The sequence below is a fragment of the Ovis aries genome, chromosome 1, assembly GCF_016772045.2.
Source record: "Ovis aries strain OAR_USU_Benz2616 breed Rambouillet chromosome 1, ARS-UI_Ramb_v3.0, whole genome shotgun sequence".
Lineage (NCBI taxonomy): Eukaryota > Metazoa > Chordata > Mammalia > Artiodactyla > Bovidae > Ovis > Ovis aries.
Window position 1 is genome coordinate 126,210,769 of NC_056054.1, and position 72,089 is coordinate 126,282,857.

The 72,089-nt window shown below is 38.5% G+C and overlaps 2 protein-coding genes across 2 annotated transcripts; both read left to right on the plus strand.

Annotated features, from left to right (window-relative positions):
* The first annotated feature begins 9,226 nt into the window (after positions 1-9,226).
* Positions 9,227-10,113, plus strand: LOC101106558 (keratin-associated protein 26-1). Its single transcript, XM_027965704.2, has one exon. It carries the CDS (start codon positions 9,278-9,280, stop codon positions 9,830-9,832), a length of 555 nt encoding a protein of 184 aa, XP_027821505.1. The 5' UTR covers positions 9,227-9,277; the 3' UTR covers positions 9,833-10,113.
* On the plus strand, positions 9,850-47,385 carry LOC101116882 (keratin-associated protein 24-1). Its single transcript, XM_027957911.2, has 2 exons — positions 9,850-9,910; positions 46,517-47,385. Exons 1-2 carry the CDS (start codon positions 9,850-9,852, stop codon positions 47,383-47,385), a joined length of 930 nt encoding a protein of 309 aa, XP_027813712.2.
* Positions 47,386-72,089: the final 24,704 nt, after the last annotated feature.

Consider the following 72,089-nt stretch of genomic DNA (forward strand, 5'->3'; position numbering starts at 1 on the left):
ATTGGAAAAAAAAAGCACATTGGGCATTTTTAGCAATGCAAACACAAATAGACTATACTATTTTTAATATAGAGAAGCAAATATAAGATATAAAATAAATAAAATGTAAAGTATGAAATGATCAATATGATAGGAGATTAATTCTTCAGTGCTCAGCTTCTTTGTAGTCCAACTCTCACATCCATACATGACTACTGGAAAAACCATAGCTTTGACTAGATGGACCTTTGTTGGCAAAGTAATATCTCTGCTTTTTAATATGCTGTCTAGTTTGGTCATAGCTTTCTTCTAAGAAGCAAGCATCTTTTAATTTCATGGCTGAAGTCACCGTCTGCAGTGATTTTGGAGCCCCCAAAATAAAGTGTCACTGTGTCCATTGTTTTGCCATCTATTTGGCATGAAGTGATGGGACCAGATGCCATGATCTTAGTTATTTGAAAAGGGAAGTAGATACAAAGAAAAAACAAGTACTCTATGGGATAGAAAGAGAACCATGAGATTAGAGCATTGCTGAAATAGAAGCAAAACAATGTTTCAAAACAGAGAGCATGGTCAGCAATGTCAAGTGTGCCATGAGTTCAGAACAAGGGCCCAGACTGGATAGTGCAGTTGGATAGAGAAGTAATCATTTATGGTCTTTAAGATAACAGCTTAAAATATTGGTGAACATAGAAATTAAATTTCAAAGAAACAGATGGAAAAAACAAGGGAAAAAATCTTTTAAGACTTGATTTTAAGCAAAGATTTCTTAAATATAGAATCAAAAACACTATCCATTAATTAAAAATTAATAAATTGAACTTCATCAAAATTAAAAATATAAGTTCTTCAAAAAGTCACTATTACAGGAATAAAAAGACAAGCTACAGACTGGTAGGGAATATTTGTAAATTCTACATCTAATAAGGAAATTGTTTTTAAATGATTTGAAGAACACTCCAAACTCAGTAATAAGAAAGCAAATCAGCCAAGAGAAAAATGGACAAACCATGGAGCAATTTCTTCACTAAAGAAAATATATAGATAGAAAATAAGCAACACTTATTCTCAGAATCATCAGTCACTAGCAGATTAAAACCACAATGAAATATTACTATATACACTTTATAGAATAAAGAAAATTTTTACAAGTATGCCTATAGCAAATGTTAGGAAAAAAAAGCATCTTGAATTTTTGCACACTACTAGTGGGAATATAAAATGATGCAGCCACTTGGAAAATAGTTGGACAGTTCAATAAAAATTAAACATTGACTATCATATGATTACCTCATTCCATTTCTAAATATCTACCCAAGTGCATATGTCCATTTAAGAACTCATACCCACATGTTTGTAGCATATTTATGTTTGTAGTTTCCAAAAATTGCATACAACACAATTGCCCATCAATACATGAGTGAATAATCACGTTGTATTATATCCACGTCATGGAAAACTACACAGAAATACAAGGAACAAACTACCTCATGGATGAATCCCAAAATAAGTATACTTAGTAAAATAAAGAAAAAACAGAATATATGTATACCGTTTTATTTCATGTAATAAAATATTAGAAAGTACAAAGTAATCCAAAGGTAGAAGGAAAATAAATGGCTGCCTGGGGATGGGGTAGGAGTGGAGTGAGATGGAGAGAAATGGGAGGGAAGAATACATGGGGCACAAGGAGATTTGGGGGGGATGATCTTGATTTTGATGTAAACAAAGGTCAGACTTATCAAACAGCACTTTTAAAATATGACCGGTTTACTGCGCATGAATTATATCTCATAAAGTTGATAAAATACATTGACAAAGAGAATAACTAAAACATTTGAATAGAGACATTGTGAGGATTGAATCAGTTAATACATGTAAAACGCATAGAACCACGTAAGGAATGTAATAGTGAAAGTGAAAGTTGCTCAGGTCTCCGACTCTTTGCAACCCCATGTACTACACAGTCCATGGAATTCTCCAGTAGCAGGATACTGGGGTGGGTAGCCTATCCCTTCTCCATTGGATCTTCCTGAATCGGGAATCAAACTGGGGTCTTCTGCATTGAGGGCAGATTCTTTACCAGCTGAGCTACCAGAGAAGCCCCAAGAAGGGCTCAGTGAATAGTAGCTATTAAGGTGAAAGGGACACAGAATAACTTAAGCATGAATTGTGAAAGGGGAACCTCCACCTACACTCTCTCTTAATACAAGTATGAAAGGGTGTTAACAATTTTCTAACACCACTGAGGGAAAGTTGTTGTGTATGAATAAAGTAGGAATGAGTATAGCAGATTTTGTGCAAATCATGTATAAACCATAGCTTCCACTTCAAGAATATTATAGCAAAAATTCAGCTGAAAGTAGATTACAGTCTTACGACTTTATCAGTTACCCCAAACTCTATATCTGTTCGTTCATGCATGCTCAGCCATATCCAATTCTTTGTGACCCCATGGACTGTTGCCCGCCAGGCTCCTCTGTCCATGGAATTTTCCAGACAAGAATACAGCAGTGATTTGCCATTTCCTACTCCAGGGAAACTACATCACTTCTTACAATTGATTATAATTTAGTGATTTTTACACAAGGAGCCCAACAGGGGGTGCTAAAGTTAGGACACCTTATTATGTGGTGGATTGCAATGTACTAACTCCAAACAATTAACAGGTTATCTTCCCTATACCATGTTAAGATGAATACTATTCAAGAATATTAGGATGGGAAGGAGAAAAAAAAAACTTGGCAAAAGGGTTTTCTGTCCATCTGAATCTGTCTTCATGTTCTTTTATGTTCCTTGAAAGTTGACTTTCTCTAGTAAAAAAAAAAGGGGAGACAGTGAGAAAAGGGTAGAAAGGAGATTCTTATTAAGTAAAGGTCACTATTTAATTGATAAAGAAAACCTGGTAATATCTTGTAAATGCTATAATGTCAGCAAATATTTGTTAAGGATCAGCCAAGTTTTTTCACGCCTATTGAGACTAACAATTGCACCTACTTGAATGAGATGTAGTGAGGATTAAATCAGTTAAAACATGTAAATTTTTAATGTAACTGATTAAATCAGTTAATACATGTAAAATCAGGCCTGGTATTTAATAAAAACTCAGTAAATAGTAGCTTGTAAGGGTTCTGCAATACATATGCAGAAAATAAGACATGTAAAAACAATGTTTTAGAACGCAAAGGAGTCTGTATGTGTATGTGTGTGTATGAATTAGGTGATGAAAATTATACAAATTTAAGACTGAGAGTTTTTGGCTGGTAGGAAAGTGTTTACAAAGACAGGATCTTTTAATTTAATTTGTCTTTTAAATTTAATCTTTTAATTTATCTGAGTTCTAAATGATGGAAAAAATTAAAGAATTATTCCAAAGGAAGAATGAGATGATGTGAAATATGGAGTAATTAGAGACATGAAGAGAAGCAGCAGAACTGATATTGAGAAGTAGTAGAGAGTGAGTCAAGTGTTTGGACAATTCTCTGCAGGCAAAAGAGAGTCACTGACATTTTTGAGTAAGTGAATCATATGAAGAAATTAATTTTAAGGCTGTTAATTTAAAGGTAGAACTCAAACTACAGAGAAGACAGTAGAGAAAGGAGTCAAGATGTCAGTATGAAATACACGTATTCACCAACAGGGAACAAAACCCACCTTGAGTGATGGCAGCAGTAACAGAAAAAATAAATGGGTAAAACAACAATTTCGGTGGATCAAGAGAGAAAAGCATTACAATAGGTTTTCCCTCTTACAATTTCATCACAGCAGTCTCTTTTTTTCAATAGCATGGTTGAAGACATTTATTGTAGAAATTGGATCATACATAAAAGCAGAGGTATAGTGAAGTCCCATATATTGATCACCCAGCTTCAATAATCATTGATGTTCTGAATGCCAATATAGCTTCATCTATCTCCACCTCTCATCACCCTTTCCCTATGGACTAATTTGAGGCACATTCCAGACATCACATTATTTTAATCTCAAATAACAGCAGTCTCATCTTAAAATCAGTTACTAAATGACTCTCCCTATAGAACAAAATCTTAGCTACTTACTTGATGATTGAATTAGATGAAGCATGTGAATCTAAGTTTTCTTACTACAACTTGCCCCTAAGAATCTCCTGCTGAAAATACTGTCATCGTTTTTTCTGTCTTTATACCTTTTGCCTCACCCTGAAGTATCTCCGTCTTCCCCCAGGTCCCTGACATTTCCTCCCATCCCTCAAAATTGATATAAAAAAACAACTTTAGGTAAGGCCTACAAACAACATTTCCCCTTCTCTGTAAACATTTTAGCTGCTTCTGGTGCTGCTAAGTTGCGTCAGTCATGTCCAACTCTGTGCGACCCCATAGACGGCAGCCTACCAGGCTCCCCCATCCCTGGGATTCTCCAGGCTTAGAGCACTTAGCAAACATCGACATGGCCTGTGTATCCATCTCATCATATCTACAAGATCGGATGTCTAGGAGCAGAAATCAATGGTATCTTGACATCATTTTCAGTATCTGTCATGTTTCGCACATACAAGATATTCAATAAATATTTGCTGAATGAATGAATGTGATGTTGTCATTCATTGATATAGCTTTATTGCTGCAGTGCTCCGAAGATTCTTTGTGTCTAAGGAAGAGAGAAATTTGGTGTTGCCTTTTCTAGACTAAGAGAGGTAGGGATCTCTAGTTCATTGCAGAGAAAGAAACAAAGTGGGTAAAACTGGAGGAACACACAGAAAATCCAGTCCCTCCCTGGGCTCTTGCAAAAGAAGATTCTGAATCATATTTATGGGAGACTGATAATGAGATACGTGTTGTTATGCTCACATGAGCTCTTATTTTGTGGTGAGATTGTTACTTTCAAATATCACCACTTTAAGATTTGTTATTCGGGGACAACTTACATTTAGGGCACTCTAATTTTTTAATTCCATGAATATTTCTGCAGTATCATCTACCCACAACAGAAAAAATGAGAGTCTTGTGAAGGTGTGCTAAAGGAATTAAACCGAAGGTGGCACTCTTTGGAATGGGTTAAGAGATCACCTGCCAATGCAAGAGACTCTAGAGAGTGGGTTCAATCCCTGGGTCAGGAAGACTTCCTGGAGTAGGAAGTAGCAAGTGCTCAGTTTCTTGCCTGGACAATCCCATGGACAGAGAAGTCTGGCAGGCTAAAGTCCATGGAGTTGCAGAGTCAGACACGACTGAGTGACTGAATACAAACACGCAAGAATTCCAAAGTGAGAAAATTAATTATTCTAGTAGAGTGCTTTGCAGTTTATACTTAACTTTTTCTTACATATCAGCATATCCTAAAGTGAAACTGAAAATAGATATTATTAATATTTCCATTGTTTCAAGAAAGTATACTGATAGCAACTGGGAATCAGAGTGTGCAAATTGCCCAGGGTCACACAGTTAGTGAATGATGGTATCAGTGAATCTCTACACACAGTCATATTGGATAATGGGAAATTAAAAAAAAAAAATTTAGGGGTCAAGGACCACAAAACAAATATTAAAATGTTTAACTCTCCTTTGTTCAGATGTTTCTCTTCATGTTATTTACTGTAACTTTCTACGTCTCAAGTTTCCTCACATGAATACATGAGATTTTTAAATGTACTGTAAAGAACTGTGAGGATAAATTGACACCACACCTGTGGGTATGCACACTGCAAGGTGTTGCCCAGAATAGACACTAGATGAGTGCTAGTTTCCTGTTATTCCACAAGCCTTCTCTTCATGGAAAAACATTCATGGATGCATACACCATAAACAATGCATACACACACATACACACACACAGACATGTTGATGCAAATGTTGGACTAGTACTTATAAAAAAGAGGAGCTGCTATATAGAGCATTGACCTATAAAACTGATAAGCATTCAGTTAAGCATGGCTGTACCTATTACTAATGCCACTCAGCTGATGCATCCAGGATTTCACGAGCGGACTTTTGTGATGTGTACAAACAACATCAAGTGATTGAAGCTGGCAGGGTGTGTGTTGGATTGGGTGGCGGGGGGCAGGGGTGGACGCAAACACATCCAGTACAAATCATCAAAGGGTAATGTTCTCTATCCTAAAAATTTGTGATTATTTCAAGTTTGCAAAGGACCTCAGAGACTGTACAATTTCTTTTCATATTCCTTTGTGTATTAATCACTCAGTCCTGTCTGACTCTGCGATCCCATGGACTGTAGCCTGCCAGGCTCCTCTGTCCATGGATTTCTGTAGGCAAGAATACTGGCATGGGTAGCCATTCCCTCCTCTAGGGGATCTTTCCAACCTGGGGATTGAACCCAGGTCTCCTGCATTGCAAACAGATTCTTTACCATCTGAGCCATGAGATAAGACCTCATATTTCTATCCCTGGTAGTAAAATAACCCTATATGGGCTCACAGAGAAATCAAACTTATATTTCACAGATTCTACTCCAGGACCGAGGGAGAATTAATAAGCCTATCCATTGAACACAAAAATAGGAGAAAATGTTGTGATTTATTCTGACTTTTTAGCTAAAGGGAATTGAAACTTAGATCCAGTAGATAATTAAAATTTCTGTTAAAATAGCCCTTGGAGCCACTAGGTATGCTGGTAAATGAAAAGTTCAGTGGGATGGTTGAGATTCAGCAGAATCCTGCATCTCTTGAAACAATTTTTTACCAGAAAATATATCCCCAAATAACCTTTGAAGTATTTGTACTTAGAAAAATTCTGTATTAATTCTGATGATATTGCCCTTGTACAGCAATTTTAAAACTCCTTTTTGGATACTGATATCAGAATCAGTGTCAAAAGCAAAACAAAATCCATCTATATCTAAATCATTGTGTCTAATTTTTTTAACCAAGTATATTAGTTTTTAGTTGGAATATGACTAACCATGGAATGATAAACTTATAATAACTATGAAAATTGTCATGTTGTCTGACTTTTTATTTTTTTATTTTTTTTTTTTTAGTTTTTTATTTTTTAAATTTTAAAATCTTTAATTCTTACATGCATTCCCATTTTAAAAGAGATTTTTGCTTATTTCCTTTTGCTCTCAGTAAGAACCATAATTAAAACTGAGCCCAATTTCCTTCTTTGCATTAAAGAATACACATAAATCAAACTTTCAACTTGTCTCAGTTTACTTATTTATCAAAACGAATCAAATGAGCATGACTTTTTAAAATAAAGATTTTTCAGTGGGGAGTCACTTTTCACCAGGGTGCTAAAATAAAGCAAAGCACAATTTTTTTCACATTGCTATCTTCTATCTTATACTACTTTTAAACAATCTTTGCACCAAATCATGTAGGATTTTTCATTCATTCATAACCTAGTTTCATTCAAGTGTTTCTTTACTTGGGGCAATTTCCAAAAAGCATAGAATTCCCCCTCAAAGAGATATAATTCACCAACGTTTCAAAGAAGTTTGCTATAACATTTCAAGACAAGAATTCTAAGAGAGGAACTCTAAGAATGTTTATGTAGTTCAGTTCAGTCGTTCAGTCATGTCTGACTCTTGGAGACCCATGAACCGAAGCATGCCAGGCCTCCTTGTTCATCACTAACTCCCGGAGTCCACCCAAACCCATGTCCATTGAGTCAGTGATGCCATCCAACCATCTCATCCTCTGTCATCCTCTTCTCCTCTTGCCCTCAATCTTTCCCAGCATCAGGGTCTTTTCCAATGAGTCAGCTCTTCACATCAGGTGACCAAAGCATTGGGAGTTTCAGCTTTAGCATCATTCCGTCCAAAGAATACAAAGGACTGATCTCCTTTAGGATGGACTTGTTGGATCTCCTTGCAGTCCAAGGGACTCTCAAGAGTCTTCTGCAACACCACAGTTCAAATGCATCAATTCTTCGGTGCTCAGCTTTCTTCACAGTCCAACTCTCACATCCATACATGACCACTGGAAAAACCATAGCCTTGACTAGACAGATCTTTTTGGCAAAGTAATGTCTCTGCTTTTCAATATGCTATCTAGGTTGGTCATAACTTTCCTTCCAAGGAGAAAGTGTCTTAATTTCATGGCTGTAATCACGATCTGCAGTGATTTTGAAGCCCAGAAAAATAAAGTCTGCCAATGTTTCCACTGTTTCCCCATCTTTTTGCTATGAAGTGATGGGACCAGATGCCATGATCTTCGTTTTCTGAATGTTGAGCTTTAAGCCAACTGTTTCACTCTCCTCTTTCACTTTCATCAAGAGGCTCTTTAGTTCCTCTTCACTTTCTGCCATAAGGGTGGTGTCATCTGCGTATCTGAGGTTATTGATATTTCTCCCGGCAATCTTGATTCCAACTTGTGTTTCTTCCAGTCCAGTGTTTCTCATGATGTACTCTGTATATAAGTTAAATAAGCAGGGTGACAATATACAGCCTTGACATACTCATTTTCCTATTTGGAACCAGTCTGTTGTTCCATGTCCAATTCTAACTGTTGTTTCCTGACCTGCATACAGATTTCTCAAGAGGCAGGTCAGGTGGTCTGTATTCCCATCTCTCTCAGAATTTTCCACAGTTTATTGTGATCCACACAGTCAAAGGTTTTGGCATAGTCAATAAAGCAGAAATATATGTTTCTCTGGAACTCTCTTGCTTTTTTGATGATCCAGCAGATGTTAGCAGTTTGTTCTCTGGTTCTTCTGCCTTTTCTAAAGGCAGCTTGAACATCTGGAAGTTCACAGTTCACGCATTGCTAAAGCCTGACTTGGGGAATTTTAAGCATTACTTTGTTAGCGTGTGAGATGAGTGCAATTGTGTGGTAGTTTGAGCATTCTTTGGCATTGCTTTTCTTTGGGATTGGAATGAAAACTGACCTTTTCCAGTCCTGTGGCCACTTCTGGGTTTTCCAAATTTGCTGGCATATTGAGTGCAGCACTTTCACAGCATCATCTTTCAGGATTTGAAATAGCTCCACTGGAATTCCATCAGCTCCTCTAGCTTTGTTCACTTATGGAGTGGCGATTATTATTGGAATTAAGAAAACGACCTTCAAAATATCTGTCTTGGTTGGGTAATTTAAGGAGCACAGATACTATTTAAATCTGGTCATGCTGCTTTATAGATATCCTTAATCAATGGAAAGCCTTGCAAGGAATATCCAGTTTTATGGGAGGTGGAAGCATCACTTCCTGGACTCTAATGAAGAGTTGTTACGCGGCATCACACAACGCGGAAGAGTCTGTGCAGAATCACCGCCTTCTGTCAGGGTATATAAGACAGCACCGCGAAGGCGAAACCTGAGACACTCACTTCTTTGCAACAGACGACAACCTGCTCCTGAAACCTCACCATGTCTTGCCACAACTACTGCTCCGGAAACTACACCTTGGGGTCTCTCAGGAGTCCCTGTCACATTCCCGTCGCCTCCTCCGTCGGCCTCTACACTCCGAGTGTGAGCGTAGGAGATGGTCTCTGCTTGCCCAGCAGCTGTCAGGACCGAACCTGGATCCTGAGCAATGGCCAGGAGACCTGCAGTGAACCTACCAGCTGCCAGCCAGCCAACTGCGAGCCCAGCAGCTGTGAAACTTCCAGCTACCCTTCTTCTGGTTGCTATGTGCCAAGACCCAGCCAAGGAACGAGTTTTCTTCCCGCTTCTTCTTACCTCTCTGGATCCTGCCTCTCAGTGTCTTATAGACCGCTGGCCTATGTGTCCAGCAGCTCGCGACCCTTGAGCCTTCTCCCTTGTGGATATCGCCCCTCGGGTTCTTTGCCCTGTGGTCTTCAACCCATCAGCATTGTGTCCAGCGGCCTCAGACCTCTACGCCCTGTCTTCAGTGGATGCCAAACTCTGCCTTATGTGTTCAGTCCTTACCGTCCATCTTACTCTACCTGCGGAGGCCTGTAGCTTCTTTATTCCGGGCAATGATCACGCTGAAGATCCGAGACGACAATTGCAACTCCGCGCTCTTCTGCTCCTTTGCTAGTAGTGGCTGCCTGATCCAATGAAAGCTGTTCCTGTGCTTTTCCTGTGCCTGATCCAATGAAAGCTGTTCCTTTCCCATTTACATCTGTTTTTCATCTCTCCTTAGCATAAAATTATGATTTGCAGTGCTCTTCAATGTTGATTGGGTGTGGGAAGAATTTATTTGCTTTGGATTAAAATAAATGCGTTTAAGTCAGAACTAAGAACCTGGTGCTTCAGTTTGTCTTTATTTTAACACATGTGTGACTAACCTCAACTGCCTACAAGAGAAGTGGCTAGGACTTGGTATACCCAACTATGTGATTTTTACCTCACAGACTAGCTTGATGGTTTACTCCTCAAACTGCTTTCTAGATCTCTCTGATCCTACAACCTTAAAAGACCCAAAAACCTTTGGTGGAAGTTTGAAAAGACAAAATTAGGAATGATCTCCCTGTATCTCTCTTCCAGTGAACATGCCTTGACCAGAACATGCTTTCTAGTCAAAAACTAAAGGTATTTCACTCTTGCTTAAGCCTTTGATGGCTTCTTATGACTGATTCCTATACAACGAAAATACAAACATCATTACATTTGTTTCTTGCTTCTTCTTCTTCTTTTTTTTTTTTCATTGTCTCTCTCCTTCCCACTTCTTTGGCTTCACTTTCTTTTCTTCTCAATACTGCAAATTTTAAGGTCCGATGATTCTGACATACACATAGCTCCCCAACATGCTGTGTTTTGTTTGTTTGTTTTTTGTTTTAAGCCTAAACCCTTTTTACATATGGTATCTACAAGACCAGGATGAACTTCTAATCTATCCACTTTGAAGACTCATGCACATTTTTAAAAACACAGCCTAACTTTATTAAACTGTTGCTTTATTCAGCTAAATTTTTATTATATACCTACTAAATCCCAAGTCATCTGTGTCAGGCACAAGTGAATCAGAGGTGAATAAGACAACTTTGGACTATCTCAGTACTTACCAGAAGTCATATACTATGGGACATACCTGTATTAAAGGTACAGGTTTTTTCTTCATTCAACATAAAATATGTAGAGATATATATTTCAAAAAATAAAATGAGGGACTTCCTTGGAGGTACAGTGGTTAAGACTGTGCTTCCAGTGCAGAGGGCACTGGTTTGATCCCTGATTAGTGATCAAACCACAACTGGCATTACAAATCACAAACCACAACTGTCAACTACAAATTGACACTTGCCATGTTGTTGTTCAGTCGCTGAGTTGTGTCTGACTCTTCGCAACTCCATGAACTGCAGCATGCCAGGCTTCCCTGTCCTTCAGTATCTCCTGGAGTTTTGCTCAAACTCATGTCCATTGAGTAGGTGATGCCACTTGCCATCTACCACTACAAGGATTAACTCACGTGCTGTTGCAGCTGCTGACCTTCAATACTCCAGTGGAAGGAGTCCAGGGTGGAGACCAGGAGTGAGGCACTCTGTTCTTGGAGGGGTGGGGGAGGGAACTGGCAGGATAGGACTTCAGATAGCTTGATATTTTCAGGAGCTGATTTTATGAGCCTAATTTTTATATTTCCCCATATCTAGAAGAGCACTAAAATCCTTCACGGTGATGACTGTTCCTCATGACTAACAGAAATCTTCGTGAGACCAGGAGAAAACTTCTGAAAAATACATACTCCATTGTATGTATTCCCTCTTCACCAAAATTACATATGTACTGACCTTTGCCCCTGCCTCTTTGGAACAGTTTCTCAGAGCTGTCGGAGGTACTGTCTTCCAGGGTGCAGTCCTCATTTTGCCCCTAATAAAACTTAACTCACAGCTCTCATGTTATGCATTTTTTTAAGTCAACAGAACTAAGATCAACATGCCACAGAACATAATCATAAATAAATAAACAATCAAAGTACTGCTTTATCAGCAATCAGAAATATAAATTTAATAGATCAGTGAAACCATAAATACATAAATTGACTAAAAACTAAAGTGTAAAGGCATGAATATTCACGTTTTTGAAGAACTGTAATAGCTAGAAGCTTCATCAATGACAAGCAAGAAGACAGTGACCTCTAGGTACTAACTAGTGGCTGATCTCTTTAGAGAAGTATATGCCTCTGGTTATCAGAACTCATCTCTCCTATGGACTTTCTGCTGTGGAAGCTGAATGGTACTTCCTCTTATCACTGTGTTCATACTGCTGTTTCCAAACCCATTCTAGTTCTTATGTGGACTTACTTGCCTGACTCTTCTAGATATTTTGAGTCTGTGACATCTGGACCCTTTATGCTTTGAAGATGTTCCCAGGCCCTCTACATTCTAATGAACAAATCACACCTTGACTTGGCCTGTCTTTTATCTCAGACATATTTCTATTGCTGATCTTGTTGGAGTAAATTTTAAAATGATTTTAGTGAGATTTTAGTTGAACATGTAATGGAGCAGGACCCTACGGGTCTTCCCAGAACAGGACTTGCCCCATATCCTCTGCCTTACCTCCTCTCTGAAGTACCTAGATAATAGGATTTGATGCACATTTCCTGAGTGGTTTTGCAGATGTAAAATATCTACCCTCTCCAACAAGTGGAAGATGTTAACTACTTGAGGACCACATACCCCAAGCCTCCTAAGGACTGATCATGTTAACCCCTGTGACATCACCCAGCTATCTCACTATCAGAGAGTTGTGCACAGGCTGATCACAGACACTGGGACCCCTTTCCCTCACCTGACTTTTAAAAAAGCTTTACCAAAACCCTTGGCGGGGGGTGGTGGTGAGCTCAAGGATTTTAGGGCATGAGCCACCACGTCTCCTTTCTTGGCTTGTGGCAAATCTTTCTTTGCTCTAAACTCCAATGTTTTAGTAAGTTTGTTCTCACTGAACATAGGGCACATGAACTTCTGTTAACAAAATGTGACATACAAATGAATTTATACACAGATTATTACTCTACAGATGTAGCCTTTGTTCTTATTTCTAACCCATATATTAGTTTTGCCTGTTTTTGACATTAAAAATGAAATTATATAATATCTACCCATTTGTCTCTAGCTTCTTTTATTAAATATTGTGCTTGTGTGATTCTTCCATGGTGTTAAACATGCCAGTTGTCTGTTTATTTTCCTCTTGTATAATATTCACGGTGCTAAAACATCAAAACGTGTTTATGCATTCTGCCGTTGCTGATCAGAAGACTTGTTTCCGGTTTGGATCTGTTAGAAATAATGTATGAAATACTCTTTTATTCTTGCACATATCTTTTGATGTACAAATGGAGATATTTCTATTGGGTAATATATTTAGGAGTAAAGCTGACAAATTATATGAAATGTACCTGTTCAGCTATATTTTATACCATGACAAAGTTATGCCTTGTGGTTATACTAATATTGATTTCTTCTCTCAAAACCATAAGGATTTCAGTTGCTTTACATCCTCATCAATATTTATAATTGTTAGTTCTTTTAAGTTTAGCCATTCTAGTGAGTATGTAGTTATAACAAATATTGGTTTTAGTTTGAATTTCCCTGATGACTTATCAGGTTGAGAAAATTTTAAAATGTCTCTTGGCCATTTGAATATCCTTTGTGTGCCTGTGTGTGTGTGTGTGTGTGTGTGTGTGCACGCATGCACAAAGTAGACAGTCAAGTCCTTAGCTCATGGTTTTATTTGATATTTCTGCTTTTAATACGAGAATAGTTCATTGCATAGTATAGATATTGAGCCTTGTTGAATATACATATTTTTGTTTGTTTACTTTTAAATATATTCTCCCATATCACTGCTTACCTTTTCACTTAATTGTGTCTTTAGACTGAAATGGTTTCCTTATTTACAGTTAGTTCAATTTATCAACCTTTGTTTGTGGATAGTTTTTGTTGTTGTTGGTGGCGGGGGGATTTCAAAAAGATGTGCACATCAATGCTCAGTCGCTCAGTCCTGTTCAGCCCTTTGTGACCCAAGGACTGCAGCCTGCCAGGCTTCTCTGTCCATGGCTCGGTGGTCAAGTATATGCCTACCGAGGAGGACATGCGGGTTTGATCCCTGGGTTGGGGAGATCCCCTGAAGAAGGAAATGGCAGCCGACTTCAGTATTCTTGCCTGGGAAAACCCATGGACAGAGGAGCCTGGAAGACTACTGTTCATGGGGTTGCAAAGAGTTGAACACAACATAGTGACTAAGCAACAACAGCAACTAAATGGTAGCTTTAGAAAAGGTTTTCCCTTCAACATTTAAATATGCTGTCAGTGTAAAATGACGTGTGTGCATGTGTGTGTTTGTGTGCATGTTCTGAGGGTCAAGTTCCATTTGACCCAGCCCCATATCCTAAAAACTTGCTTCATTTCCTACTACAGTTCAGTGCCCTTGGGACATAAATCAAGTACCTATATATGGCTGTGCCAATATCTAAACTCTTTGTTCTGTTCTATTCACCACTTGTCTATTATTCCATCAATGTCATGCTTAATTTTTCATTGTTTTATCTGTATTTCTGAGCTTTTCTCCAGGAGCTCTTTGAAGGTTTATTTTGGTTAATATATGGCTAGTGGTTTAATTGCTAAGTTGTGTCTCACTCTTACGACCCCATGGACAGTAGCCTGCCAGGCTCCTCTGTCCATGGGATTCTTCAGGCAAGAATACTGGAGTGGGTTGCCATTTCCTTCTCCAGGGGATCTTCCCAAACCAGGAACTGAACCCCGTCTCCTGCATTGTAGGCAGATCCTTTACCAACTGAGCTACGAAGGGGGCTTAATATATGGCTAAGATCTCCATAAATTTTTGTTGACTTGAGTTTAAGTAAATTATGTTTTGGATCAGATGATAGTGAAATCTAGGGAAAGAAGCATTCAATTCAGGATAATACTAATGAGAAATTCTATATGATATATGTTTTTCCATTTGGAGTTTTATTCTGTGTGGCTGAAGACAAATATTCATTTCTCATCTCCTCATAGTTCACAATTCTAAGAACTGGAAATTAAGGGAAATTTAATATCCAATATTCCAAGATGAGACAGGACCTGCTGATAGCTATACATTAGTCCATATGTGATAATTTTCTGTTACCAGCTGTAGTTCTTTTTGTTATTGATTTAATTACCTTAATATCTGGTAAGGTAGTAATAATTGTTCCTAATTTAGACAAGATCATACAGAGTATAAATTACTAATCTGAGATTTATTTCCAAATTGTCTCAAAGTTTGTTTCTCTAGTGAACTGCATTGTGATTATAGTTAAAAAATGTATTTATTTTAGCCAATTAATTCCATATCAATATATTGTTGCTGTTATTGTTTAGTTACTAACTTACGTCTTAGTGACGCTTCCTAAGGCCCATTTGACTTCACATTCCAGGATGTCTGGCTCTAGGTGAGTGATTACATCATTGTGATTACCTGGGTTGTGAAGATCTTTTTTGTACAGTTCTTCTGTGTATTCTAGCCACCTCTTCTTAATATCTTCTGCTTCTGTTAGGTCCATACCATTTCTGTCCTTTATTGAGCCCATATTTGCATAAAATGTTCCCTTAGCATCTCTAATTTTCTTGAAGAGATCTCTAGTCACTACAAACAAAGCTAGTGGAGGTGATGGAATTCCAGTTGTGCTATTTCAAATCCTAAAAGATGATTCTGTGAAAGTGCTGCACTCAATATGCCAACAAATTTGGAAAACTCAGCAGTGGCCACAGGACCGGAAAAGGTCAGTTTTCATTCCAATCCCCAAAAAAGGCAATGCTTAGAATCCTCAAACTACCACATAATTGCACTCATTCCACATTCTAGCAAAGTAATGCTCAAAATTCTCCAAGCCAAGCTTTAGCAATACATGAACCGTGAACTTCCAGATGTTCAAGCTGGTTTTAGAAAAGGCAGAAGAACCAGATATCAAATTGCCAACATCCACTGGATCATGGAAAAAGCAAGAGAGTTCCAGAAAAACATCTATTTCTGCTTTATTGACTATGCCAAAGCCCTTGAATGTGTGGATCGCAATGAACTGTGGAAAATTCTTAAATAGATGGGAATACCAGACCACCTGAACTGCCTCTTGAGAAACCTATATGAAGGTCAGGAAGCAACAGTTAGAACTGGACATGGAACAACAGACTGGTTCCAAATAGGAAAAGGAATATGTCAAGGCTGTATATTGTCACCCTGCTTATTTAACTTCTATGCAGAGTACATCATGAGAAACGCTGGGCTGGAGGAAGCTCAAGCTGGGATCAAGATTGCTGGGAGAAATGTCAGTAACCTCAGTTATGCAGATGACACCACCCTTATCGCAGAAAGTGAAGAAGAACTAAAAAAACCTCTTGATGAAAGTGAAAGAGGAGAGTGAAAAAGTTGTCTTAAAGCTCAACATTCAGAAAACAAAGATCATGGCATCTGGTCCCATCACTTCATAGCAAATAGATGGGGAAATATTGGCAGACTTTATTTTTGGGGGGTCCAAAATCACTGCAGATGGTGACTGCAGCCATGAAAGTAAAAGGCACTTGCTCCTTGGAAGAAAAGCTATGACCAACCTAGACAGCATATTAAAAAGCAGAGACATTACTTTGCCAACAAAAGTCCATCTAGTGAAAGCTATGGTTTTTCCAGTGGTCATGTATGGATGTGAGAGTTGGACTAGAAAGAAAGCTGAATGCCAACGAATTGATGCTTTTGAACTGTGGTGTTGGAGAAGCCTCTTGAGAGTCCCTTGAACTGAAAGGAGATCCAACCAGTCCATCCTAAAGGAGATCAGCCCTGGGTGTTCATTGAAAGGACTGATGTTGAAGCTGAAACTCCAGTCCTTTGGCCATCTAATGCAAAAAGCTGACTCATTGGAAAAGACCATGATGCTGGTAAAGATTGAGGGCAGGAGAAGAAGGGGACAACAGAGGATGAGGTGGTTGGATGGCATCACTGACTCAACGGACATGAGTTTGAGTAAACTCCAGGAGTTGGTGATGGACAGAGTCCTGTTGTGATGTAGTCCCTGGGTCACAAAGAGTCGGACAACACTGAGTGACTGAATTGAACTTAACTGAAGTTGTGTCCAACTCTTTTGTGACCCATGGAGTGTAGTCCTGTCAGGCTCCTCTGTCCATGGGATTTTCTAGGCAAGAATACTGGAGTGGGTTGCCATTTCCTCGTCCAGGGGATCCTCCCAACCCAGGGACTAGACCCAGGGATGGAACCCATATTTCCTGTATTGGCAGGCAGATTCTTTACCATTGAGCCACCTATTAGTTGTTATTTACTGACTTCTAGCTCACTCCAGTACTTCACTTTCACTTTTCACTTTCACGCATTGGAGAAGGAAATGGCAACCCAATCTGATGTTCTTGCCTGGAGAATTCCAGGGACAGGGGAGCCTGGTGGGCTGCTTTCTATGGGGTCTCACAGAGTCGGACACGACTGAGGCCACTTGGTAGCAGCAGCTTCATAGGTATATGTCCTGTGGCTTAAATAAATGGAGGATAAATGATGTCTTTATTTAAAAAAATATTAATATATAAGCACCAATGCGCTGGTTGTGACTAACCCTGTGGATATAGTTTTTTTCAAACTGGCTATCAGAACTCTGCCTACCTTCTGTCAAACCGTGAATTCAGATAATACATATTGCCCTTGTTTAGTGAACTCTAATCAAGAAAGCATGTTGGGTCTCCACTGTAACCAGTCATGAAGCATTATCCCTGGAGTTCAAAATCAGATAGAATCATACTGTTCCTTATCTTGCCTAAGATAGACTGGAGACAATGAAACATTTAAACTTGAATAACAACCAGATTAGACCCTAAAGCAGCAAGCATAAAGGAAAAAAATTCGGGGTTAGTCTAACAGGTTGTTCAGATATTTTGAGCTGAGATTTTGGAATCTGAGTCTTTACTCAAAGCCTAATTCTGAAAAATCACCCCTCGATATAAAGAGTATTTATTTCTTCTCCACAGATACAATTTTTCTTGGTACCATTTTCCAGAAACTAGAGAAGGTGAAGCCAGTGGGAGTGACTCAGAAGGAAAGCATGGATTTTATTTTCAGCTTCAACATGTAAAGAGCTTAGAAATCACCATTTCAATCTAAAACCAGAAAAAGTTGGACAACTTGAAAATCGGTGCATTTTCCTGAAACCATCAGAGAGCTGAATTTGCAGACAAACTCTTCTCTCAAAATTTGGAAGAAGAATAGCTAGTGAATCTAGAGAATCATAAAATCCTGTTTGCTTGAAACCATACCCTTGTAGGAACTCAAGAATTCTGAGGACTTCTTTGGGGTTGAGTGTGAAGTAGCATGAGGATGAGAACCTCCTGCAAAGCTCAGATTTGAGAATGCGTTACACTTCATCACTTTTACCTCCAGGAACCTCACCAGGTTCTCCTGATGAAGAACTAAGAAGTTTTCCTCACAGCCATGCCAGGAGAAGGGGAGGCTTAATCCTAGTGAAACATACATAAAGCTACCTCTTCCATTACAAATCCCCATTCTCCAGGCGGGGTAGGGGAACTTCACTAGAGCCTCACCCAACCTGAAGAAAAAATACTTCTCACTTTCTAGCCCATCCACTAGCTTTCCTATTTAACCTAAGTGATGGAGAAGAGACTCAGAAAGCAGAAACACTTGTGAATGAGAAGCTTAGGGTCACTGGTCCACTAAAAGGTTGGGATTTAATTATAAGGCTATAGAGAGCTTCTTCTCTCCTACACTTCACCACCATACCCACAGGGCTCCAGCTTAGTAACAGTGGATCATAGCTGGAAGAGGTGCATGGTACAGCTTCTCTCTAAGGAGCAGGACATAAGACAGCCCAAAGCCAAAAACGGAGGGAACAAAAAGATACTATAGAAACCTGAAGGCTTTGGTACCTGTAACTACAATTTATGCATGCCTGTCTGACTCTGCAGTCTTATGGTCTGTAGCCTACCAGGCACCTCTGTCAAATGGAATTCTCCAGGCAAGAATACTGGGAGTCAGTTGCCACGCCCATCTCTATGGGATCTTCCCAACACAGGATCAAAGCTGGCCTCCTGGGTCTCCTGCACTGCAGGTGAATTCTTTATCTACAGAGTCACCTGGGAAGCCCAGAACTACAGTACAGCAAATGTCAAACAATAGCCCAGCTCTTAGCCAAATTAGCTGTAAATCTCACCCTGAGGGTCTGTTTACCTCATTTCTTATCATTCTGTACATATCTGACTTTCAACAAAGTTATGAGGTACATTGGAAAATGATATAAAAAATGGTCTTAGAGAACAAATAAGCATCAAAATCAGATTCAGATGTGATATAGATATTAGAATCATCAGATAGGAAATTAAAAATACCTCTGATAATTAGATTCAGAGTTTTAATTGAAAAAGTAGACAACATACAAGAAATGGCTAATGTTAACACAAAGATAGAAATTTGAAGAAAGAATAAAAATACTAGAAATCAAAACTATTATAACAGAAATGAAGAATGCCTCTGATTATCTCATTATCTCATATCTCAAGATATGGCCAAGAAAGAATCAATGAGTATGAATATAGATCAATAGAAACTTCTCATTACAGTGCTTATTAATAAAGGAAAAATCTCTCTTTCTCCCATAAAAAAAAAAAGAAACTTCACAAACTGAAATGCAAAGAGGGAAAAAATGGAAAAAAGTAGAACACAGAACAGAGCATCTAAGAACTGGGGGACAATGTCAAAACACACGGGAAATCAACCTTGAATATTCACTGGAAGGACTGAGGCTGAAGCTGAACCTCCAATACCTTGGCCACCTGATATGAAGAAGCAGCTCCTTGGAAAAGACTCTGATGCCGGGAAAGACTGAAGGCAAAAGGAGAAGAGGGCGGCAGAGGAAAGATGGGTGAATTACATCACTGATTCAAGGTATACGGACTTGGACGAACTCCAGGAGATGGTGAGGGACAGGGAGACCTGGTGTGCTGCAGTCCATGGGGTTGCAAAGAATCAGACAAGACTTAGCGACTGAACAACAACATATTTGTAATTGGAGTACTTAAAGAAGAAGAAAAAAAAGGAGTAGAAGAAATAATTGAAGCAATAATGACTAAGAACTTTCTAATTTAATGACAACATCAAATCACTGATTTAGAAAGTTTGGAGAATACCGAACAGGATTAAAAACTAAACCAAAACAAAACAAGCATTATACCTACTTATGTCATATTCAAACTTCAGGAAAACAAAGACAATGTGAAATCTTGGGGGGAAAAAAACAGATGAAAAAGAATGTTATGTATATAGGAAATAGGAAAAGAAATAGAGAGCTATCAGAAATCATACAGACAAGAAGAGAGTGGACTGGAATATTTAAAATGTTGAAAGAAAACAAAACAAAACAATCCCACAAACCAAAAATCTTCTATGCAGTAAAAGTATCCTTCACTTGTGAGTAAAGAAGAATAAGGATTTTCTCAAACAAAACCTGGGGAATCCATTACCAAGAGACCACCTCCACAAGAAATGTTCAAAGTTTCTTTCAGGGAAAAGGAAATTGTATATGTTAGAAGCTTAGCTGCTCATAAAGAAAGGATGAATATTGGAGAAAAAAGCTTTTTAATTTTCCTTAGTCTTAATTAATCTAAAAGAAATGTTTACGTAGCAGGACTACTTAATATTCCTCCCCTTCATCATTTAAATTATCAAACCAGTCTCTTGTTTTGTTTTTATTTTGTGGATTCCTTGAAATTCTTGAAAAAAACATCAATTTAAATTAAAAAAATACCTGTTTCAGATTTACAACCAAATAAATATTTTAGTGTATCATTTGATTAATATATCTTCATAATTTACAGTTATTTTAGTGTGCATAATCATTCAGTAAATAATTAGGATTCTCTGTTATGTGTCAAGGGGCCTTCCCTGGTTGCTAAGCAGTAAAGAATCTGCCTGCAGTGTAGAAGATACATGTTCGATCCCTGGCTTGGGAAGATCCCCTGGAGGAGGGCATGCAATCCACTCCTGTATTCCTGCCCGGGAAATCACAAGGACAGAAGAGCCTGGTGGGCTACAGTCCCTGAGGTCACAAGAGTTGTACAGGACTTAGCAATGGAGCCAGCACCTCCATTATGTGTCAATTTCTGTGAAGAGTGATGGAGACATGGTTTATCCCTTCCTTTACGGAGGTACACATTATCTGGGGGAATAATAGAAAATAAAGAGTAAACACTGATAAAGATGCGATGCTATTAGAGTGTGTAAGGTAATATAAAGGGGGTGAAAAGCATACAGGAGGAGATGATAGCTACTTTCAACAAGGTCAGAGGCATCTTGTCATTTAAAGAATGACCTGTGAACTGGAACTAGAAAGATTAGAGGGAGAGCATCCTGTGACAAACTGAAGCAGGTGTTTTAGGCAGGGAGAACAAGATTAAAGGCACAAACCTGGAGAGTTTTCAGAACAAGAGGAGACTGGTGTGACTGGAGGGTTGAGTGAGCTGAGAGCAGTGTCAGAATTGACCAATATATTTAATGTATCAGACACTCTTGCCAACCACAGGGTCATCGAATATCTCAGGTACATTTAAAATGTATTTAGCAAGCATTGGTCGTTTTCCAAGAACAGAGTAAATACAGCCAGATGGGTGTCCAACTCGAGATGAATATCTCCCCTGTACTTATCATGAGTCATAGCATCTTGTCGAGACAGTAAGATTCAAAGCGGCTCGTATTACATAAGAAAGAATGATTCTCTCACAAGATTATTTTTTAAATTAATTTTACTGGAGTAGAGCTGATTTAAAATGTGTTGGCTTCTGCTGTACAGAAAAGTGAACTTGTCATACATATACATATATCCAGTCTTTTTTTTCAGAATATTTTCTGATATAGATCACTAAAGAGATTGAGTAGTATTCCCTGTGTTATACAATAGGCCCTTATTCATTATTTCATATACAGTAGTGGGTATATGTCAATCCCAATTTTTACCCCCTCCCCCAGTAACTATAAGTTTCTTTTCTACATCTGTGACCCTATTTCTATTTTGTAATAAGTTTATTTGTACCATTTGTTTTGACTCCACATACAAGTGATATCACATATCTGTCCTCTGTTTGACTTCAGTCAGTGTGGCTATTTCTAGGTCCATCCATGTTGCTGCACATGACATTATTTCATCCTTTTTTATGACCAAGTAATATTCCATTATATATGTATGTACCACATGTTTATCCATTCATCTGTGGATGGACATTTAGATTGCTTTCATATCCCAGAAGATGATCTTTAAAAATAATTGTACCCATAAATTTTAGTATTTGTTAGTCAGTCATTAATCTAATGTTTCATTTGTGTAGCTCTATGTTTGACTTAAGATTTTGTAAGGTACACACTTCTGAGGAAGAGAAGTAGGAAGTCTGGTAAGAAGTTGTTTATGACATGTCAGCAGCTGGGACAAGCAACCATATTCTCCTCTAGATGCTTTAACATTGCCCATTACTTCCATTCATGCATTTATTTCATCAGCTGGGTAAACATAGAACAGAAGATCTTAAATTTTCAGATTACTCCTTTGGAGCTGTTATGTGATAGAAAAATAAATAATGAGGGCATATGGCAACCCACTCCAAGATTCTTGCCATGGACAGAGGAGCCTGGGTGGTTAAGTGCATAGGGTTATAAAGAGTCAGACACAACTGAAGCAACTTCACATACGCATAAACATAACTCTCGAACCAATAAAAACAAGAAGCATAGCAAATCTGAGATCATAGTACAAGACAAGGAAGTGCTATTCGTAGCCAAGTAAGGAAATGTAGTGATTTTTCCCTCACAATGTTCATTATCTTCCAAATGTGACTATTGTGGTTATTGACCGTCAGTAGAAAGCTACTTAACCAATATATTAACAAACATTTTGCTCATCTTTTGAAGGTTAAAAAATTAGAAAAATATCTTTTGAGATGTCAAAGTAACCCTAATTGTAAATTTCAAAACAAATATTGAAAGAAAATGTTCTTAATTTTGTAACTTTTCTGATATATTTACCATGACAATATTTAAATATTTGCTTTATATTTTTCAAGGTTCAAGGACTTTTCTTTTCTAAAATCACTTGGATAGTTCTACTTTTTTTTTTTTACTGTATGCATTACATTTTTATATAGAAAATTGCTCAGCATATTTTGATGCACTCTTTGGTCATTTCTTATGTCATTATTGCTAAGTGTTTACCATGATCTTTTTTCTAGTTTTTGTTGTGTATATAGATTGGGAAGTCAACTCTGAATACTAATGATGAAGCTGCAACTCCCAACACTTTGGCCACCTGATGTGAGGAGCCAACTCATTGGAAAAGACCCTGATGTTGGGAAAGATTAATGACCAAAGGGGAAGAGGGCAGCAGAGGTTGAGGTGGTTGGATGGCATCACCAGTTCAATGGACATGAACTTGATTGAACTCTGGGAGATAGTGAGGGACAGGGAAGCTGGTGTGCTGCAGTCCACAGGGTAGCAAAGAGTCAGACATGAACTGAACAGCAGCAAAATAGATTCTCAAGCTTCCCAGGTAGATCCAGTTGCCAGTGTAGGAGACACAGGAGATGCAGGGTTGATCTCTGGGCCAGGAAGGTCCCTTGGAGAAGAAAATGGCAACCCACTTCAGTATTCTTGCCTGGAGAATTCCATGGACAGAGGAGCCTTGCGAGCTACAGTCCATGGGGCTGCAAAGAGTTGGACACGACCAAGGCACTGAATTTGCACTCATATAGATTCTCAATGTTTGGGTTGTACATTGAAAGGAAAGCAGGTTGCTTTATCTCCTACTTATCTATTAGTAGCTTGTGCTTGGAAATATCTAAAAATGAAAACTAAACATCTACTTACAAAATACATGAGGTTATTTGTCCTCTGAGGTGTCTAGCAATGCTCTTTTAAAATGTGATTCATTAGGAATAATCTTGTGGGTTACAGAAAGCTTCCATGTCCTATGCATACAGTAATATTCATATTGTGGAATCTAGTGACCTTTCCAAATGTGCAAGTGCCCTTTATGTGACATCTGGACCTCCAGGATGTCATGAGAAGACAGTTTACTGCCCACGAGGAATGCATATGATGTGTCACCTGTGGGGGGGAAAAAAAAAAAGCTGCTAGTGAGAGGCTGTAGGATGAACTTACAGGAGCTCTTCCAAGGTCATATTCCAACAAGGGCTGACAAGGAACAGCACTTTCTGTATAGACAGCACCCTGTAAAACACATCACTTAGATAAAGGTTCCTCATTTGATTCCAGTGAAAGAGCAATGCTACAAACTGGGCATGTGGTATGGTATATAGCTCAGTTGGTAAAGAATCTGCCTGCAAGGCAGGAGACCTGGTTCAATTCCTGGGTTGGGAAGATCTGCTGGAGAAGGGCTAGGCTACCCACTCCAGTATTCTTGGGCTTCCCTGATGGCTCAGCTGGTAAAGAATCTGCCTGCAATGCAGGAGAGCTGAATTCGGTCCCTGGGCTGGGAAGATCCCTTGAAGAAGGGGAAGATGACCCACTCCAGTAGTATTCTGGCCTAGAGAACTCCATGGACTGTGTATTCCATAGGGTTGCAAGGAGTCGGACACAGTGACTCACTTTCCCATCATGGTATATAGATTAGTCAATCAGCTGAAATTTTTCAGCATTAGAGAACTAATCCAAACAAACTTTATATAGTAATTTAATCGAACTGGGCTTCCCAGGTGGCTCAAGGGTGAAAAATTTAGCTGCCAAGCAGGAGACCCAGGTTTGATCTGTGAGTCAGGAAGATCCCCTGGAGGAGGAAATGGCAACCCACTCCTATATTCTTGCCTGAGAATTCCCATGGACAGAAGAACCTGACGGGCTACAGTCAATGGGGTTGCAAGAGTCAGACACAACTTATCGACTAAACAACAACAACGACAGCAAATCTAATCATTGGATCATTAAACTCTGTGATCCTCAAAAATGTAATCCTACTCAGAATGTTACCCAAAGGGTATGTGTGGTCTGCTGCTCAAAGCCAGTAGACAGGCCAGATTGGTGGAAAGGAAAGCTTGCTTTGTTTCAAATGCCAGCAGCCTGCCGGGGAAGGTAAGGACATCTGTACAAAGGCCAACTGTCCCCCAATTCCTGACAAGCGAGGGGTGGGAGTTTTTATAGACAGAGTACAGGAGTGGGGCTACATGCAGAAATAGCACAGTCATCTCTGACAGTCCTCTTCCCATTGGTCGTCAGTGGTCTGACCAGCGTCATCTTGGTTGCTTTAGGTACAGTTAATCTTCAGTTTCAGGGTGCACTTGTTCCAATTTTCTTTGTGGCCAGTTCTCACAACTGTGGCAGCTCATGTCCTGGGTTTCCCGGGTGGCTCAGAGGCAAAGAATCTGTCTGCAATGAAGGAGATGCCGGTTCCATCCTTGAGTCAGGAAGATGCTCTGGAGAAGGGCATGGCAACCCAGTCCAGTACTCTTGTCTGGGAAATCCCATGGACAGAGGAGCCTGGCAGGCTACAGTCCACTGGATCACAGAGAGCTGGACACGACTAAAGTGACTTAGCACAGAAAGCAAAGCACAGGTCCTGGGTAAAATCTGGTCATCATGTAGTTAACTTTTCCACCTGGGGTTTTAGTATCTATAAAATAGCTCACAGGATATGGCTCAGAATATTATCTACAGCCCTTGAGTAAGAACTGAAGGTCCTTGACTAGCTTAGTTAGTTAGTTAGTTCAGTTGTTCAGTCATTGCTGACTCTTTGCGACCCCGTGGACTGCAGCATGCCTGGCCTCCCTATCCATCACCAACTATGCCTAGTGACTACATTATTATTTAGTCTCCTTTGACTGTTTTCCTTTGCTTCTGTATTTCTCACTTCTCTGATTAAACTTATTCTTTGACTAAAGTTTTCCACAAACAAAAGTCAGGCAGTGAACATTGTGTGTGTGTGGGGTGGGGGGGGGGGGGCGTGGGGTGTGGCAAGGACTATAGAGTCTTGCTTCATGTCAAGAAAATTTCTTAAAGTCCCATGTAAATTCATGTAAATGAGAACTTAATAGCAAACACCATATTATTATTTAATGCCTTATTACAGAACTTACAAGGCTGTCAAGTTTTTAAAACTTTACCTGTGCAATATCGAACAAATGATGTTTTGTTTTCTTAATTACAGCCATGCTGATCAGCTCTATCACAACATGTAAACCAAATTATTCAGAAAAATGTGACACATTTTTTGAACAGAAACTGTTACATTCAAATGATCCTAGGAAATAGGCCCACATGAAATTTAGAGCAGTAGAAAATTAAATCATGGCATTATGGGACCTCATATTTTCATATGCCCAAGTCTTGGTAATCATGTCTTAAACATTTGTTTGACTCTAATCAGCTGATTTTAGACATGGATTTGTAAAGTTTCCTAACTCATAGTGAGCACTGGATCACAGGTATGTTATTTGTATTTCCTCTACAATTGCCTTATTTTCTTATCTAAAGTCCAGACGCATTACTATTCTCTTGGGGGGGACAGAATAAACTCAGAATAATATATTTTATTCCTGGAATATTGGATCTTTTGGCCATTATTTAGCATGAATGGAAGAATTATAAGGATTGTACTACAGAACATATTTAAATGAGAAGAACTGACCATAGCCTAGGTTTCCTTCTGAATTTAAACCAGAACTTTATTGAAAGTGTTAAAATATTTTTTTCTACGATCCAAAGGAATTGAGTTTACTTAATAAGGCAGCCAGCATAGTACTTTCGGAGGCACAATTTGTTTTTCTCTGAGCACTTAAGGTCAATGGTTTCAAAGGCAAATTGAAAGGATACAAAAAATATTTTGAAGCCTCTACACTTTTCCATTCTTTTTAATCCCATATATGGGTACAAACCATCTCTGGTTACCAAAATAAATAGACCATAGTCAGATATAACTACACAGTAGAAAAGAAAGACCACACAAGGAAATATTACATGGCCCACACATAACACATAGCATATTCTTGTTTGTGCAAAGAGCAACTGAATTGATGAGCCCTCATTCTCCATTAAAATAGAAGTGTATTTTCCATTTTCTTTGTGGAATTCTTACTAGCTGATAAATATCTAGTATTGTGGTTTCAACAAGAGCTGCATCTCTGGAGGTGATCATGGCCTGCAAGATATACCTGTAATACAAATTTATAAATTGATTATAGAACTTTCTCGACAGCAGGGTGAAAAGACTGCTATCTTTTAAAGCATACTTGATATCCTGTTTCTTGTAGAAAAACCCATTCTCTATTACTCTATTTATTATCAGGATAAAGCAGTGCAGCACACAAGCACTTCTGTTTCCTTTCTAGTGGTGTGGGGAGGGTGGAAAAGAAAAAAGACAAAGACAGGGAAAGCTTGAAAGGGGAAAAAATGTTACTCAGGTATAGAATCTGAAACTATGCTGGTGAAATAAAACTTCATGTTGCTGTTGTTCAGTTGCTAAGTTGCTTCCAACCCTCTGTGACCCCATGGACAACAGCACGCCAGGCTACTCTGTCCTTCACTATCTCCTGGAGTTTGCTCAAATTCATGTCCATTGAGTCAGTGATGCCATCCAACCATCACATCCTCTGCTGCTCCCTTCTCCTTTTGCCTTCAATCTTGCCTAGCATCAGAGTCTTTCCAATGAGTAGGCTCTTCACATCAGGTGGCCAAAGTATTGGAGCTTCAGCTTTAGCATCAGTCCTTCCAGTGTATATTCAGGGTTGATTTCCTTTGGGATTGACTGGTTTGATCTCCTGTCAGTCCAAGGGACTCTCAAGAGGCTTCTCCAGCACCACAGTTTGTAAACATCAGTTCTTCAGCACTCAGCCTTCTTTATGGTCCAACTCTCACATCTGTGCATCTGTACCCATTCTTTGGCGTTTGCTACTGGAAAAACCATAGCTTTGATTATACGGACCTTTGTCAGAAAAGTTATGTCTCTGCTTTTTTATTTGCTATCTAGTTTTGTAACAGCTTTCCTTCCAAGGATCAAGCGTCATTTAATTTCATGACGGCAGTCACCATCCTCGGTGATTTTGAAGCCAAAGAAAATAAAATCTGTCACTGCTTCCTCAACTTCATATCTTTGCTTATAATTGCATCTCCAAATGCATTCATTCAATATCATGCATTCAATAACTATTTTTGAGTTATTATGTGAAGGGCACTATTCTAGGTACAGACCACAATTTATTTGCCTGGGCACCCATACTACTGAACTTTCTGCATCTAAATGGAAAGTTTATTTACCAGGTGAATGCTTTGGCATCTGGAAACAGAACTCTAATAAGGCTTTAATCTGACCTCTTACTCTGAACCTACCTACCCAATGTCAAGCAATTTGGTATGTGTTTGGTGGTGAGAGGCATTTTCTATAAAAGAAAAAAATTGCAGAAAGTTGCATGCAAGCTTTTGCTGGCAATGAACTCTTGTCAATGGAGAAAAATATCTATCTTAAGAGCTTTTAGAATGCCATGAGATTGTTTTTATTTTACTAGGCACAGCTAATCAGTGACTTTGAGAATTGGTGGATACCTAGTGGATCCCTAACCAGGCTTTGTAGAGACATCTGCAAAATAAATTAGGTTCTTGAGTCCAATTACAGGTCTCTTAATATCATCCTCTAAATGATAGGTCTGGAAATCTGCATTATTTTTTCCCTTTCAGCATATTTTTCAAAGCAAAGTTTTGTTTGACAATAAAGAAACAATCTAAACTCTCCTTTCTAGAGGCTTATTGTTTTCTGGGTTCTTAGAATACTGCCTCATCTTACGAAACCTGCTTAAAAGATGATAGTAAAATTAACAGTCAAGATCCAAAAACAGGAAAGCTGAACAATTAATTAAAATATATCAAAATAGAAAACCTTACCAGTCATTTAAAATGCATTTTAGATTAATAATCAAGCATTATTTTCATACCAAATTGGCAAAAGTAAATAATGGTAGCAATTCCAATGGTACAGAGGTTTTGGTGAATCAGATATTCATTAATTGTATTATAAGTGTGAATTTGGAAACATGTAGCAAAAGTTTTTAAAATATATTGAGATGTGAGTAGGTTAGAATGTTTTTATGAAATAATACACTAGCAGGAATAAAGTAGGAAGATGAGCATCCTCCAAACAAATCTTTTTGAATTCACTTGCTGTCATGGAGATCTATGAAAATATTAGCAGTATCTTTTAGGTTTTGAAACCACCTTACATCAGGTAGTGAATAATCCAAACAATTTGAATTTTACATGCTAAATTTTTTAATGGGAGAATTTACATGTGGATATAATCTGCATGGACTTCCCTGGTGGCTTAGCAGTAAAGAACACACCTTCCAGTGCAGGAGATACAGGTGAGTTGGGTTTGATCCCTAGGTCCAGAAGATCCCTTGCAGAAGGAAATGGCAACCCACTCCAGTATTCTTGCCTGGGAAATCTCATGGACCGAGGAGCCTGGGGGGGCTACAGTTGTAAAGAGTCATACACGACCTAGTGACTAAATGACAACAACGTAATCTGTATATCATTTTCAAATCAGTGTTACAGTTTATTTTGGAAAGTTTAATTTATAAAATTCCACCACATAGCATATATTTTTCTCATTTTGCTGACAACCAGACTTGTGAAAACTTCAAGGATAAGAAGGCAGTCTTACTTTGGGAGCCACTAGCCCATTCTTACCCACTCCAGAGTTCTTGCCTGGAGAATCCCAGGGACAGAAGAGCCTGGTAGGCTGCCATCTCCGGGGTCGCACAGAGTCGGACGCAACTGAAGCGACTTAGCAACAGCAGCAGCAGCAGCAGCAGCAGCAGCAGCAGCAGCAGCAGTCCATTCTTTGGTGTTTGCACCCACAACCTAAGGATAAGAACACTTATTTCGTTCTCCCTCCCCTCTTGCACCATATCCTGGAGAAGGAATTCCATGTCAGTGATTTATGACTCTCCCACTTTTCTAGAAGTAATCAGAATTAGGGTAATATGTGGGACAGGAGTGTTTGAAAAATATGAGTAAATTTTTATGAGAAGGTTGAAGGGTGTTTCCATTGGCATCTGAACAATTATTAATAAAATGCTGTCTCTGGTCCATGTCATGTGGCAGTCTGGACGGGACAAGGTTTGAGGGAAATGGGAGACATGTACAAGGATGGCTGAGTCCGTTCACTGTTCACCTGAGACCATCACAGCATTGCTAACCAGTGCAAAATAAAAAAGTTCAAAAGAAAAAAAAATACTGCCAGGTGAAAAATCTGAGCAAAACAAGAAATGAGTATTTGTATGGAACTGTTGGAAAGCAGTACAGTTCAGTTCAGTTCAGTGGCTCAGTCGTGTCCAACTCTTTGTGACCCCATGGACTGCAGCACGCTACACTTCCCCATCCATCACCAACTCCCAGGGTTCACTCAAACTCATGTCCATTGAGTCAGTGATGCCATCCAACCATCTCATCCTCTGTCGTCCACTCCTCCTCCCGCCTTCAATGTTTCCCAGCATCAGGGTCTTTCAAATGAGTCAGTTCTTCACATCACGTGGCCAAAGTATTGGAGTTTCAGCTTTAGCATTAGTCCTTCCAGTTAATATTCAGGACTGAATTCCTTTAGGATTGACTGGTTGGATCTGCTTGCTGTCCAAGGGACTCTCAAGAATCTTCTCCAGCACCATAGTTGAAAAGCATCAATTCATTGGTGCTCAACTTTCTTTATAGTCCAACTCTCACATCCATACACGACTACTGGAAAAACCATAGCCTTGCTAGATGGACCTTTGTTGGCAAAGTAACGTCTCTGCTTTTTAGATCCTGCCTAGGTTGGTCATAACTGGAAAGCAGTAGGGGTATATAAAAAATTTACTTAGAAGAGGACAATCACACTTGAGAAAGTTTCTACTACTCTTCTAAAACTCATTAACTTCATGTGTTTCAACAACTACTGCTCTGGAAATGATAGTCCCTACTCTTTTGAGAGTCAGCTCTGCTCCTTTCTCCTTATTGTTCTCTGCTCTAGCAGAGTGATTTGTGAACATGCTCTCTGCATAATCCATAGATGCCAACCTGGCTCCTGGACTACTGCCAAGAGCCCCATGGTCAGCTCACCAGCATACCTGTATTTCATACATTTCAGAAGTTAGAGGAAAGATTGATCTTATTAGATAGACAAATGAAAGATACAAAAAAAAAACCCCAACAAAAACAGAGATGAAAACTGCATTGCTTGATGTAGAAAACACATTACCAGATTAGACATTGCCAAAGAAACCATTAATATATTTCAAAACATTGCAACAGAAACTGTCCAGAATGAAACACACAGAAAAAATACTGAATGAAATGAACAGGGAGATTTATTGGCATCTCTCTTATGTTTACAAATTCATAACATGAGATTGAGATACAGCCATAATAATATACTGAATTTTGTTCTCTCTCACATGAGGCTGTAACTGACCCAAATCCTTGACATTTCCTGGTGGCTCAAACAGTAAAGAATCTGCCTTCAATGTGGGAGACTGAGGTTCGATCCCTGGATCTGGAAGATCCCCTAGAGAAGGAAATGGCAACCCACTCCAGCATTCTTGCTGGAGAATTCCATGGATGGAGAAGTCTGGCACTCCATGAGGTCACAAAGAGTCGGACATGACTGAGAAACTAACACTCGACATTTCCATAGCTTATGAAAATCATACACCATCCTGCTACTGCTCAGCTCCCCGTGTATTATAGTCTTGTTCCTGTCCTGCTGCCATCAGTTCACTAGTCATTCATCTATTGATAGAAACTCTATGCAGCCCTTCACTACTTTCCAACAGAAATAAGTCAACTATATTACTGGGAAGACTGGTCAAATGGTGGGTCATTTAACACTATATGCATCATATCCCTTTCCCATATCAGCTCCTCTGCTCTAGTTTCCCCATTCCACTCTTACCTGAATTGATTCTAACTATAAAATCTTAATCTCCAATGAAAATAAATCCCACCCCTTCCAGATCTTATTCCCAAACTTTCACATCTATGCCAATCAATGTGCTCAAAAGAACCAATTGACATAAATCCATTTTAGAAGGCAGCTGAGCAGATTATGAATCATGCTTTCTGTTTTATTTTATTTGGCTCCAAGGTAGAGGTAATATTTCTGCTTTATTTGTTACTTGTGACTTTTGTCTACACAGGAACTTGCAAATATAGTGTGTCAAAGACTGTTGTGCAATTGCTAAGTCATGTCCAACTCTTTGCAGCCCCATGGACTGCAGCATAACAGGCTTCTCTGTTCTTTACCATCTCTCCCAGAATTTGCTCAAACTCATGCCCATTGAGTTGCTGATGCTATCCAACCATCTCATCCTCTGTTGACTGCTTCTCCTCCTGCCCTCAATCTTTACCAACATCAGGATCTTTTCCAATGAGTAGACTCCTCACATCACATGGCCAAAGTATTGGAGTTTCAGCTTCACCAAGATAAGTCAGCATTTGTGCACTAGCTGAATTACAAACATAAACACTCTGTATGTACACTAATATGTTAAAATTCACTTAAACATCCATGAAGATATATGACCTCTTTTTTTATATATATATAGCAACCATAAAAATTGGTGTGCTAACACCTTCAGTTTTATAATAATGAAAGACCAGTGATATATAAACTCTGAGTGTGGATCTTCACAAAGATAGTCAAAGCTTTCCACATCACCATTCTTCACTGGGAAAGAAACACCTGCATATGATATTCATGCCAAGTTTCCCAGAAAAATCGATCATATTTTGAATGTAGGTTTTATCTAGAAAGTAATGCAAAGTAAGTTTCAATTACCAAATTAATACTTTTCAACATGTATCACTTCTAAAATATATCATTAAGCTGTTAGATATATATGTATATAAAATATATATTTTTTCATTTTATAGAAAAAGTGGCCATAAATTATTTTTTTCTATTATCTATTTGTGGCTCTATTTGTGAGGTTTTAACAACAATTTCAATGAATTGTCAAGACACATGAACAAATAAAGAAGCACAACTGCTTCTATATTCCTGTACTCTGACAAAGACTGCGAAAGAAAACAAGATTAATTTTGGAATGATAGTTCTCTGAAGGGTGTGATAGAGCTAACATACATCTAATAAGTTGGTGGGAGGACTGCTTGGCAGGCATTAAAAATACTCCAATGAGATTCCATAGAAATGGTTCTGAAGAATGAGCAGGACAATGGGCTTTAAAAGAGCAAACATCCAGCAAGCAAGATAGATAAGCAATAGGTCCAGCAAACAATCACTTCAGCAACCTGCTCTTTACAATTTAAGCAAGGCCTGACCTTCTAGCTCTGCTATGTCTCACAGTAATAGCTGCTCCAAAAACTACAGCTCTCACTCCCCCTGGGGATTCCTGCCATGTTCCTGTCACCTCACCCAGTGCTTTCTGCTCCACTAAGGTGACCTGCGGGAATGCCCCATGCTATCCTAATAGTCAGTGTCCAGGAGTCTCTGGTAGAGGCCTGGGTCAGTGGTGGCTGCTACAGGGCCAAGGGCACTGAGTGCAACAGTACATGCATGGGACCTTTTGAAGGTCGTCATTATCTTCATTACCTCCACAATTGTTTGGTCTCAGGTCAAACAACAGGGAGGGAACACAGCCCCACCCATCAATAGAAAATTGGATTAATGATTTGCTGACCATGGCCCCGCCCATCAGAACAAGATCTAGTTTCCTCCTCAGTCAGTCTCTCCCATCAGAAAGCGTCTATAAACCTCTTATCCTTCTCTATCAGAGGGCAGACAGAATGAAAACTACAATCACAGAAAATGGACCAAACTGATCACATGGACCACAGTCTTCTAACTCAATGAAACTATGAGCCATGCCATGTAGGGCCCCAGAAGAAGGATGGGTCATGGTGGAGAGTTCTGATAAAATGTGGTTCACTGGAGAAAGGAATGGCACATCGCTTCAGTATTCTTGCCTTGAGAACCCCATGAATAGCATGAAAAGGCAAAAAGATATGACCATGAAAGATGAACTCCTTAGGTCGGTAGGTGCCCAATATGCTACGGGAGATCAGTGGTGAAATAACTTCAGAAAGAATGAGACAGAGCCAAATCAAAAACAACACCCAGTTGTGATTGTGATGAAAGTAAAGTCTGATGCTGTAAAGAGCAATATTGCATAGGAACCTGGAATGTTAGGCCCATGAATCAACGCAAATTGGAAGCAGTCAAACAGGACATAGAATCAACACTTCAGGAGTCAGTGAACTAAAATGGACTGGAATGGGTGAATTTAACTCAGATGATGATTATATCTACTACTGTGGGGAGGAATCCTTTAGAATAAATGGAGTAGCCATCATAGTCAACAAAAGAGTCCAAAATGCAGTACTTGGATGCAATCTCAAAATGACAGAATGATCTTTGTTCATTCCCGAGGCAAGCCATTCAATATCAGAGTAATCCAAGTCTATGCCCTGACTAGTAATGCTGAGAAGCTGAAGTTGAATGGTTCTGTGAAGATCTACAAAACCTTCCAGAACTAACTCCCAAAAAAGATGTCCTTTCATTATAGGGGGCTGGAATACAAAAGTAGGAAGTCAAGAAATACCTAGAGTAACAGGCAAATTTTGCCTTGGAGTACAAAATGAAGCAGGTCAAAGCTAACAGAGTTTTGCCAAGAAAATGCACTGGTCATAGCAAACACCCTCCTCCAACAACACAAGAGAAGACTCTACACATGGACCTCACCAAACGATCAATAACAAAATCAAAGGTTGATTATATTCTTTGCAGCCAAAGATGGAAAAGCTCTATACAGTTAGCAAAAACAAGGCCAGGAAGTAACTGTGGCTCAAATCATGAACTCCTTATTGCCAAATTCAAACTTAAATTGAAAAAAGTAGGGAAAAACCACCTAGACCATTCAGGTATGACCTAAATCAAATCTCTTATGATTATACAGTGGAAGTGACAAATAGACTCAAGGAATGAAATCTGATAGAGTGCCTGAAGAACTATGGACAGAGGTTCGTGACATTGCACAAGACGCTGTGATCAAGATCATCCCCAAGAAAAAGAAATTTGCAAAAGGCAAAATGATTGTCTGAGGAGGCCTTACAAACAGCTAAGAACAGAAGAAAAGCTACAGGCAAACAAGAAAAGGAAAGATATACCCATTTGAATGCTGAGTTCCAAAGAAGAGCAAGGAAAGATAAGAAAGTCTTCCTCAGTGATCAGAGCAAAGAAATACAGGAAAATAATAGAGTGGGAAAGACTAGAGATCTCTTTAAGAAAATCAGAGATACCAAGGGAATATTTCATGCAAAGATGGGCACATTAAAGACAGAAATGATATGGACCTAAGAGAGGCAGAAGATATTAAGACGTGGCAAGAATAAAGAGAAGAATTATACAAATAGATATTCATGACCCAGATAATCACGATGGTGTGATCACTCACCTGGAACCACATCCAGGAGTCCAAAGTCAGGTGGGTCTTAGGAAGCATCACTATGAAAAAAGTTAGTGGAGGTGATGGAATTCCAGTTGATTTCAAATCCTAAAAGATGATGCTGTGAAAGTGCTGCACTCAATATGCCAGCAAATTTGGATAACTCAGTAGTGGCCGCAGGACTGGAAAAGGTCATTTTTCCTTCCAGTCCCAAAGAAAGGCAGTGCCAAAGAATGTTTAAACGACCACACAATTGTACTCATCCCACACGCTAGCAAAGTAATGCTAAAAATTCTCCAAGCCAGGCTTCAGCAATACATGAACCATGAACTTCCAGATGTTCAAGCTGGTTTTAGAAAAGGCAGAGGAACCAGAGAACAAATTGCCAACATCTCCTGGATCATCAAAAAAGCAAGAGAGTTCCAGAAAAACATCTATTTCTGCTTTATTGACCACACCAAATCCTTTGACTGTGTGGATCACCACAAACTGTAGAAAATTCTTCAAGAGATGGGAGTACCAGACCACTTGATCTGGCTCCTGAGAAGTCTGTATGCAAGTCAAGAAACAACAGTTAGAACTGTATGTGGAACAATAGACTGGTTCCAAATCAGAAAAGGAGTATGTCAAGGCTGTATATTGTCACCCTACTTATCTAATTTATATGCAGAGTACATCATGCTAGTTGCCAGGCTAGATGAAGCACAAGCTGAAATCAAGATTGCAAATAATCTCGGATATGCGGATGACACTACTCTTACAGCAGAAAGTGAAGAAGAACTAAAGAGCTTCTTGATGAAAGTGAAAGAGGAGAGTGAAAAAGTTAGCATGAAGCTCAACATTCAGAAAACTAAAATCATGGCATCTGGTCCCATCACTTCATGGCAAATAGATGGGAAAACAATGGAAACAGTGAGAGACTTTACTTTCTTGGGATCCAGATCAGTGCAGATGGTGACTACAGCCATGAAATTAAAAGATGCTTGCTCCTTGGAAGAAAAGCTATGACCATCCTAGACAGCATATTAAAAAGCAGAGACATTGCTCTGTCGACAAAGTTCCATCTAGTCAAGCTATGGTTTTTCCAGTAGTCATGTATGGATGTGAGAGTTGGACTATAAAGACAGCTGAGCCCTGAAGAATTGATGCTTTTGAACTGTGGTGTTGGAGAAGCCTCTTGAGAGTCCCTTGGACTGCAAGGAAATCCAACCAGTCAGTCTTAAAGGAAATCTGTCCTGAATATTCTTTGGAAGGACTGATACTGAAGCTGAAACTCCAATACTTTGGCTACCTGATGTGAAGAACTGACTCATTGGGAAAGACCCTGATGCTGGGAAAGATTGAAAGCAGGAGGAGAAAGGGACAACAGAGGATGAGGTGGTTGGATGGCATCACTGACTTTATGGACGTGAGTTTGAGTGAACTCCAAGAATTGGTGATGGACAGGGAGGCCTGGCATGCTGCAGTCCATGCGGTGGCAAAGAGTTGGACACAACTGAGTGACTGAACCGAACTGATCCTAATAGGAGCCTGGGCAGCAATACACTCCATGGCCACTGCCATGAGCCCTGTGGTTACACCATGAGCTGCCTTCCAACCAGTTGTGAGAACAGTGCCTGCATCCCTTCTGAATGTTGTCAGAATATTTCTGATGTGTTCAGATCCTATCAAGGAAATATCTTTCTTTCTATCAAGTCCCATGTTTCCAGTTCCTGCCAGCCAGTATGTTGTAGACAACCTTGAGTTGCCATCTTTCAAGTTACCAGTCCTTTGGGTGTCAACCTCTGAGTTAGCTGACAAATGGCTGTCAATCCAGGAGCTACCTTTTCTATGATTTCAAGAGTCTCAAGAGTCTTCTCGAAAGCATCAATTTTTTGTCACTTAGCCTTCTTTATGATCCAACTCTCACATCTGTACATGCTGCTGCTGCTGCTAAGTCATTTCAGTTGTGTCTGACTCTGTGTGACCCCATAGACGGCAGCCCACCAGGCTCCCCTGTCCCTGGGATTCTCTAAGCAAGAACACTGGAGTGGGTTGCCATTTCCTTCTCCAATGCAGGAAAGTGAAAAGTGAAAGGGAAGTCATTCAGTTGTGTCTGACTCCTTGTGACCCCATGGACTGTGGCCTACCAGGCTCCTCCGCCTATGGGATTTTCCAGGCAAGAGTACTGGAGTGGGTTGCCATTGCCTTCTCCACATGACTACTGGAAAAACCATAGCTTTGACTAGATGGACATTTGTCAGCAAAGTGATGCCTCTGCTTTTTAATATGCTGTTTATATTTATCATAGCTTTTTTTTTTACAAGGAGCAAGCATTTTTTGTTTGTTTTGTTTTTTAATTTCATGGCTGCAATCACTGTCCACAGTGATTTTGGAGCCCACAAAAATAAACTCTGTCACTGTTTTCATTTTTTTCCCTATCTATTAGCTATGAAGTGATGGGGCCAGATGCCATGATCTTAGATTTTTGAATACTGAGCTTTAAGCCAGCTTTTTCAGTCTCATCTTTTTACCCTCATCAAGAGGTTCTTTATTTCGTGTTAATTTTATCATATCCACAAGCAACCATTTCTAATAAAAAGATATAACTTTTCAAAAGTTTTTTTGTTTTGTTTTGTTTTGATCTTGGAGGCAGGAAACTACATGGAGATATAATGAACTCAAAGTCTCTGTACTGGGAAGAATTACAGATGGAATTAAAAATAGTGAATTAGGATACATGTTAGGTAGGTGTGTGTATTTGGCCTCTCCTGTGTTTGGCATAAAGATATGATAAATCATTGATGATTCTAGATTTCTCTCAGTTATATATTCTGCCTCTAACTCACAGTTTAACTACTGATTATTAATGGCTAGATTATATTTAGCTCGATAACTCTAGCCTCCATGGTATTCAAGTTATCAGACACATTTATTAGCAGTTCTATGAAAACCAAATCTATTTTCACTGTGGGCGAAATCAAAATATTTTATTTTTCAAAGTCATATGTAACATGTGTACATATAAGAAGAGATTTTATAGACTAGTTGGTTATCATTTATTTTTGAACTTTACAAAGAACCAAAGAAGTGAAGAGAATCTTGACCTAGATTATGAGGAATTTCAGTGTGGCACACACAAAAAAATACTTCAGTTGAGGCTAATCAAGGGAAGGGAAGGAATTTTCTTTGGAAGCATGTAAGAGTTTGGGAGATTTTACTTATCTGGAGGGTTTAATACTCTTGGAGAAAATGAGAGAATTGTCAAGAAAATTTTCAAATTTTCAACCTTTGATGATTCCAATCTCTTCTGTTTTTTTCTACTATTAGCATGCCTGACACCAATGTGATCTGATACTTTCTTTAAGAAGGAATGCAATACGTTGACTTTGAAAATGCCCCATGTGTGATGTCAACTATTTTTTCTTCCACTACCTGAAACAAAAAATTCAGAAGAGAAACCTTACATTCCACCTGCACAAAATGTCATGCTTTTTATGATGTTAAAAAATAAAAATTTTTTAAATCATGTGTATTGCAGTACCCACCCTCCTACATCCCTCCCTCCTCTTGGTGCATGCCTGCATGGGGATATAAGATCTCCCATTCTTACTCGAAAGGTTATATAAGAAACTGGGACTGCTGCAAAATGGGGAAACTTCCACCAAAAGAATCACCAATGGCACTTTCAGACGCCAAGTAATTTCATGGAAACTTTGTTCTCCTCTATTCATTCCCAGCATCATTTTGACCATCTGTGAAAGAGCTTGAAAAGACATATTTCTGATCTATTAAAATACTAACTCCAGGAAATGGATGTCTGTAAAGATTAGCTCTTCTTTGGGGGGAGAATCCAAAATGAAATACAGAGATCACTTATTCTGTGATGTCCCAAGTAAGAACTTTTCAGATATCTTTCTTCCTGTGATGTTAAACATTTTCCTAATCCTTGCTCACTTTAATTGCATGAAGATTGAAGTGCCTTAGTAAATTATCTCAGGTGAAGACATCCATCAATTCTGGAATGTTGATGCACAATCTGATGGCCTTTAATGTTTTTCCTTTTAGTTGAATGCCACCAATAGAAATGAATGCCTTTTACAATGTTACCATGCAGAAATATTACATACATCTCCTCAAGTCTTTGAAAACCAACTTTAAAGTAATGAAAAAACATCACATGGTCAGGGTAGAGCTCTTTAAAATGCACTCTAAGATGCTTGCATAAAATTGACTGTCAGAAAAAAAAAATTGACTGTCAGGACAAATATACAGAGAACACCATAACCCAATTAGAGTCTCAGATAAATAGTAAAAAACAGAATAAGTATGAGTTTTTCCATCTGGCAAATCCAATAAATGTGCTATTTGGGAACTAGTTCAGCACATCAAGCATTGTAACACTAAGTCTCTTCATCAATGATGAAGACTATGCCTTCCTAACCAGGTTGTTCTTTGTGGATAATGACTAGAATAAACATCCATTCAGATGGACTCCATGTAACCATGCATTATTAAAGGGTAGGAACAGAAGCAAAGCAGATGAAATACATAGGTGATTACATCTTACATTCTTAAGCCTGATAAGCAGGAGAGAGATTAGGACAGCAGATATTTAGAAGATGCAAACTGGACTTATTTTATGGATGGGTGGGAAGTCATTTCCATAGTCAGCAAAATGAACTAATGAGATAATATTATGCAAAGTGATCTAAAATCTGGGGAGGAGAAGAATCACAATATATGTCCACCAAAGTATATAAACAATCTGGTTTTATATACTTACATCAACATAGACAAGCCATTCTCTGTTGCTTATCTGAAATTTTTGCTTCACCTTCTACTATGTCATCCAATGACAGCTGTTCTGGAAACAATGACTCCTGTTCACTTGGGAGTTATTGCCATGTTCCTGTCAACTCATCCACTACTCTCTACTTTACTGGTGTAAACTATGGTGATGCTTTTGACTTTTCCAGCCGAAACAAAACCTGGCTTCTGGACAACTCCCCAGAGACACGTGACAAGCTTTCCAGCTACCAACCATCCAGCTGTGAGCCCACAACCTATAAAACTTCACACTACTCTTCCACCCTTAACTGTGGCCACAGGTGCTATGAGCAACTGGTTCTTTCCCCGTTAGTTCGCATTTCTCCAGTTCTTGTCAACCGTCAATGCATAATGTGTGTGTGTGTGTGTGTGTGTGTGTGTGTGTGTGCACGCGCACACACTCAGTCATGTCCAACTCTTTGTAACCCCATGAACTGTAGCCTGCCAGGCTCCTCTGTCCATGAAATTTTCCAGGCAGGAATACTGGAATGGGTTGCCATTACCTTCTCCAGGTAAGGAATCCATTCCTGGCAGGGACAAGTCTCCCGCCCACGTATCCTGCATTGGCAGTTGGATTCTTAACCACTGCGCCACCTGGGAAGTCCAGTTGAATATTAGTCATAGAGAGAATGAAATATCCATCTGCAGCAATAGGGATGGACCTAGAGAGTATCACGCTAAGTGAAGTAAGTCAGAGAAAGACAAATATCACATGACATCACTTATATGTGGAATCTAAAAAATAATAAACATGGACTTACAGAAGCAGACAAACAGACACAGAAAACAAAATAAATGGTTACCAAAGGGGAAAGGTGAGGAGGAGAGATAAATTAGGAGTATGGGATTAACAAATACACATTACTATATATAAAATAAGCAACAAGGTTTTACTGCATAGCCCAGGAACTATATTCAGTATCTTGTAACAACCTATAATGGAAAAGAATCTGAAAAATAATATATATGTGTATCAGTTCAGTTCAGTTCAGTCACTCAGTCGTGTCCGACTCTTTGCGACCCCACGAATCACAGCACGCCAGGCCTCCCTGTCCATCACCAACTCCCAGAGTTCACTCAGACTCATGTCCATCGAGTCAGTGATGCCATCCAGCCATCTCATCGTCGGTCGTCCCCTTCTCCTCCTGCCCCCAATCCCTCCCAGCATCAAAGTCTTTTCCAATGAGTCAACTCTTCGCATGAGGTGGCCAAAGTACTGGAGTTTCAGCTTTAACATCATTCCTTCCAAAGAAATCCCAGGGTTGATCTTCAGAATGGACTGATTGGATCTCCTTGCAGTCCAAGGGACTCTCAAGAGTCTTCCTCAACACCACAGTTTAAAAGCATCAATTCTTTGGCACTCAGCCTTCTTCACAGTTCAGCTCTCACATTCATACATGACTACTGGAAAAACCATAGCCTTGACTGGATATGTATGTATAATTGGATCACTTTGCTGTACACCTGAAACTAACATAATATTGTAAATCCACTGTACCTCAATTAAAAACTGGAAAGAAAATATAACTATCTGGATCACACATTGGACCCTTGGTTGTAGTCTGCCCCCATCCCTTTCTCCATGTCTCATATGCTAAATATATTTCAAGGACCTTAAAAGCTAGAAAAAAAAATATTTTATCTTCCTTTATGCATGTGTGCCTGTGTGTGTGCTCAGTTATTTCAGTCGTGTCTGACTCTTTGTGACCCTCTGGACTGCAGCTCACCAGATTCTTTTGTCCATGGGATTCTCCAGGCAAGAATACTGGAGTAGATTGCCATTTCCTTCTCCAGGGGATCTTCCCAACACAGAGATGGAACCCAGGTCTCCTGTGGCTCCTTCATTTCAGACAGGTTCCTTACCATTGAGCCACTGGGAAAGCCCATCTTCCTTTAAATTTGTCTCTTAAAAGCTTTTGGAAACCACTAATGATTTATGAAGCCAACAACATAAATGTAGCTGGATTACACCATTTTATTTTACCACTGCTAAATTTAAGAATCATTTTGACTCAATATATATAGCTTAATTGCTATGTAAGTATAGATTTGCATACATTTTGCTTTTCAGATCACAGGATCATTGTTGAATCATTTAACAATGCTCTGGAAAGTGAAATTAGGACACACTTATATACATATTTTGCAAAACGGAAGATAAAATTTCATCATGACCTAAAAGGCTTGAAGGTGACCTCCATTATTTTCTTTAAGGGCCATTTACTGGAAAATTTAGCTTTCTCTGATATTCTGTGTTTACCCTAAAGGATTTCTAACCTTTGGAAAAATTGAGAAACAGTTGCATTACTCTTTTATAATGAGTTGTAAAAAATTTGCTGCCTCATTAGATAAAGGGAGTATGTTTATTCTTTTTCAGAAGGCATGGGGATTTCTCTGAATTATCTGGTGGTAGAAAGTTCATTCTTCGCATCTTAACCTTGCCACAGATACAGAGCGTAAACTCCTCACACTACATAAAGACTATGTATTATACCTGTATTTTTCTGACATAATATTCTCTTAAAGTTCTGGAGGCCAGAAGTCCAAAATCAGTTTCACCAAACTAAAGTCAAGGCATGAGCAGAACCAATTTCTCCTAAAGTCTCTGAAGAGGAATCCATTCCCTGACTCTTCTACCTTCTCGAGTTTGCTGTCATCTCCTCACTTACAGCAGCGGTACTCCAGCCTCTACTCCTGTGGTCCCTTTCTTCTCTCTTTCTCATCTACTACCTCTTTCTTAGAAGGACTTCTTTTTTTTTTTTTTTTTTCTTAGAAGGACTTCTATGATAATCTCAGGCTCACCCAGGTAATCCATTTCAGGACACTTAGGGCTAATCACATCTTCAAAACCCCTTTTGCCATACCATTCACAGGTTCTGCTGATTAGGAAGTGGACTTTGGGTGGCAGGATGTGTGTGTGTGTGTGTGTCTGTGTGTGTGCCCAGTTGTGTCTGACTCTTTGTGACTCCATGAACTGTAGCCTGCCAGGCCCCTCTATCCATGGGATTTTCCAGGAAAGAATTCTGGAGTGGGTTGCCATTTCCTACTCCAGGGGTCTTCCTGACCCAGGGAGTATGTCTCCTGCATTAGCCCATGGTGTGGAGGCAGGGGTAGGTTTTATACACACAGAAAATATTACAAATAGGACAGGATTATTATATAGTGGACAGGATTATATTATATAGGACAGGATTATTCTATTTTGTAATATATAAAATATTACAAATAGAATAAGATTATTATTATAATGGAAGGAAAGGTTATTTAGTAATTAAATGAAAATGGAGAAATTGATATGTTCTCCAAAGCCTTCGGAGGAGTGAGTAGCTGTTCCCTTCAGGGGATCTTCTCAACCCAGGGATTGAACCCAGGTCTACCCGCATTGCAGGCAGATTCTTTACCAGTTGAGCCACAAGCGAAGCCTTCAGAGGATAATGTCACCCAAACAACAACAGTCCTTACTACTGAAAACGATCACTGCCTGACTACTTGGGTTTCTTGCTAAAACGGAGTCAAGAGCAGAAGACAGTTCTGTAGAGGTAGTGTTTACAGAATGTGGTGGGTGAAAAGCGAGTGATGGTCGCTTATGAGTGCCATGAGTGAATAAGGTAAAACATAAAAGCCAATGAGACAAGCTGGGCTAACTGCCTTTGCAAACCTCAGTATTTGACTGTTTAGAATATGATTGTAACAAAATAAATTTAAATATGTTATAAATCCTCATGCTGTGAACATTAATTATGCTAAGTGATGTTCTACATTATTTAATTGTTAGACTCACACTAGAGTGTGTGATATTAATTTAACATACTCTGCCATTTATAATGCAAAGTCAGAAAGGGAGTATGTGGGCTTTACAGCAGATGGAGTTATTTTGGGTTTGTTTGTTTATTTTCTCTCAAATTTGCTTCAAGGAAGTCTAAAAAAAGACTAAAGATAATTGTGGTATGATGAAGGGATGCAGAAATAGACTTCCACCAACCTCTGAACTCTCCTGTATATTACTTGTAACAAGTAGTTTAGTGGAAAGTTCACAGACGACTGCCTTGTGTACTTTTTTCAAAGTCTTTATTTTTTCACATTTCCCTTTTCAGATTCTTTTCCATTATATATAGGTTGGTACACGATGTTGTGTATAGTTCCCTGTGCTATACAATATGTCCTTGTCCTTGTTGATTATTGTTGTTAGTCACCCAGTCATGTCTGACTCTTTGGGACCCCATGGACTATATAACTTGCCAGACTCCTCTATCCATGGAATTCTCCAAACAAGAGAACTGAAGTGGGTAGCCATCCCCTTCTCCTGGGGATCTTCCTGACCCAGGGACTGAACTGGGACTGAACTCGGGTCTCCTGTTTTGCAGGCAGATTCTTTACCATCTGAGCCACCAGGGAAATCCGTATATAGTAGTGTGTATATGTTAATCCCAAACTCCTAATTTATCCCTCCCCTGTCTTTTCCCTTTGGTAACCATACATTTGTTTTCTAAGTCTGTTTCTGTTTTGTAAATAAATTCATTTGTATCATTTTTAGATTCACATATAAGCCATGTCATATGAGCTTTGTCTTTCTCTGAAAGCCTCTAGATTCATCCATGTTGCATAAATGACATTGTTTCATTCTTTTTTATGGCTGAGCAATATTTCATTGTATATATATGCACCACATCTTCTTTATCCATTCACCCTTTAATGGATATTTAGGTTGCTTCCATGTCTTAGTTTTTGTCAATATTGTTGCTATGAACTTCGAGGTGAATGTATCGTTTTGAAATAGTTCCTCAGATTTATGTCCAGGCATGAGACTGCTAGATCATGTGGTATTTCTATTTTTAGTTTCATAAGGAAACCAGACTGTTCTCCACAGTGGCTGCACTCCCACTGACAGTGCAGAGGGTTCCTTTTTCTCCACACTCTCTCCAGAACTTACATGGAGGCCACCAAGCTCCTTGCATATTTTAGTTCCTATTTGCCTGTCTCAAGGCTGAAAATTTCTGTGCAAAACCTCAGGATATTCTATAGTTGAAGAATTTGCTGAAAATATGGCTTCCTGATCCTCACCCTTTCACCCAAAGACAGTGCAAACAGTAAAATATGTTTAATAAAGAGGTACCCATAGAATAAAATCCATCACCTTATTGAATAAATGCTGAGAGGAACTATAATAATATTCAAATTTTTTAAAATTGTGAAGAATATCTGTAACTTTAAGTTGATGTACATTTGAAAAATCTAGCTGATTTTAAATCACTGTGAGGACAGTGTCTTTTAAAAACTAACCCTATAGCTTATCATACCTGAAGAAGCTGGTCTTGTCTTTTGTCTGAACGTCTTACAGTTAATAAATGCATTGCTGTTTCCAATTCAGTGGAGGCTATAAGTGTGAATTATAGCTTGTATTTTTAAGAACAAAGTGCCAGTTCTTTACTTTAAATTAAACTCTTAAAAATTTTTTCTTCAGCCTTCACCATAAGAAGTGAAAAGTATTATTTAATATGTACAGTGCCTATAAGAACTGTACAGGTCATTTAAAACAAAATTAAGCATAGCCATTTCCTTTTGTGGTTCTAGACTAAAAATAACTATATTCTTCAACAGAGGAAAAAACTCTATGTGAAAAGAAAAGAAAATCAAAAATAAGTAAAACTTACTTGGGCAAAATTGTAAAGAAATATTATACATCTGACAGCAATGGGGTTTTACAGCAGAGACAATGGGATATACAATTTTAGTCAATTAGGCAGGTACAATTTTGAGAAACTGGCATTCTTTGATAATACATATTATAGAAACTCTTTAAGAAAGACTTCTTCCAGAAGTCTTGGTTACTTAGCAACCGCTGACCCCTGGGAACAAGTTCATTTTTGGCCTTGTGTTAGGTCACTAAATCTCAATGAGATTGCTGTGAATCTTACAGACAGACTTTTCCAAATGGATGATGTTGCTACCAGTACATGGCCTGGCATATTTAAGGATATAACACTTATTTAGGAGGAGAAAGTCCTCTTAATAGTTCAATGCCTCATGCTCTCTTTTGCCAACAATGTGGAGACAATCAAAGCGTTCAGCTTCTTTTAGAGTATGGGGTCAAGTCCTGGCAGGATTTTGCAGTTGCCTAAAGAGTGGAAAAGTCCAGGTTCTTTGTGTCACTTGGATCCTCATTAACCCCTTAACAACCATGTTACATGACACATGATCTCTTGTTTACCACCAGTTGACAGATGAGAGCCTTCTTGTTAACACTGAAATCACTATTCACAAAAGTTATGGTCTGCATATGATGAGTGATGCGTGATGGTCAACGTGGTGATTATAGATAACTTTGAAGAATCAAAATAAACTTGCTTTAATATGAGTGTGAAAACATCAGCAGCAGCTAAACAGCACACTAATGAAATGTTGCCATGTTATTGTCCCAGGCAGTGAGAAGGAAGAGAGTCTGGGGAGGATCCAGACAATCCCCAGGGAAGATATAAAAGGGCGTCAAGCCACAGTCTCGCCATACCTGCACGGCCATCACTGAACATACACCCAGGCTCCATGGCTTTTCTAGGCTATCCTGGAAACTGTAGTGGCGTATCCTACAGAACTCACTATTATTTCCCAGTGACTGGTTCTGTTGCTCTTTGCTCCAGACATGTAAGCCCTACGTTTGGGCTCAGCCTACCCAGTAGCTACCATGGGAATCTCTGGCTCCTGGATAACTGCCAAGAAACTTGTGGAGAAGCCCCGACCTGTGAATCTCCCTGTTCTGAGCCCAAGACCTGCACCACAACTTGTGACCAATCAAACTCGTCTGTGCCCTGCAACTCTCCAACAGGGGGCCAAATCTGCAGTGCCCGTGAAACGACCAACATCGGACCCAGCCTCAGCTGCAATCAGTGCCCTCAGACCAAGGGGTATGTATCTGATGGCTGCACCCCCAGCCGACATACATCCAAAGCTTGCCAGACCCTCGGCAATGGCTTTAAATGCTTTGGGCAACTTAACTGCTTATCCAAGAGTTTCCAGCCCCTAAGCCACTACAGACTGGGCAGTTTTGGATACAGAAGCTACCAAGATCTTGGCTTCATACCCAGTGGCTTCTCGGCATCACGATATATCACCAACAGCTGCCAACGCCAAAACTATTTAATAAGAAATAGCCAATGTCCATATGATTGGCATAGGAGATGCCCTCCACTGAGCTGTTTTGCAAGAAACTTCCGGTCTCTAAGCTCTATACCAAGTTCCTTCCCTCCTCTGAGGTATTTGTATGGTGGTTACAGACCTCTGAATTGCTACCGATCAACTTATTGAAATTATAGCTGCTAGAAATTGTCCCAAGGTGCAGGTGCCACCTTCTCTAATAATCTGCTGAATTACTTCATTTGTCTTAAGAATCGTGTTCCGTTAACCTCAAATATACCTCCAGGACTTCCTCACCACAACTGGTATCACCAATTGCTGTTTTTCTGTTGCTCTCTTAAAGCCCTTAGTGTTGAAGCCTGATCCTGAAGGTACTATTATTGTTTCTGAGATTGAATATGATGGACACATATTCCATATGAAATACAGGCCAGTACAGCTTTCTTATTTGGGCGGTCACCATCACTTGTCTGCCAATGCAACTTCCTGATGAAGTGGAGTCTCCTTGATCTGATTGGTCATTCCAGCACTTTCTTTCAAGATTGTTTTGCTTTTCTATCAGTCGTTTTGCTGCTTGCCTAACTAGCATCTTTCTAATAAGCTATAAGGTAACATCATCTTAGGTCTTCACAAGTGGCCTGGTGGTAAAGATCCCGTCTGTCAATGCAGGAGATGTGAGTTTGATCCCTGAGTTGGGAAGATTCCCTGGAGAAGGAAATGGCAACCCATTACTGTATTCCTGCCTGGAAAATCCCATGGACTGAGGAGTCTGGTGGGCTACAGAATCATCAAAAGAATCAGACAAGATTTAGCAACTAAACAACATCATTGTAAACATTCAGAGTTCAGCTATTTCATCCTTCCTCCTACTGCCTGAATATAAGAATGTGCAAGCAGCAATGTCCAACTAGACTTCAAAATCAGAAGACCTTCACCAAATCTTCCCTTCCAGAGAAGCCAGAACACATAGGATTGACTGGCAGTCAGCTTTTGTTCTCAGCGCTGAGAGAGAACCTCAGAGGTAGCAGAAACACAAACATTGCTTGTTGGAAAAAATGACAAAATATTCTATAGATGCTTCATGAATCTATGTTCATGATTCTGCTAAAATTCTCCCCTGTTGATTTACTGCTTTCTGATTGCCAAAACAGTTCCGGTACATAGTTAGGCAACAAGTTTCTATTAGGAAATAATGATTTTCATTTTGCTTTGTTTCATATTCACTAAGGTTTGATCAGTGTTCTGGGCAATATGCATGATATTTTTGAAGCACTAGTTTCCTGTGATTTATTTTCTAGCCTAATTAAAAATATAAAGAAGATGGACTATAAATATCCAGGACTTTTATTTGTTTTATATTGTTCTATTTTAAATATATTAAGTGGTATTTCTCTTAAAGTGTCTGTGATTGATAGTTACATGGGGAAATTTATGGAGAAATTTCAAAATAAATCAATTTTAATACAACTACATAAAATATTAAATATTTGTATATTTCCCTGCAAATATGCATATTTATTTAATCATGTTGGTGAGATTTGACTTTGGGATACATTTAATCTTGAACTCTGAGAAGTGATTTAACTCTAAAGTTTTCTAAAAATTGAAAATAAAAATTAAGTGATAAAAATTTATCCTAAGAGTTTTTTGTATGTAGAAAGCAAATCATTTTTGAAAACAAGTAAAATGACTCCTGTAGATGGGTGTAACTGGAGATTGGAAAGATGGGGTAAGGTCCACAAATATGAAAGGTCAGTGACTAAAATGAAAACTCATGAAGCATACAAATAAGGATACCATTTTATTTATTCTTTCAGGAGGCCCACCATGTGTAGAAAGAATATTAATATACCGCCCCTGAGTGAATATGTTTAGGAGACAATCAAGTCACTCCTTTGTGATTCATTCTATTTTCAGGGAAAATTCTATTTGTTGAAAATTTCTTCTTTATATTGAGAAAAATCCAATTGTCCTTAGAAACCATCCATAACCATGTACAGCCCGTTTGACTCCTTTAACATAGGACAAGTGCTTGAGTATTTGAAAATAATTGCTGTGTCTCAGCTGAGTATTTAGTTGTCTAAACTGAACACATACTTTCTCTTTACAAACATTAATAGAAAACCTATTCTTTGAAGCATTAAATGAGACTCTTTGGGGATATCAGGATTTATAGATCTGTTCTCAGGAATTATTCAGAGAAGTCATACATGGAAACAAACATAAAACTGTCTCAACCATTTTAAAAACAATACAAAGTAAGTCACAGGAAGGATTCTAACTGGAAGAATGAAAGAATACTTGGTGCGAGAAATAAATTAAGGACATGTTTGAATGGTGAGAAGACTAAGATATGAAAGTGTGATGAAGGGGGGAAAAAGGATGGGAGTAAAGGAGAAATTTGAAAAATGGTCTAGCTTACTTTGCCCCAAGAAAAGTGGACATAAGCTCTTCCAAGAGAAAAAAATGGGAGAAAATATAGGACAAAGGATTAAGCATGTTAAGTAGGAGATACTTTCTTCATTAAAAAAAATACTTGTAAAAAAATCATAAATATGACTATACCAAAATTAAAAGCTCCATGGTTGTTTCTGTGTAGTTTTGGGGCATATCAGAAATCTCTGTACTTTTTTGCTTTATAGGTTCACATAAAGTGTGACATATTTTATGTATAACCACACATTTATTAACAAACATCTCTCCATGTTATCAATAATATATATATGCATATATATATACACGTATATATATATACACACACACACACTTTGACTAGAATAAAAATGCTAGGAAAACACAACCTAGGTTTTGCTAGTTCTATAGGAGTTTTAGGAATCTGTTCAGTTCAGTTCAGTCGCTTCATCCAGCCCAGCATTTTGCATGATGTACTCTGCATAGAAGTTAAATAAGCAGGGTGACAATATACAGCCTTGACATTTCCAACAGCCTTTCCCAATTTGGAACCAGTCTGTTGTTCTATGTGCAGTTCTAACTGTTGCTTCTTGACCTGCACACAGATTTCTCAGGAGTTTTTAGGTATGAGAGCTGGTAATTCTCCTAGAGATTTTTAGGCTAAACAATTCTAATTTGATTCCCTAAGTCATTAAAAAAATTAAAATCCAAATAAAATCATAGTACTGAGGAATAAGGCTTCCCAGATGGCTCAGCAGTGAAGAATCCACCTGCTGTGCAGGAGATCATTATTCCAGCCCTGGATCAGGAAGATCCCCTAAAGAAAGAAATGGCAACACATTCCAGTATTCTTGTCTGGGAAATCCCATGGACAGAGGAGCTTGGTGGCTACAGTCTATGGGGTTGCAAACTTAGCAACTAAACATCAGTTGAGAAATTAAATTGGCCCCACCCTCTGACTTTTTAGTGTGTATAATCAACAACCTCATTCCTATTCCTATTAATAGAAAGGTTGAAAAGCAAAGTGAAATAGACATCAGCCCTCTGTAGCACATTGTAGTCCTCTGTAGTCCTCTGTAGCACTGTAGCACATTGCCTTCTAGAAGTTCATAGAATATAGATATTCATATATGCTTGTCCTGTTTAATTTCAGTTAGCTGTAAAGTATGCTTAATAAGTTACACACTTTGTCCATAACTCCAATGGCAACTAATTTATAGAATCCAGCCTCTGTCTTTGTATATTTGCACTTAAAAATATACAAATGAATTACTTCTTTCCCTGTATAGCTGGGCAACAGTTTTTGCTTCGCAAATAAAAGGAGACAATTTATTTTTTATTTAGAAATTATTTATAAATTTAAAATAATACTTTCTACAGCTGCAAAAATTTTACCAATATAAATATAAGCATTCAAATTTTTTTTTACACTTTGCTTATCTTCTTTGTATATAGCAGAGAAAGAAATACAACAAATTCATATATAAATATGCTATTCCAAGGTCTATAAATCAAACAAAACTCTTATCCTAGAATTTACTTAATACAATCTATTTAAAGGGTGATTAAAGTTTCTATTTTAATTCATATTCTTAAAAATTTATGTTTTAGATGATAATTTATAATAAAATTTTAACAAGTTGATAAAGCTACTACTATTGGTATGCTATTAAAGAACTGAATATAACTATATGATCTTCATGTTTTTTTCTTCTGCTATATTAAAACTAGAATCATTAGCCAATCTATTTTAGAATCTTTCTTTTAGGTATCATATTTTCTAATGGATAAGAAAGAAATCTCCCTATTTTATAGATTTTTAAACCTTTGTCCCACTGAGTTTCTTAATTGTGTCTTTTTCTTTGAGTTCTGCAAGACACTTCTACCAGAGTTTCAGTATACATTTTAGTGTGTTGTCCCTGATTCATAGGAAAATGGATCTCTTCTACCAGGAGGCTCTTGAGGAGTAGCAGTCTTACCTGACAGTTCAATGAACAAGGAACTTCATTCCCAATATCACAAGACTATTGCAAAACCATGTAACTCTATAATTATTCATAACTACCAACACTGTACACTCTGTGCTAAAATTTCTACCTGCCCCCATGACTGCTGAAATCATAGTTCTGAGATTCACTTCAGAGGTGAATCAGAAGGAAAGTGAACCCTTGATCAGACTTGTCTTAGAGCTAATGAAGTTATTTCTTCAGCTGCTCTCTGTACTCACTGTGCTTGTTCTTCTTGTCTGTTATTTAAATGTGATTGGCAGTTGAGACTCAGTAAATCACGGAGCTGTGTATCCGTAGTCAGGTCACTGACAGATCAAAAGGAAACAGAAGCTTAGATCTTACCTTTGTGTTCTATGCCTTGCAGTCTGGAGTCCTGAAAACTCTAGATGATGCTGTTGTTGACTGTCCTTATTCCAGGCCCTCATATATTTAAAAGGAATATTATTAAAAAACACCAAGTAATTCTCTTAATTAAAAAAAATATATATAGCCTCCAAATTCACATTAGATCCTATTATCTAAAAGAAGGATGTTAAAGTTTAACTAAAGAATATTCTAAAATCCAGAATTATTCTTTTAAGGAAGAATTAATAATGATTTTAAGTACAGAATCCTTTTTTAAAAAAGTAATTATGATAAAAAATTATTATTATTGTCATCATCATTACTTTTACAGAACAATTTCTCATCTAGCGAGTGGGCACTGAGAATGGAGGGTTACAAATTATACTACCCCAGAATATGCTCTTTCTCATCAATGTGCATCTTTTCTCTATCATCTCTAATAAGCAACAGGCTTTTTTGAACTCTGTTCTCTTGGATTGGGTAATGCATTGTACCTCTTCTTTGTACTACAATAACTGGCTGCCATCTGAAACTTGAGTCACTTTGAGGAGTACTTTTTTAGCCCACAGACTCAAAGAGAGATACTAAATGCTTTTTGTTCTGTGTGGCATCACGATTTACATATCATGAGTGTAGTAGCTGAGTGACTTACAGAAGAACTTGAATTTTAATCCTGAATCTGCCCCTCACTTAAATTGTCTCTTAATCCTCTGAGCCTCGATACAGTGAGGGACTTCCTGAGAATTAAAAGAGAGAGAGTGTATAAAATGCCCTCACAGGGTGCCTGGGAATAGTGCACACAAATGGTGGCAATGTTACCACGTTAAGAAGCAAAGAGATGTTTGTATTTCATCATCATCAACACCACAGGCTCTTCTTTCTGTGAATTTATGCTCTATAATGCAGAGTGAGGTAGTGTATGGGAATGAATTGAATGGTTAGCACCATCCTTACAGAAGAAAAATAGTTAAAAAAATTTGATCCAAGACAGAAGTCATATCTTTGGATAGAATCATATAGAACTTAAATTGATACTCCTGATCTTGTATACATTTGAGAGAAATCATACTGTAGGATGAGAATAAACAACTTTTTTTTTTTTTAAGAAAAATACTTGAGTCAGTAAAACTCTTGGTTTCTGACATGGAACACATAATATATGTGACTGCCATTAACAACAAGAGAAGAGGGTGAGGGAGGAGAGGGGCAGGTTAGATGGGAGCGGTAGAGAAGAGAGAGGGAGGGAGAAAGGTGGAGAGAAATAGTAGGGGGAAAGTGGGAAAAGAAGGAAAGAGAAAGGATATGAAAAAGAAGTGGATCCAGGTGTGTATGCATGCTTGGTCATATCTGACTCTTTGTGACCCCTTGGACTGTAGCCCACCAGGCTCTTCTGTTCATGGAATTTTCCAGGCAAGAATACTGGAGTGGGTTGCCATTTCCTACTCCAGGGGATCTTGCTGACACAGGGATTGAACCCACATTCCCTGCATCAGCAGGTGGGTTCTTTACCACTGTGCCACCTGGGAAGCCAGTTTAACCTTTCCAAAATACTCCTTTGTTCCCTTATCATGAGAATAATTGGGTTCCCCATAAAAGATAAAGGTCCTCAAATGGGAAACTAACCAATTTCTTCCTATCCTGAGCCTCCTTGCCATGGTGGGCCACATCTGACTCCTAGAAATCCATCTTCTGCAAACTTATAAATATGGGTCCCAAATAAAATTTGATTTCTGCTGAAGCCAATGACTTCTTTGACAATTATCCTAGAACTAATTAAAAGTAATAACTATGCTGACTTTATGAATAATTTTGAATAATGTGTATGCTTGTCATGTGTATATACATATACGTGTATTTCTTTTTTATCATAGTTCTTAAACTTGTGTATATATCCAGAAGTCATAGTTCTAGTGCTTTTGAAAATACACATTTAGCACTTCTGCCTTAATTATCTGCTTAACACTTAGATATAATAATCGAGTAAGTATGGTATCTCCATAACTTAGAAAACTGTGTTCCAAAGAATTTAGCTAGAATACTCTTTTCCTTTTTTCTTGTAACAGAGATACAGCCTGAGGCATAGAACATCTACATTTCTTGTTGATTTCAGGTAAATTCTAATGTTGTTATAAATAAAAACATAATGTAAAAGCACAAGTATTCCACTGGCCTGGTCTGACAGGTCCATTTGACTGAAATAATTTTGGTGTCTTTTGAGGAAGCTGTCTCTGTTTATTCCTTGAGAAGCATGAACTCACTAATCTGAAAAACTAAAAACATGAATGTGAAGTCACCATGAAGGCAGGGCCTTACCCACAGGTAAATTATGGAAGGGGATCTCAGATGCAAAATTCCTGGGAGGAGTACTTTTAGGATGCACACACTTAAACAAGGAGTTTAGGTGATCTAGCATTTTTAGAGATGACAGTTGTACCAGACACAAAACCAGACCAAATCCTTCTTCTCTAATCTAAATATTGGATAAAATTTCATTCTTTTGATTCCAGTGTAATCCATGTTTTATCAAGAGCACAAGCAGTCCTCAGCTCCAGAATGCCAAGTGCTGAAAAGCTCTTGCTTCCAGGGGTTGCAAAACATTTCATGCAATCAACATCTGTTTAGTAAATTTATTCTATACTTGAAAATGTGCATATATTTGCCATTATTTCCTCCTAAGAAATGTTAGAAATAGCAGTATAACATGTTCTCAAATAAGATGTTAAGATCATGGATTTCATGATCACTGCTCAAATAGGAGGGAGTGTTAATGGACAAGACTTCCCTGGTGGCTCAGCCAGTAAAAACTCTGCCTGCAGTGCGGGAGACACAGGTTCGATCCCTGGGAAGATGCCCTTGAGAAGGGAATGACAACCCACTCTAGTATTCTTGCCTGTAGAATCCTATAGACAGAGGAGTTTGGTGGGCTTCAGTCCGTGGTGTTGCAAAGAGACAGACACAACTGAGTGACTAAGGACTTAGAGACATTGTGTTGATTTTATTTTATTTTTATTTATTTATTTTTAAATTTATTTATTTCAATTGGAGGCTAATTACTTTACAATATTGTATTGGTTTTGCCATACATATCTCTGTCTGATCACTTGGAGGTCTCTCCCTGTGTCTGATTCCTTGGAGGCCTCTAACAAATTAGCAATCCTGTAAGAGAACATGAAACCAAAAAGCAATTCCAGCCAAACCATTTATGCCTATGTCTTTAAAATGCAAAACCAATGAATTTTTCAAGTGAGTAGTCTTTCAACTCCCCTGTATAAAAACTAAAAGTGCGCACTACTATATTTAAAATAGATAATCAACAAGGACCTACCCTATAGCACAGAAAGCTCTGCTCAGTATTCTGTAATGACCTAAATGGGAAAATAATTTGAGAAAGAATAAATTACACGTATGTGCATATCTGAATCACTTTGCTGCACACCTGAAATTAACAAAACATTGTTGATCAACTATACTGTAATACAAGATAAAAGTTAACAACAAGCAAATACTAAAGACCATTTGGATGGTTACCTGGTGACATCTGGAAAAGCATGAGTGTTGGTGGGAAGTAATTACAGGGTGGCCTGTCACTGCAGCAAGTGTAGACAGATAGCTAGGGACTAGACAAGAAGTACACAATCATACAAGGGGACCCAGCGTGGAGTCAGAAGGTAATTCTGTAGTCTTGATTTTGCCGCCATACAGTTGTATGACTAACATCAACATATATTCTCTCTGGGCCCTAGTTTCCCTACCAGTGAAATGAAGAGGTTGAATTTAATGAGCCTTTATACCACTAAAATAGAGGGATTCTAACATTGTAGATATAACCTGTGTTAAAATTCTTTTATGGTGTTTGACTATGCCTTCCTTCCCTATGTTCCTCTCCCGAAGTGCTTATCAGGAGCCACCCAAGCCCAGCCAAAGGCATCTAATGATACAAGCAGATGTTAATTACATGTGGCAACAAAGCCATTTAATCACGAGAGATGCACTTAATTCTGGTACACCCTAATTATTAAATTGCCAAGAGTTAGTAATAAAAGCTTTGTACTTATATACTTCCTCAAGACACTGCATTTTGGCTAATGCCAGTTTATGTTTGAAGGGAAGGAAAAAAAAAAAAGGAAGTGCCCATAAGAGATGTGAATTTCCTCTGAGTTAATTTTCTGAGAAGAAACTGCAAACTGCAATCATTTGAACTCAGAGACTCCACCCTTCTTGTTAAACATGTACACCTAAGTACACTAGTAAAACCTGCCTTGCCCTCAGGCTAGCCTGTTAAACTTTCCACTAGACACCAGGTCTGATGGATCATATTTCACAACCGAAAGCATTAATATTTTAATAATGTAATAATAAGGTATCTGCTAATGTTGACTACTTAATCTCTATAACTTATTAACCTTTTAACAGAGTAGCAGAAATCTGACATTTTTTTTTTTCAAGCAGCATATTTACTCTGGTTCAGCTGGGCTGGGATCTGGACTCTTTCCAAATATTGGTGAAAGGAACTCCTAATGCATACATTCTTCTCTCATGTGAAAGATCCAGCGATATCATTTGTTTATCTTTAAAAGCAAAAAATAAAAGGAAACTACAAAGAAAAGGTAGATGTGCTGATTGATGCCATCATCTTACTTATAAATTCAAGGAATTCCAAAAATAAAACATTTATTTTAACCAGAAACCAGAACATAGTCTGATTGTAGGAGCAGATATGGGAAGATAGTGAAGGAAGACCCCAGAAGTAGATTACCTTCAAACAGTATAATCTTATACAGGCTAAAAAGTGACATGAAGAATTTTTACTTAGGCTCTAAAACTCCAGCATGAATTTTGGTTGCTACAATCACTCTAAGTCATGATATTTCATTGTAAAGCAGGACAAAGAAAAAGGTCCTTCCCCTGAGGATACTGAGAGCTTCAGTATCCTCAGGGGAATAGTTCCAGGACCCCTATGAATACCAAAATTCAAAAATGCTTAAGCCTCTTATAAGATGACACAGTATTTGCATATAATCTATGCACATCTTCCTGTATACTTTAAATCATCTCTAGATTACTTATAATAATCTATTATATATAATTCAGCTTCCCAGGTGGCACTAATGGTAAAGAACATGTCTGTTAGTGCAGGAGACACAAGAGACACAGGTTTAATCCCTGGGTCTGGAAGAGTCCCCTGAAGTAGGAAATGGCAACCCACTCCAGTATTCTTGCCTGGGAAATCCCATGGACAGAGGAACCTGGTGGCTATAGTTCATGGGGTCACAAAGAGTCGAACAGGACTGAGTGGCTTAGCATAGCCTATATATAAGTAACCACTAAAATGTAAATTCTATGAAATTAGTTGTATAGAGAATATAAATGCTACATAAATAGCTCTCAGTTGCTGGAGCAAGACAAATTCAAGTTTTGCTTTTTGGAACTTTCTAGATTTTAAAAAAAATATATTTTCAATCCTCCACTTATTGAATCCATAGATATGGACTCCACACAAGTATGGAGGGCTGATTTCAGGGTCTTTTTCTCTCTCTCTTTCTAGATTTATTCTTTCTTGTAGGCAGCATTAGTTGTAAAATAATTATCTGAAAAGCAAATTTTAAGAATGCATGGTTGCCTTAAGCTAATGTCTCAACAACCAGGTCATATTGCTGCAGTCTCTGCTTTTTTCCCTGGCTCTAGTTGGAGATAAAGACATTGTGTGCTGGGTACGTGTGTCAAGTTGTTTTTTTAAGTATTTTCCTTCTAGAAGTGTTATTGAGTACCACTCTGTTTACCGAGTTAACTGGTCCCATGAAAGGGAATGCTGACATGTTCTAGACCTTACATCTAGATATTGAATTTGTTGTCCTCTTCCAACTGTGGACCCAGAATTGTTGGAGACTGTCTTTTTGGGAATCCAACTTTTATGGAATGCGTAAGATGTGACTGACATTTTGACAGCTGCTTGGGGTCCATGCAGAAAAACAGAAACCATGCCAATTCAGTATAGAGAAGTGATTAAACAAATATTAGAGGACAGAATAAAGCAAAGAGACGAGTCAAGCTGACAGGGTTAGTAAGAGCAAGAAGCAGCTCCCAACATAGGATTGAGGGACAAAGAGAAGCTGTGGTTGTTATAGCCTTGTAACTCCAGGTGAGGGAGACTCAGACCTCTGAAAGGGGCACTGGTCCTCTGGCGGAGCTTGGAGGGTCCTGTGGAGCTGGGAGCCAGACCTCTGAACATGGGTGCTGCTGCTCAGTCATACTTTGCTTTCTGGAAGAACATGGAGGTGGGCTTCAGTGTAGGGCCTGGGATCCATTGCCTTTGCCAGGGTGATGTTAACAGAAATAGAAAACCAAGTGAGGAAGAAGTAGACGCCTTCATTCTCCAGACTTCCAACTGCCCTCTAGAGCCAATATCTACAGAACTTAACATGGAATAGTTGACAGAGGAGAAATGTGGCTTTCAGATTCTCAGGTAGAGCATTCCAAAGCAAAGTATAGAATGGTAGATTCAAAATTGAGACAAGGGACGGTCCTGAGACAGTGGAGGAATAGGACGGGGAGACCAGTTTCTCCCCCACAAATTCATCGAAAGAACATTTGAACACTGAGCAAATTCCACAAAACAACTTCTGAATGCTGGCAGAGAACATCAGGTACCCAGAAAGGCAGCCCATTGTCTTTGAAAGGAGATGGAGAAGTCTTGAGGCTACTGTAAGAATAAGATTGAAAATCAGAGGCAGGAAGCTTAAGTCCAAATCCTGAGAACACCAGAGAACTTCTGACTCCAGGGAACATTAATTGACAGGAGCACATCAAAAGTCTCCATACCTACACTGAAACCAAGCACCACCCAAGGGCCAACAAGTTCCAGAGCAAGACATACTATGCAAATTCTCTGCAACACGAGAACATAGCCCTGATCTTCAATATACAGGCTGCCCAAAGTCACACCAAACCCACTGACATATCAAAACTCACTACTGGACACTTCATTGCACTCCTGAGAGAAGAAATCCAGTTCCACCCACCAGAACACCGACACAAGCTTCCCTAAATAGGAAACCTTGACAAGCCACCCATCCAACCCCACCCACAGTGAGGAGCCTCCACAATAAAGAGGAAGCACAAACTGCCAGAATACAGAAAGGACACCCCAAATACAGCAATGTAAACAAGATGAAAAGGCAGAGAAATACTCAGCTGGTAAAGGAACAGGATAAATGCCCACCAAACCAAGGAGAAAGAGATAGGGAATCTACCTGATAAAGAATTTCAAATAATGATAGTGAAAATGATCCAAAATCTTGAAAACAAAATGGACTTACAGGTAAATAGCCCAGAGACAAGGATTGAGAAGATGCAAGAAATGTTTAAAAAGGACCTAGAAGAAATTAAAAAGAGTCAATATATAATGAATAATGCAACAAATGAGGTCAAAAACACTCTGGAGGGAACCAACAGTAGAATAATGGAGGCAGAAGATAGGATAAGTGAGGTAGAAGATAGAATGGTAGAAATAAATGAAACAGACAGGAAAAAAGAAAAAAGAATGAAAAGAAATGAGAACAACCTCAGAGACCTCTGGGACAATGTTAAATGCTCCAACATTCGAATCATAGGAGTCCCAGAAGAAGAAGACAAAAAGAAAGACCATGAGAAAATCCTTGAGGAGATAATAGTTGAAAACTTCCCTAAAATTGGGAAGGAAATAGTCACCCAGGTCCAAGAAACACAGAGAGTCCCAAACAGGATAAACCCAAGGTTAAACACCACAAGACACCTATTAATGAAATTAACAAAGATCAAACACAAAGAACAAATATTAAAAGCAGCAAGGGAAAAACAACAAAGAACATACAGGGGGATTCCAATAAGGATAACAGCTGATCTTTTGATAGAAACTCTTTAGGCCGGGAGGGAATGGCAGGACATACTTACAGTGATGAAAGAAAATAACTTACAGCTCAGATTACTGTACCCAGCAAGGATCCCCTTCAAATATGAAGGAGAAATCAAAAGTTTTACAGACAAGCAAAAGCTGAGAGAATTCAGCACCACCAAACCAGCTCTCCAACAAATGCCAAAGGATCTTCTCTAGACAGGAAAGACAAAGAGTGTATAAACTCTAACCCAAAACAACAAAGTAAATGGCAATGAAATCATACTTATCAATAATTACTTTAAATGTAAATGGGTTGAATGCCCCAACCAAAAGACAAAGACTGACGGAATGGATACAAAAACAAGACCCCTATATATGTTGTCTACAAGAGACCCACCTCAAAACAAGGGACACATACAGACTGAAAGTGAAGGGCTGGAAAAAGATATTCCATGCAAATAGAGACCAAAAGAAAGCAGGAGTAGCAATACTCATATCAGATAAAATAGACTTTAAAACAAAGGCTGTGAAAAGAGACAAAGAAAGACACTACATAATGATCAAAGGATCAATCCAAGAAGAAGACATAACAATTATAAATATATATGCATCCAACATAGGAGCACCGCAATATGTAAGACAAATGCTAACAAGTATGAAACGGGAAATTAACAATAACACAATAATAGTGGGAAACTTTAATTCCTCACTCATACCTATGAATAGATCAACTAAACAAAAAATTAACAAGGAAACACAAACTTTAAATGATACAATAGACCTGTTAGATCTAATTGATATCGACAGGACATTTCACCCTAAAACAATGAATTTCACCTTTTTCTCAAGTGCGCACGGAACCTTCTCCAGGATAGATCACATCCTGGGCCATAAATCTAGCCTTGGTAAATTCAAAAAAATTGAAATCATTCCAAGCATCTTTTCTGACCACAATGCAGTAAGATTAGATGTCAATTACAGGAGAAAAACTATTAAAAATTCAAAAATATGGAGGCTGAACAACACCCTGCTGAATAACCAACAAATCACAGAAGAAATCAAAAAAGAGATCAAAATATGCATAGAAACAAATGAAAATGAAAACATAACAACCCAAAACCTATGGGACATTGTAAAAGCAGTGCTAAGGGGAAGGTTCATAGCAATACAGGCTTACCTCAAGAAACAAGAAAAAAGTCAAATAAAACCTAACTCTACACCTAAAGCAACTAGAAAAGGAAGAAATGAAGAACCCAAGGGAAGAAAGAAATCTTAAAAATTAGGGCAGAAATAAATGCAGAAGAAACAAAAGAGACAATAGCAAAAAACAAAGCCAAAAGCTGGTTCTTGAGAAGTTAAATAAAATTGACAAACCATTAGCCAGACTCATCAAGAAACAAAGGGAGAAAAATCAAATCAACAAAATTAGGAATGAAAATGGAGAGATCACAACAGACAACACAGAAATACAAAGGATCATAAGAGACTACTATCAGCAACTATATGCCAATAAAATGGACAATGTGGAAGAAATGGACAAATTCTTAGAAAAGTACAACTTTCCAAAACTGAACCAGGAAGAAATAGAAAATCTTAACAGACCCATCAACAGCACGGAAATTGAAACTGTAATCAGAAATCTTCCAGCAAACAAAAGCCCAGGACCAGACAGCTTCACAGTTGAATCCTACCAAAAATTTAGAGAAGAGCTAACACCTATCCTATTCAAACTCTTCCAGAAAGTTGCAGAGGAAGGTAAACTTCCAAACTCATTCTATGAGGCCACCATCACCCTAATACCAAAACCAGACAAAGATGCCACAAAACAAGAAAACTACAGGCCAATATAAATGATGAACATAGATGCAAAAATCCTTAACAAAATTCTAGCAAACAGAATCCAACAATATATTAAAAAGATCATACATCATAACAAAGTGGGTTTTATCCCAAGGATGCAAGGATTCTTCAATATCTGCAAATCAATCAACATAGTACACCATATTAACAAATTGAAAGATAAAAACCATATGATTATTTCAATAGATGCAGAGAAAGACTTTGATAAAATTCAACATCCATTTATGATAAAAACCCTCCAGAAAGCAGGAATAGAAGGAACATACCTCAACATAATAAAAGCTATATATGACAAACCTACAGCAAACATCATCCTCTATGGTGAAAAATTGAAAGCATTTCCCTTAAAGTCAGGAACAAGACAAGGGTGCCCACCCTCACTACTACTATTCAACATAGTTTTGGAAGTTTTGGCCGCAGGAATCAGAGCAGAAAAATAAATAAAAGGAATCCAAACTGGAAAAGAAGTAAAACTCTCACTGTTTGCAGATGACATGATCCTCTACATAGAAAACCGTAAAGATACCACCAGAAAATTACTAGAGCTAATCAATGAATATACTAAAGTTGCAGGATATAAAATCAACACACAGAAATCCCTTGCATTCCTATACACTAACAATGAGAAAACAGAAAGAGAAATTAAGGAAACAATTCCATTCACCATTGCAATGAAAAGAATAAAATACTTAGAAATATATCTACCTAAAGAAACTAAAGACCTATATATAGAAACTATAAAACACTGGTGAAAGAAATCAAAGAGGACACAAATAGATGGAGAAATATACCATGTTCATGGATTGGAAGAATCAATATAGTGAAAATGAGTATACTACCCAAAGCAATCTATAGATTCAATGCACTCCCTATCAAGCTACCAAAGGAATTTTTCCCAGAACTAGAACAAATAATTTCAAGATTTGTATGGAAATACAAAAACCTCGAATAGCCAAAGAAATCTTCAGAAAGAAGAATGGAACTGGAGGAATCAACCTGCCTGACTTCAGGCTCTACTACAAAGCCACAGTCATCGAGACAGTATGGTACTGGCACAAAGACAGAAATATAGATCAATGGAACAAAATAGAAAGCCCAGAGATAAACCCATGCACCTATGAACACCTTATCTTCGACAAAGGAGGCAAGAATATACAATAGAGAAAAGGCAATCTCTTTAACAAGTGCTGCTGGGAAAACTGGTCAACTACTTGTAAAGGATTGAAACTAGAACACTTTCTAACACCATACACAAAATAAACTCAAAATGGATTAAAGATCTAAATGTAAGACCAGAAACTATAAAACTTCTAGAGGAAAACATAGGCAAAAAACTCTCCAACATAAATCACAGCAGGATCCTCTATGACCCACCTCCCAGAATATTGGAAATAAAAGCAAAAATAAACAAATGGGATCTAATTAAACTTAAACTTCTGCACAACAAAGGAAACTATAAGCAAGGTGAAAAGAGCCTTCAGAATCGGAGATAATAATAGCAATAAAGCAACTGTCAAACAACTAATCTCAAAAATATACAAGCAACTCCTTCAGCTCAATTCCAGAAAAATAAATGACCCAAGCAAAAAATAGGCCAAAGAACTAAACAGACATTTCTCCAAAGAAGACATACAGATGGCTAACAAACACATGAAAAGATGCTTAACATCATTCATTATTAGAGAAATGCAAATCAAAAGCACAATGAGGTACCATTTCATGCTAGTCAGAATGGCTGCTATCCAAAAGTCTACAAGCAATAAATGCTGGAGAGGGTGTGGAGAAAAGGGAACCCTCTTACACTGTTCGTGGGAATGCAAACTAGTACAGCCACTATGGAGAACAGTGTGGAGATTCCTTAAAAACTGGAAATAGAACTGCCATATGACTCAGCAATCCCACTGCTGGGCATACACACCGAGGAAACCAGAACTGAAAGAGACGTGTACCCCAATGTTCATCGCAGCACTGTTTATAATAGCTAGGACATGGAAGCAACCTATATGTCCATCAGCAGACAAATGGATAAGAAAGCTGTGGTACATATGCACAATGGAGTATTACACAGCCATTTAAAAGAATACATTTGAATCAGTTCTAATGAGGTGGATAAAACTGGAGCCTTTTATATAGAGTGAAGTAAGCCAGAAAGAAAAACACCAATACAGTATACTAACACATATATATGGAATTTTAAAAGATGGTAACAATAACAGCAAAAGAGACACAGATGTATATAACAGTCTTTTGGACTCTATGGGAGAGGGCAAGGGTGGGATGATTTGGGAGAGTGACATTGAAACATGTATATTATCATATGTGAAATGAATTGCCAGTCCAGGTTTGATGCATGAGACAGGGTGCTCGGGGCTGGCGCACTGGGATGACCCAGAGTGATGGGATGGGGGTTCAGAATGGGGAACACATGAACCCGAGGCGGATTCATGTCAATGTATGGCAAAACCACTACAATATTAAGTAATTAGCTTCCAATTAAATAAATAAATTTATATTAAAATAAATAAATAAAATGGAGACAAATGGTACATATATATATATATACACATACACACATATATAATAGAATATTACTCAGCCATGAAAAGGAACGAAATAGGCTCATTTGGAGAGATGTGAATGGACCTGGAATCTGCCAAACGAGTGAAGCAAGTCGGAAGGAGAAAAACAAATATTGTATGTTAATACATATCTACAGAATCTAGAAAAACAGTGAACATGAATCGATTTCCAGGGCAGGAATAGAGATGCAGACTTAGAGAATGGACAGGTGAACACAGGGGAAGGTAGGATGAATTGACAGAGTAGCACTGACATACATACACTACCATGTGTCAGATAGAGAGCTAGTGGAAAGCTGCTATAAAGCACAAGAAGCTCAGCTCAGTGCTCTATGATGGCCTGGAGAGGCAGCAGGGTTGTGGGGTAGGAAGGAGGTCCAAGAGGGAGGGTATATATGTATACATATAGCTGATCCACTCATTCTACAGCAGGAACTAATACAACTTTATAAAGCAATTATATTCCAATGAAAAAGTTGTGCACTTTAAATATGTAAAATTTTTGTCATTTATAGCTTAATAAAGCTATTTTTTTGTTTTATCTGAAAAGCAATGACTAAGATACAAGACCATAGTAACCATCACAGATTGACTCTGTGCTTGTCTATGTGAACTCTGTGTCTATGTGAATTCTGTGCCTATGCTGCATATTTGTCATTTTAGGTTTCATCAATAAGATCATAAGGAAATGTAATAGTGAATGTCTGATGGAAGATTTGTTTTCCTTTCTAAAGATCAAAACACTTTAGGTCTTTGATTTAGCTCTGCTGCTAAGTCTCACGCTATGGATCACCACCTCAAACCTATGTCAGCAAGAATCTCTTGGGTGAGTTTCAGGATAGACGTGCATGCCTATTAAGTCACTTTGGTCATGTCCGACTCTTTGCGACCATATGGACTGTAGCCTGCCAGGGTCGTCTATCCATGGGGCTTTTCCACGCAAGAGTACTAGACTGGATTTCCATTTCCTACTCCAGGGAATATTCCCTACATAGGGATCAAAATCAGGTCTTGTTTACATCTCCTGCATTGGCAGGCGGATTCTTTACCACTAATGTCACCTGGGAGGTCCTTCAGGATAGACACATATTATTAAAAATAAAATAAAATAAAATAAACCTTTTTAATGACTCATAATACTAGTTTAAAGCAAGACTGATCTGTTTTTAAAAACAAGCAAATAAATCACAGGCAGCAATCAAATGATCTAAATTTAGTTATGAATGCAACTTCCGTATTTTCTGAACCAGGGGGTGCTAGTGGTAAAGAATCCACATATCAGCGCAGGAGATGTAAGAGACTTGGATTCGATCTCTACTGCTTCCTTGGAGTAGGAAGTGGCAACCCACTTCAGTCTTCTTGCTGGGAAAATTCCATGGACAGAGGAGCCTGGGGGGCTACAGTCTATAGGATCACAAAAAATAGGACATCACCAAGTGAATGAGCACATGTACGTGTTTTGACACAGCCTAGATTTTTGCTGTCATGACAACTGATCTGAATATATTTCTTTGGCTTTGTGTTAATCATTCAGTCATGTCCGATTCTTTGTGACCCCATGGACTGCAGCCTGCCAGACTCCTCTGTCCATGGGGACTCTCCAGGCAAGAATACTGGAGTGAGTTGCCATGCCCTCCTCCAGGGGATCTTCCCAACCCAGGGGTCGAACCCATGTCTCCTGCACTGCGGGCAGATTCTTTACCATTTGAGCCAAGGGTATCTTTTGCTTGGCTTTATGGTGATTCAAAATATAGCAACCTTGTCCCTCAGCAACTTCTGAACCAACAGAAAAGTAGGGAAAAAAAAGGGTCAGTAAACGAGAGAAAACTACCACTTATACTATTTAAATAATTATCCTTGAAGAAGGGGGCTTCTATCTGAATGTAAGTGGCATTCCTGATATTCATTCCAGAAAGAAGCAGTGGTTGAACTGGTGGCTTCATTACATTTAGGAGGGAAGCAGGGCCGAACAGAAGTCCCCTGATAGGAAGGAGAGAAGGTACTGAAAGTGATATGCCCGACTCCTATTCAAACACACAAGAAAATCTCCCTCTACCTACCTGACGAGCAAAGGAAGGCCAAGAGCATGACCTTAATGAAACCTCTGCAACATGAAAGTAAGCACCAGGAACTGAGTGTAAGTCATTACCCCACTAGACAGTCAATTCTGGGGAGACACTGACCATATCTGAATGAGTTAGGGGCTTCATGACCATCAAATCTTCAGTGCCTAGGTCAGTGTTTAGCAATGAATGATATTAATACCTTATGAAAACATTTGTTGCGTAGGTGAAAGGGATTAACTTTAGTGGAACGGAAATTTATAGTTCAAGTTCAAAACATAGTCTGATACTAACCAGCAGTGTTAATTTTGACAAGTCATTTGACATCTCTAGACTTCACTCATCTGTCCTATGTAGTTATAAGCCTAAGCCTGAATAAATTCTGAGATCCATTTCAGCTCCACAATTCTACTGTGTGTGTGTGTGTGTGTGTGTGTGTGTGTGTGTGTGTGTGTGTTCAGTCGTGTCCAATTCTTTGTGACGCCATGGACTGTAACCTGCCAGGCTCCTCTGTCCACGGAATTCTCCAGACAAGAATACTGGAGTGGGTTGCCATTTCCTACTCCAGGGGATCTTCCCAATGCAGGGATTGAAACCACGTCTCCTGCATTTCCTGTATTGGCAGGGGTATTCTTTACCACTAGTGCCACCTGGGAAGCCCAATTCTATGAGTCTTCTCTATTGTTACTTCTTTACATACATATGCTCAGTCATTCCAACTATTTGTGATACCATGGACTATAGCCCATCAGGCTCCTCTATCCAGGGAATTTTCCAGACTAGAATATTGGAGCAGGCTGCCATTTCCTACTCCAGGGAAATCTTCCCTACCCAGGGATTAAACCTGTGTTTCTATTGTTAATGCTGTGGGTTATCTATGGCTGATTTTGTAATCATGGAATCTGTAGCAAAAACAAATTTAAACATATTAGGGGGTAGCCAGAAACCTGTGAGCTTATTCTATGTATGGGTTTGTCCTTCATTCACCATTCTCTTAGTATTCTATTCTTTATGAAAACTGTACTAAATGTTAAAACAGTGCTATTATCCTAGAATCTGCCTTCTGGGTGTCTTCTTTGTGCTTCAGTGAAATATTGGAAGCCCAGTGCGGTGTCTTGGTACAGCTGTATGGTAATTAACATAGGATGCTATAAGTGTGATTACCAAGGGAGGCTGTTATAGCAGGCAGTGTGGATTAGCAGAAAGAGCATAGAAAAGAGAGACAGGATATCTGAGCTCCCGCAAAACCTGTAACAAATTCTCAGTGGGAACTGATGGAAGTCATATAACCTCTCAGACACTCAGGCTTCTCATTAATAAAAAGTAATAGGCTAGAGTATAGCTCTATATTCTCTTTCAAGTCCAACACTCAACAACTCAGACTAATGCACTAAAGAATATATATACATACATACATACATATATATATGTATGTATCTGGCAATTTATGTATGTATGTATCTGGCAATTTGCTAGCTGAAACACAAATTTTAAATCTTGAGGGTTTTTTTTCCCCCCAAAATTGAATAGACAAAATAAAAGTCTAAAAGTACCACTTGTCATTAGGTTTTGCTGGCAGCTAAATTTATAGAGAGCCATTTTAAGGGCAACTTGATATTAGCTCTTAAAATTTAGAAAATGTAGACCCTTTGGATCAGTGCTTCCACATCTTGCTGTAGTTTGGAGGAAAAATTAAAGCACAGTCTCTTGGATTGCATTTCTTCCACCATATATCTGTGGATAATAATATGTTTCCCTTTTAGTGCTCAATTCCTTTATCTATAAAATAGGGATTACAGTTGTATCCACTCCACTGAGTGGCTGAAAGGCTTAATGAGTCAATACACATCTTAAAGAGTTTACAAATATTGCAGACGTAAAATATCCACTTAAAGTTGGCAATTACTGCTACTATTGTGGTGGTGATTATTACAACTGATGAACGTGTGAACTTTTTACAGAATATATTCTTAAGACTTTTCATTCAACAGTGCTTTTAAGACTAATGTCAGCTAATTTATCATTGATAGTGGAATGAAGACAGCAAGACGAGCGATGACGAATAACTGATACATGATGTGAACTCTCTTAAAGCCAATCAGGGGGATGTAACTGGGAAAAATACAACATGAGGATGCCACTGAGAAAGTCATGTAGAAACTTGGGAAAACACCTGGGAAATGAGAAGATGGTTCTGTGTATGTATAGGAAAATGACAAGTTAGAGCAGAATTTTTGGTGCCAAAAATAGAGAGAGGGAAAGGTCAGGAGACATTGATTCATGTCTGCACTTATCTTATTTCTAAATGTCCTAAAAGGATCGTCACCTGCCCTGCGACAGGAAAGACCCAGCAACCCTAGTCCAGTGCATCTCAGAAATCAGGATAGAAGGAAGATACAGCAAACTTAACTAGAGAGGGTTTTGCACAGACCGACGATAATAATATACCACAAACTAGAAAAGATATGTTGTCAACTCTCTGGTCCATATAAGAATAAAGAGATAAGCTAATTAGTTTATAATACTGCCATACTATATAATAACAGGCCTCTGTGATGAGAATGTGTGAGGTCTGTACATATTGATGAGGAATGATCTTCAGGAGATATGGTTAATTAAAAAAAAGTTGTAGAAGAGAATAGAGGATACACATAGTATGTGAAAAAAGAAAACATATAGAAGAAAAAGTCAAGTATTCAAAAAATTTTAACTATTCATAATTATTTGAAAATGCATAGGAAAAGTTCCAGAAAGATACACAGCAAATCAGAATAGTGTTTAGCTCTGGGAAGTGATGGATTTGAAGAGAAGGAGGTCTAGTGAGAGATGGGAAGTTTGAGGTATTTATTTATCTGTCTTTACTAATATATGTCTGTGTCTTGTGTTTGCTCTGTTGCTCAGTTGTGTCTGACTTTTTGCGACCCCTTGGACTGTAGCTCCTCTGTCCATGGAATTTTCCAGGCAAGAATACTGGAATGGGTTGACATTTTCCATTCCATGAGATCTTCCAGAGATTCAGAGATTGAGTCCACATCTGCTATGCCTCCTGCATTGGCAGGTGGATTCTTTACCACTGTGCCACCTAGGAAACCTATACGTGAATTTATTTCAATGCAAATGCCTTCCTTAATAATTTATATAATGAAAACATTTTAAGGAATAATTCTAAATAAAACTTCTGCTCGTCTATGAAATTTGAGTTTAAGTGGACCTGTTAATTCTCCTTTAGACATTTAGCTGATGAGGGAGTGGATTTCATTAAGAACTTTCCTTGAGCCATGCAAGTTTCCACTGATTGTATAAATAAGTCATGTTCTGCCCAAGACCCTAAGGTTGTGATCTTTCAAATAAAAATATTGTCACCTAAAATTTCAAATTGTGGACAGAAATTCAAGCACCTAAGTATTAAATAAAGCCTAAAGAAGTTGTGAATCATGTTTATTGGAGCTAAATCTATGTAGAAATGTCATGGCAATCTTTCTGGAGAAAAACCCATCATTCAAAATTTAATTCATGCACCCACTCACCTTTCTCTCCCTCTGTCTTTACTAAGCACATACAGTAAGCAGAGCAGATAGATAGACTACCACACATCATGTCCTAAAGTGGACAATGCCTTCGTGGAGGTATATGACCCAATATTTAACACTTCAAAATATGTTCTATATTATGGCTAGCCTAAACCTTCATTGCCTGAACTCTCTGGGATCATTTAATGACCAATATAGCAGTCCTGAATATTCACTGGAAGGGCTGATGCTGAAGCTGAAACTCCAATACTTTGGCCACCTGATGTGAAGAACTGACTCATTGGAATAGACCCTGATGCTGGGAAAGATTGAAGACTGGAGGAGAAGGGGACATCAGAGGATGAGATGGTTGGATGGCATCACTGACTCGATGGACATGAGTTTGAGTAGACTCCAGGAGTTGGTGATGGACAGGGAGGCCTGGCGTGCCGCAGTCCATAGGCTCGCAAAGAGTTGGACATGACTGAGCTACTGAACTGATTGATAGCAAGTCCGTTATACACAAACAAGTTCTCTTCCAAGAGCATGTTCATAAGTCCAGTTTGTTCACAAGTCTAACAAAGTGAGCCTAGATACCCAACTAACACAATTGGCTATATAGTACCTTACTGTACTAGGTTTATAATACTTTTCACACAAATAATACATAAAAAACCATCACAAAGGATAAAGAAAACATATTTAGTCTTACAGTACAGGACCTTGAAAAGTATCATAGTACAATATACATCTGGTGTTTCTTAACAGTACCAGCTACATCACCATTGCTTTTACACTTGCTTCAGGACATCCTGGGCTTGAAATAAAGATGCTATACTACTGGATTCTATACATTACTATACAGTAAAGTACACAAAAGCACAACCACTTGTAAGGATGCATGCATGTGACAACATACACTGAACATGTAAACTAATATATGTGATTGGACATGTGAATGAATGTTCATATCTTTGAAAATTCACAACCTGAAGGTTCGTATATAAGGGACCTTCTATAATATGTTTACTCCTCTGCCTATGCTCAATGTCTAAGATAGAACATTCAAAGCAGAGCCAGGAGACATCTAACTTTATTTAAGCAGTTAAAGTATCTGCTGCTGCTGCTAAGTCGCTTCAGTCGTGTCCGACTCTGTGTGATCCCATAGATGGCAGCCCATCAGGCTCCCCCGTCCCTGGGATTCTCCAGGCAAGAACACTGGAGTGGGTTGCCATTTCCTTCCCCAATGCATGAAAGTGAAGTTACTCAGTTGTGTCTGACCCTCAGTGACCCCATGGACTGCAGCCTTCCAGGTTCCTCCATCCATGGGATTTTCCAGGCAAGAGTACTGGGACAACACTAATTTTCCAAGTTTAAAAGGCCTCAGTTACCTATTTCTAATGAGAAGGACAACTATAGCTACAGAAAGCAATTTATTTATTCTGTATGTTGATTTACTGATAGGAAACATTGACATCCAGCTGGTCATAGTGGATAGTAAGAAAACTGAATTATGGTCATTCTCTTAATTCAATATAGACAAAAAGTCAAGCTTTTGTGATATGAAGACCTCCAAAATGCTAACCTTCCCTCAAATATTTTGTCAGACAGACATGCAGGCCTTTTTAAAATACACACACACACACACACACACACACACACACACACACACAACCAGAGAGAAATGACTATTCTTGGGGTTTGAACATCTTTCAAGATATGTCTATTAAAGGTCTACCATGCACAGAGTCTATGGAGATAAAATGATTATTTGGATGGGATCTCGGCTTTCTAGGAGCAACCTGACCCAATTGATATACGTGTTTTATTCTTCTATGCAGAACATAGAAAACTGCTTATTTTGGGTATGAAAATTTCAGGAATACTTTGCCTTGCTTCATGGTCTTTTTAAAGAATCTTGTGGAACGCACTGTTATTATTGCTGTTGCTGTGCAGTTGCTAAGTCATGTTTGACTCTTTGTGACCCCATGGACTGCAGCAGGTCAGGCCCCCCTGTCCCTTACTATCTCCAAGAGTTTACCCAAGTTCATGTCCACTGAATTGGTGATGCCATCCAATCATCTCATCCTTTATTGCCCTCTTCTCCTTCTTTCTTCATTCTTTGCAAGCAACAGGGTCTTTTCCATAGTTAGTATCAGGTGTACAAAGTATTGGAACTTCAGGAGCCTCAGCATCAGTCCTTCCAATGGGTATTCAGGGTTGAT

What these genes read in the sequence shown, in the direction of transcription:
- LOC101116882 (XM_027957911.2), top strand. Translation starts at nt 9,850, where the DNA reads ATGATCACGCTGAAGATCCGAGACGACAATTGCAACTCCGCGCTCTTC. An exon ending in GCTCTTCTGCTCCTTTGCTA is followed by an intron (nt 9,911 to 46,516) that starts GTAGTGGCTGCC and finishes GGCAGTGAGAAG; the next exon opens with GAAGAGAGTCTGGGGAGGAT.
- LOC101106558 (XM_027965704.2), top strand. Translation starts at nt 9,278, where the DNA reads ATGTCTTGCCACAACTACTGCTCCGGAAACTACACCTTGGGGTCTCTC.